Source organism: Helianthus annuus, chromosome 3, assembly GCF_002127325.2.
Source record: "Helianthus annuus cultivar XRQ/B chromosome 3, HanXRQr2.0-SUNRISE, whole genome shotgun sequence".
Lineage (NCBI taxonomy): Eukaryota > Viridiplantae > Streptophyta > Magnoliopsida > Asterales > Asteraceae > Helianthus > Helianthus annuus.
Window position 1 is genome coordinate 57,440,976 of NC_035435.2, and position 72,089 is coordinate 57,513,064.

The 72,089-nt window shown below is 38.0% G+C and overlaps 2 protein-coding genes and 1 long non-coding RNA gene across 26 annotated transcripts; 1 reads left to right on the forward strand and 2 right to left on the reverse strand.

Annotated features, from left to right (window-relative positions):
- Positions 1–2,946: 2,946 nt before the first annotated feature.
- Positions 2,947–4,613, reverse strand: LOC110929329. Its single transcript, XR_002587002.2, has 2 exons — positions 3,603–4,613; positions 2,947–3,525 (listed from the first exon to the last, which is right to left on the reverse strand). It is a non-coding gene; the product is annotated as an uncharacterized LOC110929329 (long non-coding RNA).
- Positions 4,614–41,677: 37,064 nt separating this feature from the next.
- LOC110929330 lies at positions 41,678–48,809 on the reverse strand. Its single transcript, XM_022172472.2, has 11 exons — positions 48,355–48,809; positions 44,219–44,505; positions 43,928–44,153; positions 43,597–43,824; positions 43,262–43,500; positions 42,987–43,190; positions 42,819–42,914; positions 42,642–42,737; positions 42,201–42,542; positions 41,798–42,040; positions 41,678–41,716 (listed from the first exon to the last, which is right to left on the reverse strand). Exons 2-11 carry the CDS (start codon positions 44,501–44,503, stop codon positions 41,699–41,701), a joined length of 1,977 nt encoding a protein of 658 aa, XP_022028164.2. The 5' UTR covers positions 44,504–44,505; positions 48,355–48,809; the 3' UTR covers positions 41,678–41,698.
- Positions 44,556–56,824, forward strand: LOC110929331. Of its 24 annotated transcripts, none has more exons than XR_002587010.2 (8): positions 44,556–45,020; positions 45,774–45,829; positions 45,919–45,992; positions 46,440–46,927; positions 47,031–47,102; positions 47,412–47,941; positions 48,046–48,215; positions 48,312–48,808. XR_002587010.2 is itself a non-coding variant. In XM_022172475.2 (6 exons), the coding sequence occupies exons 1-6, from the start codon at positions 50,539–50,541 to the stop codon at positions 56,721–56,723; spliced, it is 3,207 nt and encodes a 1,068-aa protein (XP_022028167.1). In that variant the 5' UTR covers positions 50,514–50,538; the 3' UTR covers positions 56,724–56,824. The 24 variants fall into 24 exon arrangements, 4 of the variants coding, with proteins under 4 accessions (XP_022028166.1, XP_022028167.1, XP_022028165.1 ...); XR_002587012.2 differs by having other exon boundaries at positions 47,849–47,941; XR_002587017.2 differs by having other exon boundaries at positions 47,880–47,941.
- Positions 56,825–72,089: the final 15,265 nt, after the last annotated feature.

The following is a 72,089-nucleotide window of genomic DNA, read 5'->3' on the forward strand; positions in this document are numbered from 1 at the left end:
AATTTTGTTGATTTAAAGGCTAGAAATTGGTTCCTATGTTTCTTACAACTAGAGGTGGTTTTCATTTTAGCGATCCCCTATATATATATATATATATATATATATATATATATATATATATATATATATATATATATATATATATATATATATATATATATATATATATACTAGCTGAAACCCGCGCGATGCGGCGGCAACAATTTAAAACGCACTACTCGTTTTGTGTATGGTACATTGGTTTTCTTATCCGTAGCATTGATATTTGTCAATGACCCATCTATTATCAACCGTTATATAATATACACAAGAATCTGTAGATGAGCCTCAACCGCGTCATTAAGTTGTAAATGTGCACCACAAAACGTGTGATGGTAAAGCGGGCGAGTTGAGTCTCAAATCATAAAGCAGGTCACGACTTAGTCAAAATAGATTCGAGTTGTCACTTAACTGAAAGTTTATACACAGCTCTATTTAGTCAAAGTTCATTTTCTTTTGTTTCATATTTTTCAAAATAAGTTAAGATATTTTCAAAATCAAAATTATTAACATTTGATTACAACATATAGAAAAATAATCAATTCGTAATAAACACCTCCACTGTTAGTAAATTTTCAAAAATAAAGTACATGTTAGATAGCATGTTAAAACCAAGTCTGTACGTTTTATAGCATAAATTAAAGAATTTTCGCATCGCATATAGTAAAGAATTTCATACTCAACATCCCGCCGCAATGCGCGGGGTGACGTCAACTCGTTCCTTTAACATTTTGTAAGCTCTTTGTTGTGATTTTGTTACACGACCTTTGATTCAATTCACGATAAACAGAAAGTTCCTACATATACACATACAACTTAGGGTATAACTAAAATATCAATCAATCAGAGTGCGTCACGTCAATCCGTGAAAAGTGTTTAAACTATGCTGAAAAGTGTTGGCAATAGTTAGACACTTGGTGAAGTGGTAAACTTTTAAAAAAAAGGAAAAAAGTGTGATTGGTTGAGAGATGGCATGTACCCCACCACACACACCCCTCTCTCTCTCTCTTTCCTCCCTTCACCGTAGCGGCATCCAATCACCGCTGTTTAACGAAACCGATCGGCAAGGGGGTCGGCGGCGGTGTTGCAGCGTGGCAAACCCCCTTGCCGAACTCCTTTCCCGCACCAGACCGTATACCCTTATACCTATAGTTGTAATGCATGAAAGTCCAAAGTTCTGCATCTTGCAATGAAAAAAGACGGTTCAATAGCGCCAATGGAGCATTTGAAGCCAACGTCCTTTCCCGTACGACACCAAATCCCAAAAAATGGTCCGCAACCTACAACCTCTTTGACAAAACAAAAAAAAATTAAGCATAAGCGACTGCACTATTTGTTTCCTCATATCCTCCTCCTATTAAACATTAGAGATAATAATAATGAACAAAAAAAATCTAGTTTTGATCAAATTACTACTAAAATGCTGGTGACTTCAATACATATACAGATATGATAGCATGAAGCATGTAGTATGAAGTTTTTCTTTTCTTACAGCACAAAGTATTAGGTCTTTTTCAAGATATTTTTTACATAGATCGATAAAGAGGTCGTATCGGGTTCTCTAACATGTTTTAGTTTGGTTCAATTAATTTTGGTTAAACAAGGGTAAAAAAATGGTTTTTGGTTAATTCAATTTCCGATTAATCATTTTCAGTTAATTTAGTTTTTGGTTGATTTTTGATTTTACCCCTATACAATACAAATATAATATATTTTTTTAAGCCGTTGGATTCTATATTTATTTATGAATTTAATATTTAACAAGTTATCACTAATAAAATACAACACACACCCACATTTTAGATAAAACTAAAAACTTTAATACAAATATATAATTTAACATACAAAATTACCTTTTTTATAAATTGATTAAATTTAATATATCAATTTAGGTTGATTGATATTTTCATCAAGGTAAAGTAGTTTATTTATTTTATAAGATTAACTCGTATAAATTATATGATTTAAGATATTAGCTGGTTCATTGATATAAAAAATACATTATAAAATAATAATAAGTTTGTTTTAGTCACTACAAATCATTATTCTCTGGATTGGTAAGAGAATATTTCAGCAAATGATATTTATTTATAGGATTTTTCGAAAAATCATTCCATGTTCATTTAGTTTACAAATGTTCATTGACTTAATATAACATCCGCTAGTTTATTAAAACGTTACATATTTTTATCCAAAGGTACATTCAATCTAACTATAATACTTGGCGGAAAACAAAAATCTTATGAGGCCGAAACTTTCTAGAATTCATCATCGACTACATAATTCCTTTATAAGAAGTTTTTAAAAAATACTTGTTATGCAATATTTGACTGGTTTCGTATTTCCTTCTTTGACCACCTAACTTTTGCTACATAGTGTATCTTTGGCTAAGTTTTTTAAACCAACTTATTGGTTTATTAACTTATTAACTTATCAAAAAGCCAATAAGGAGCTTATACTATTTGGCAAATGGAAAAATGTTTTTTAAAATGACTTTTTGATATGAAGGAAAATGAGTTTTTAAAAAGTTAAGAGATTGTGACTTCTTGATCAACTTATAATTTTTCAGACAACAAATTACCAATACACCCCTTATTTTAGTCATTTTACATCAATAAGCTAAGACAAACATTTTTTTTTAAAACAACTTATTGGCTTTTCCCACCCCATAAGATAATCCAAACATTTTTTTAAAAACTCCTTTTCAAAAAGTTCTTTTGTTAAAAGTCCTTTTCCTAAAAGTCTTTTTTAACTGTAATAAACTTAGCCAAACATGCCCATAAACACAAAAAAGATTGATTTATGTTGAAAAGTTTCTAGAAAAACATGATTTTCATTTTTTATACCTGTTAAGCATATGATATGTAATTTGTAATTTTCTTATTAATAAAATTCTAAAGTAGCAAATGGATGTAAAGTTTACATGTTTATTAAAATGGATTTTACCCCACTATAACATTTGTTAGATATAAAATTTTATAAACTGTGGTGTGAAGGTCCCTATCTTTTAATTACCATTACATATTTAATTAAGCTATGGTATCCGGCTGTGATTCATAGGTAAAAGGGAAAGTAATTTTAATTGACCTAAGCAAATAGCTGGTTTTTCAAAACCACGTTCGCATACTAAAGTTTCAAACCACTGTTTAGGCCCATCAAAACCTCTCGTCCATTCCTCAAATGTGTCACACTCTTGCCTACCTCACCTCCTTCCTCCTGTCAGAGTTTCTCACCGGTGAAAGGATCACAAAACCCTCTTTCTCAACACGCACCATGTCCCTTACAAACTCCCCACCTTCCTCATTTGTTATGCTTTCTAATTTGGTTAGAAGAAGAGGTTTTTCGGGTATGCCAGAATCGACTCTGAATCGCAATGTTTTTTTGTTCTTCTTCGACGACAACGATGGTTCAAGAGAATGAAAACTATGGGGAGTTAACTTACGTTGTTGCAGATCTAGTCGCCAAGATGAAGATTGAAGATAAACACTGTGAAAAGCCCAGTTTTAGAAAACAAAGTCATTATTTCCACATCGGTTAATATTAACTGAGAACGAAAAGTTTACCTGCCTACAACAGTTTGAACAGAAACTTACCGCCACCGGTGACTTCTATTGCGACGGTCGATGTGAAACCGACAGTACAGTGGGTTTCCCTTCCAAACATTAATTCATATATTATCATTTTATTTCCTCACTTAATCTATTACGTAAATATATGTATATCTGTATAGAGATAACAATAGTTAAGCACTTTTGTTATTTAATATGTATATTTGTAAACAATTAACAATAGTTAGGCACTTTTGATTTAAACGTTTATAATCAGAATTTTTTAATTACAAACAACTTTCTTATCTGATTGTCACCATTTGTATTGCTTTTGATGCTATATAAATATTAAATATCTTTAACGTATCTAAAATCTCATTTTCAGTATTAACAAAAAAAACAGTGTTTGAAGAATTTACATTTAGATGTTAGCAGGAGTCGCTGGCGCCATCTGAGATCTCCACCGCCATATATATGAGAAAAGAGGTCAGTGACTGAACCAAGGAGGTGACGTGCAGGATCTTCTGGTTTACTAATGATTTTTCTTTTAGAAAAAACATATTTTTTTAAATTTGTTTCTACTTTTATTATTTACATTATCTTCTACTGAATTAAATTTTAAACAGCATGTTCGCCTAGCTCAGTCGTTAAACATAAACATGGAATTAAATTGCATAACAACCAAACACCCGTAACAGATTTGCCTCACAGTATGAAATTCCATGCCGCCACAACGCTTCACAGAGCTGGTAATAAAAAGTGGTATCGCCATTATGTTGTCATTAAGCTTCACGTATTCGGAAGTCATGCTCCCGCAAGAATGGAAGTATTGATTGTCAAATGCTTGAAAGTGAAGAGGGTAGATAGAAGTTATGGGTTAGCTTCTTCTCGGCTACCTTTGGTGCCATTGTTGTTGTGAGAGAAAAAGAGAATGTTCGTTTTGACTGTGTGTGAAGAAAAGGTGTGAATTTGGGGTGAAAGCGATTATTGGAAAACTTGTTTATGTAGGTTGTTGGAGGGTATGCTGATTGGTTGGTGGTGAGTGACGCGGATTGGGATGTTTGGCGTTGATTTGAGGAGTGGGTTTGGACGGTGAGGATTGTGTGAAGGTTTGTAAAAAGTAAAACATGTCACTTTTGTCAGAGGGTATCACTCGTGACAGATTACCTCCAATTGAAGTCCAATTTGAATTTTGAATTCTACATATTGGAGGGCCCGCGTGTTAAAAGTGGTTTTCAACACCTTTATGCTTTAAAGGTTGTATGATGTGCTTAAAATGGTTGTACAATGGCAAATTACCATTCTTGCCCTTCCTATATGCTTATTAAAGTAGTATAGATATATCTTACTTTTTATCAGTGGCAGGCACAATATTAATTTTCTGAGAGGATAACCGAGGGTTTAACCAAAATTTTATTTTTTTTTTCTTTTTACTTTAATTTAGATTTAAAATTTTATAGATAAATATTAAGTTTAACTAATATGTAAAAAGTAAATAGAAAATGAAGAAAGAATAAAGGTAAGAACAAAACTAATATATTCGAAAGTTGGATATTGCATTTATAATGATTAAACATACGAAATATTTTCATCTAGTATAATCGGGACCATATATAGGTATCGCTTTAGATACAACAAACAACTCATGCATGCATGATGCATCGTTTTCCAACTTTTTTAAAGCATTTATATATGGATGAAATGGGATCAAACTCTACTTCTAAACTTGACCTCTAACTAAACTTTGTGTGGTTTGGGTAGCACTTTTATTTTGAGGATAAAGATAACTTTGAAATTTTAAGTATGATAAAACTAGTTGTAAAATGAATTTTTCTAAAATGTATTCAGTTTACTTCAAGTTTAGTCCAAATCAATATATCATATCTTAATTTATAGCTCTGTCACAAATTTTACATATATGATTTCTTTAGAGTTAAATGCCGAGATAGTCCCTGTGTTTTGCCCTTTTTCACCTTTAGTCATTAACTTTCTAAAATTACAGCTATAATCCCCAACTTTTCAATTTTCGTTCCCGTGTAGTCCATGTGCCTAACATCAGTTAGTTTTCTCAGTTAAGAGGGTGTGAAATGACAAAAATACCCTTACTATAAAACAAAATAACTTAATAGATTTATTTATTTGTAGGACCTACTCCTTTATTAAGAAAAACAACCACACCGCCACCCCCATCTACATCTTGACCTCCGACTACCACCCTCTACACCACAAGCTGCAACACCTCCGGCTGACAACCACCATTCTCCGTTCACCGATCCCGTTAACTTTGTCAAATGTCGTTCTTCTTCACGCCATCATCTCAACCTCCGTCGACCACCACCTGTCATGACGTCATTACCAATCAACCGCCATCGCTCACCAGCATCATCATCATCATCATTCTCTCCACCGGTCAACCATCATCATCATCATCACCATCAATTGTTGCGATCAACCACCATCACCTCATCATTCATCCTCCGTCAACGTCCGATCATGTCACACCCCGATTTCCACGTGTATCACCGGTGGGCCCGGTGGGGGATTACCGTGACGTAGTTGGCAACAATATAGTCAAACCACACAATATATAAATGCACAGCGGAAGCATAAAGATAAATATATTTCAACTATCGAATGTAATATCCAAGTATCACAATCGTCGAAATATAATCCACATGGGATCAAAATAAGATAGAAAAATAATTGTTCAACAGATATTGGGATCCCAAGCTTGCAAGACTCTAACGATGCTAAGGAGTGGCCAGCCTATTACGTGTAGAACTTGCATTAATCTTTTTGGGGAAAATACGTCAGTTTACACTGGTAAATACATTCAACCGACACTTTTGTAAAATGTTTTAATAAAATTGATTTGAATGTACAAGGCACAAACTCTTTATAACTTGGGATAATTTTTCAATTAAATCTTGTAAAAGAATTACATGTTCACTATGCGTTCGGTCGCCCGGGTCGTGCCGGGTTTAAGGTTAATAGACACACCACATAGCATAAAACCGCGGCGGGAAAACCAACGGCTATACCTTTATAATTAAGGACACATTGACGGGTGTACGCCTACACCCGCGCGTCTAGGTCGTGGCCATTTCGTAAAATGCTGCCAAGGATATCCGGGACATGGTCATTAAGCTCCCAAAGGCGTAAAGCCAACAAAACGTATTTAAACGGGCCGATTAAGTTATTCAATTAACCACCATATGATGGAAGATTTAATGCCCGACCAAGCGGTAATTTATATACCGTAACCCAAGCCCGTATAGGGAAAATAAGTTAAAAGTATTTACCTGAGCAAGTAATAATCCTTAATAAACAAATGCAAGTTTCTTTTACCGGTCTCCTATTCTGGAACCAAGGTTTAAACAACCTATTAGAATCCTAACGGGTCTTTAATTTAGCCTTAGCTTAGACCGGTCAGTTTCAAAGGATAATCAAGGTTTAATCGCGTGAAAGGCGAAGACCGGGAATGGAATGTGGTTTGGACCCAACAAGTTTGAAGACTTGTTTTATATGGGTAATATAACCACACCCTGGATTTTGAGGTCAAAACAATAAGGTTTGACCCGTTTCGGCTAGTTTATGTAAACTAGTTACATAAACTGAACCGTGCGCGCAAAAGGCGTAACGGGTAACCGTAAGAGTCCTACACAGGTTTCCTAAGTTAATATGCTCTAAAGAGGTTGTGGTATCAGTAGGACACCTTCCATAATGCCCGTAACGAGTTTATATCCATTATATGCGTCGTAGGGGTATTTCGGTCATTTTAAAGATTATAAAAGAGGTTTCTGAGTTCTACAGGAAATATGAGTTTTCCGAACAGTTTATAAAGTCCAAAATACTCTATTTATTATTTAAAATCAGTAGCAACTGGAATCGGGTCAAAATACCTTGTAGAACTCAAGTTATGTCCAAAAAGGGTATATTCGGTATTTACCGAACCGATGCCATAACCGCAGGTTATGAGCAGGCTAAAAATGATTAAAAATATTTAAAAATCCCAAATATTATTTTACATCAGTGTGTAAAAGGTTTGGTGTCGAAATCTGGGTTTAGATAGGCGTTATGCTAATTGCGCCATTTAATTACTAAAGTTTCCGTAATTGCGCTATTTAGCATAACTCCTATTCTGGACCTCGGATTGACGTGAAATTTTAGGGACATGCTTAGAAATCAGTAACTAAGGTTATTGTCCTTTCACGTGTCCAAAATTTTCGTTTTAAAGTAAAAAGGGCGTTACGGTAAACTTTTAAGCATTTAACGGAAATGTGCTAAAGACTCGGACAAACAACGAACCGGTCACAGAGGGTTATACCATCATGTAACCTGGTCCTAAGAGAGTCCTAAGGCATATCTAAATCATACCATAACGGGTCAGAACTGAAGTCAAAGCAAAAGTCAAAGTTTTGCGACTTTCGGCTCCGAACCGGGTCAAAACAGTAAATGGTCGGATCAAACAAGCTTAGACTAGTTAATATACTTATTATCATGTTATATGAGTGTTAAAACAGGTTACACGTCATCTACATTACTGATTATGCATAAAATCGCAAAATAGCATTCTGTTGACTTTTTCTAAGCAAGTTTGACTCGACATTCGGACTAGTTAGAGTGGGAATCAGAGGGTGCCCTTTTAGGGGTTTAATGCCCACATGATTACCAACATATAACTACCTTTGATTCGACAAACCACTGGACCATTTGTGATTTATCGTAAGGTCAATCGTTAATTACGACGGATTGACTTTCAAGCTATAACTATGCAAAAACTAAACCACAAAGGGTTTGGCACACTTACAGAAGTCTAGTGAATGACCAGAGATGCTTAGAGAGGATTGTTGTGCTCCAGAAAGCTCCAGGAGTGAAGAATGAAGGTGTGGTTACAATGTGCACAACTTATGGCCTTTTATAGTGAAAATTGGTGCATTAGATCATGACAACAAGGTCTATAATTGATCATGGATGTTCAACAACTGTCCCTGAGTGTTAGGGGACGTGTAGGGGGCGCCCATGCTGCCATAATTGCATCCAAGGTCGGTTAAAATAGCAAACAGTGAACCTGTGCACGTTTTCTGCATCTGGGGCCTTGACGCGGCCCGCGTTAAGGATCAGGCTACCTTTACGCGGGTCGCCTGGATCCTATTGTCAGTAAACGAATCTACACATGGCTCGCGGACCGCGTAAGATCACTTGCAACTCTAACGCGGCCCGCTTTAGACTTAATTTTCAAGATTTTCAAATCTTTTGCCATTATTGCCCTGGCCTTTCGGTTTCGAAGGGGTAACTTTGCGTTTTAGGGCCTCGTTTATTTACGAATAAGGGCCTCGGAACTTTTACCCAACTTATTAACCCTTGGCTAATTTATTATTACCCGAAAAGTCATAACTTTCATTGTTGACGCTTCTAACCCCTCGCATACGAATTTGATCATAACTTTCTCGTTTTAAAACGGAACTTCGCGAAATTTATATCGTATATTCTAGTGAGCGTAATTTACTGTTACAAAGTCTCGGGTTTGTCAAAGGGTCACTCAGAGGTATAAATTACACATGTTGGCACCTTTGACCCCTATAGTTTGCAATCCCTCACTTTCTTCCACCTTTTGTTCCGTACGATCCATGATTCATTCGTTTGAAGGTACGAGCATCATTTAGGGTTACTGTACAGTATATTTATCCCTCGTTGACATTTTTAACCCTCGAATTCACATACTTTCAATGTTTGTCAACTTTAGTCCTTTATTCAGTATTTAATACCACGTGTAAACTTATGACACGTGTCGATACATTATTGGACGCAAAATTTCGAGGTGTTACAGATCAAAGCCACTAATAGATGATTCAATCGCCATCTTTAAGCCAATAATAGTCTGAATCAACAATACCCAGATGGAAAGGTTCAATCTTTATGACGAAAGATTTTTGAAATATCTTGATTCAGTTCATAAATCAAAGAAATTTGAACCACCAGTTGTTTAAATCTTCAATACCTCGATGAAAAGTTTCAATCTTTATGACAAAAGATTCTTGTGACCGAGCTCCATCTTGCTGCAAACCGCCGACGGCGGTTTGGGTCATCGTCCGGGCCAAAAAAAACACTTATTTCTATTAGTTATTTGCATTTTTATGTTTTTTGAACTATTTTGGGCATTTTGTTTTAGGCCGTGTGTTTGACCCGTTATCTTTTTTAGGCCCATTTCGAATTTATGTTCTTATTTATATGTCCCTCTAGTAAGTTGAACAATCAGAATTGAATTTTGAAACTACTGAATTTTCACTTCAAATTCCGTGCCTTTTGGGAGGAATCTTGGGGGTTGGGGAAGAACTACACGTGTATTCTTAGAATCAATGTGTTCGATCTTGGTTTCCGTATCACGCGCTGCATCAGGGGGGTGTTACACCCTGACTTTTGCGGAAGCGTATGATGTGTGACTTATTCAATATCATTGAATTCAATTATAATAAACAACTATATGATCAAAATGATGTTCATCCATTCATAAAGTTTAAATTATTACAAACACCAGTCGTTTAAGTTTCAAACAACACAAACTCTTAATTCAGTTACAAACCAACGAAAGTGGATGACATCTAAACTTGTTCTTCATATCCTGAAACAACACTAGCACCCAAGATCCAACTTGCCTCCTCAAATACATGTGTGACAACCCTCACAATTTTAGGTATCCGTACAATTAATTAATAATTAATTTATGCTTAATGACTGTGCTTGATTACAACTGTGATTAAACTGCTTTCTGTTTTCTGTTACATACATACACATGCATCACATTTTATACTGTCACTTTATTTATTACACACAAACATTAGTGACAAACTTGATGCACAAAAGCACAGTTAGCACAGTGAGCGGATAACCAAAAAGACTTGCTGACAATGCCAACACATAGACAGGCAATGTCACTAAGGCCAGTATGAGCCATAGATAGAATACTACACTAGTAGGGAGTGTAGGGAGGTGAGGACCATAAAACTGCGTCACTAGGTGATAGTTATAGTGCCCGGAAGTGCCTAAAACATACTTTAAGTGCAGAATTCTGCACTAAATAAACAAAATTCAGCATTTAACAATGCTAGTAAAGTGTAAAAACTTGGCAAAATAGTCCTCAATACTTTCCAAAGGGTTGGGAATTAAATGTGTCACTAAAAGTAATATAAAAGACACTTTAAAGACTAATTTAGCACTTTAACGGATCAACATCCAACCGAACAACCGGACTTTACCCGGAACATAAAAATATTGCCAAATACATTGTTTTTGCTTTTCTGAGCTAGTTAGCGTCCCCGAACACCCTAACACACCTTATATTACATAACACACCTTAATATACTAATTAAACATTAGAAATCCTAACTAGATTGTAACTTGAACATTACAACCCAACCCCATACCCCCCCCCCTTGGGCGACGGTCACCATAGGGTGACCCTTAGCTTTCTTTCTAATATTTTATTCTAATGTTGTTGGTTAAGGAAACATATTGCATGTTGGTTAAAGATGGAATTGGATTATAAATAAACACATGAGGTTAGGACTTTCATTTCATCAAACAACACAACAAACAACTTCTCTTCTTCCTCCTTCTTTGGGTTCGGCCGCCACCACCATACCACCATACCACCACCTTCAAGTCCTTTTTCAAGCAAACCATACATACACAAAGGTGCTAGAGACCGAACAAGTAAGCTTGGTGCACTCGGAAGCTCAAGGACCGCTCTTGTTTTCTTTTATCCACCACTTTTACGCTTTGAAACTCTCCTAGCCTTGTGCTAGTAGTAAGTGCCTTAGATCTTCATCTTGTTCATAATTTTGGTGGTTAATAGTTGAAAGAATGATGAAAATGTAAGAAACTCTAAAGAACATAAACAAGTCTTGAAGTATAAACTAACTAGAAAAGATGTATGGTTAAAGTGATGTTGAAATCATGTTGATCTTGTGTTGTTATGCTTGTTGAATGTTGTATGTTAGATAGAATGATATGGTTCATCACATAGACTTGCTAGATCATGTTTAAAGACATGAACTAGCAAGATGTGAAGGTTAAAAATGTTGTGGATGATGAAATCATCCACACATAAGCTATGAACTTGATTACATACATGTTTCTTGAAAAATGAAGATCAAAATGAGTTTTAAACTTGTAGATCTAAAGATCTATGAGTGGTCTTTCGAAAGAACCAAGTGAAAAATATGAGTTTTGTTAAAACTTGGATCTTGTATGAACTAAACACATTTTTAGTAAGTAAACAAGTGTATAAACACTTGTGTAAAAAGAAATTTCACAAAGAAATATTTTTAGAAATCATGACTAGAAGTTGTAAATGTTCAAATCCTTTAAAAATAAAAGTTTTTAAGAAACTAATCACATTTTTAAAGGTAACAAGACTCACTAATTATGCTAGAAAGTTACTACTTGCTTTTATAAATATTTCAAGTTCATAAGCTTATGATTTATGCTTATTTTTGTCAAGATTGGTGATTAGAAATTATATATTGTTGGATGATGATTGATTGAATGATTTTACAAAAGAAAATGATATGCTAGTAAGCATGGACGCCTCCATTTACAAAGGAAACTCTGGCGAAATTTTTCTAAAATTTCAACACTTAGAAATATTTTTCTAACAAGTGTTCACAAATATATTTTTAACTTGGTTTTCAAAATAAACTTCGCCATGATTTTTATTAACAAAAATACTAAGTGCCGGAGGTTAATTTTCGTAAATAAAATTTGATAAATATATATTTAGAATATATATTTTATAATAAAACGCTTATGTGATTGTTTGTTATTCTGTGCACTAGATATAATATTTTTAGGGTAAAAATAATATAACTTAAAAATATCATGAAATTACTACTCCAAAATAATACCAACGCTCTCACAAAATAAATATTTAAGTTACACAAGTATTGTTGCTTTACGACATGCTAAAACGTAACTTATGTATATTTCGGGAAATACTCTCATACGTATATTTTGATAAAGTATTATTTTGGAAAATGTATGAGGTAAAATATAATATTTTTGGGAAAAATATATATATTTTGGAATTAAAATGTTTTAGACAAGTGATTAAAATATATTTTCTAAGTGGGACTTAAAATGTATTTTTCGGAATTATAATGCGTACATGTATAAATACCCCCATCCTTGGGAAGGAAATACACTTATAAAATAATTAAGAAGTGTGAATACGAAATAGTTGCCTAACTATTTTTCCAAGAACGTTAAACCCTAAGCCAAGGCACGGCCATCCGTCTAATAGGCATTAGTACGTGTAGGTCGTCACGCAGCAGATTGAGTTGGAGATTGACGTTTCAGGATACGCACTTCTGTGAGTTCATGTCCCCCTTTTCTCTTTACTGTTTTCAGTTTTATACTTCAGGGGTGAAATACATGCGACAATTATTACAAACATTTATTACATGGTATGGTTAGCGTAGCGAGGGTTTATAGTACTAGATCATGTGAGGGGTGGGTACAACGCTTGAGGCCATTAATCCTCGTTGTTAGGACCGAGGCACACAAGAGTGATAGATCTATTTGGGTGTAGCGAGCCCACACCCGTGAGGCCGGGGCGGAGCATAGAGGTGACTATGTCTTCCAGCCGAAGCCCGATAACAAATTTGCTAGGTTTGAGTTTCCCTGCACTTTCTCACACATACAAGTGGCTTTGCAACCCATTGGTGATCTCTTTTTCCTTATTGCTACATACCAGGGACTTTTATTCATACTTGAAAGGTTTATACATACTCACTTTTACATGAACTCGCTCAACTTTTTGTTGATTTTTTTTTCAAACTACATTTATTTCAGGAAATTAGTGTATCTGGCAAGGTATGCAATCACGTCAAGCTGCATAAGGAATAATGATGTCATCCGGGTTTAGGAAGTGTGACCCTTGCCTGGATGGGTTACAAGTCTTAAACCGTATTTTAGTCAAGTCTTTTGTTATGTCGTTGAACATGTTTTCATTATGTCATGGTTGTATTTCTTTTTATGTGTCGACTTTTTAAAACAATGTTATCATGGTAACTTTTTAAAACTTTATGAATGGATGAACATCATGTGTTTTATTTTCATATAGCATGGTTATGATAATTGCTATGGTATTAAGAAGTCACACCAAATAAACCCACGCTTCCGCAAAAGCCAGGGTGTGACAACATGTAATTTTGAAAACATCAATAAAAGTTGACCGAGTTCATGCGTTTTGTTTGAGTACTGATAAACTTGTAAACATTTGTGTGACTCCTTTGAAAACATATATGAAAAGCGTATATAAACAGATTAAATTAATGTTTTGCAAGGACATTAAAGCATGTGAGGACATAGGGAGCACTCAAAATGAGTAGGCTTATACCCTCGTCGGTTTCCCTCGACCACGTCGAATTCCCCTTCGACTATGTCAATTCACCTTGACCATGTCAATTCACCTTGACTGATGTCGATTCACCTAGACTGATGTCGATTCACCTCGACTGATGTCGATTCACCTTGACTGGGACACCAAAGCACTCAAGTGGTCACAAGTACCATGAGTGGGGTTCGGCCGTACCCGTTAGATCTAACCTTCGTCCCTAATTAAGAGTCAATGGCATTTCAAATTTAGTCTATGCTCAAATGATCTAATAGTTCACTTCATAGTCAATTCATACTGTTTAAACATTCGTAACATGTATTCCACCCCCGAGAGTTATAAAACCAAAAACAGTTAAGAGAAAAGGGGGACATGAACTCACTGTTTTGCGTTCTTCAATCCGACGAAACTCAAGCCGCTATTTGTGTGCACAACAACCTACAATGTACTACCGTCTATTAGGCGAGCGGGTCGTGCCTTGACTTTGTATTAGTTAGTGTTATTGAATTACGTTTTATTATGCCTTCGGTATTATTCCAAGTCATACAATTATTTGTTAAAATAATAAATATTTTAATATTTATCAAATTTTGGAATAATTGTTAAAACAATATATATATTGACTTGATACTTCCCAAGCATTCATGCTTGTAAATCCTTCCCAAGGATGGGTGTATTTGTATTTACATTCTTATACTTGTATATTTTTGCCATGTTCCGGTGTGTATTTATACGTGTGAGAGTACGTATTTTTATTGTATTCATTAAGTATTCTTATACTTAATTTCGTATTAATTTTCCGGAATATTATCTTTAATAAGAGTCCACCAATATATATTTCCAAAATGCATATTGCAACAAATATTATTTAGAAAAATTAATTACAATTTTTCTTTGGCAAAAATATTTGTATTTTCTCATGAGTTCCTAAAATAATATATTTTCAAGTCTAACTTGGAATATATATATAAATCCATTTTTCTCCAAAAATGATATATTTCTTATTTATATGAGAAAATATATCTTTAATCCCAAAAACATTGTATTTTAAGTTTGTTGAGAAAATATATTTCTTTCAAGATAATATATCTTCTAAAAATTTTAAGAAAAATATATATTTATACTTGCCAAAATAATATATTTTCCCTTGTCAAAATATGATATATCCTTGTAGTAATTGTAAAAAACATATTTTCGTTTCCTTGGTATCCAAAATATTATTTTCCAAAAATATACCTGTGAATAAATTTTCTGGAATATTTTGTAAGTCATATTCCTTAGTTTGGTTTCACCAATATTTTGTGTAGAACTTGTATGTTTATTCCTTGGAAATTTTGGTTATATTTTAGACTGTAGTTTCTTGGTATTTTGGTGCGTTATATTATTTCATGTTCTAAAATAATATAACTAATACACATAGAATACAGGTAATCACACAAATTGGGAGATCTAAATATATATATATTTTCCTAAATATATACTTAGTCACTTTTATTTATCAAAAACCAACCTCCAATATTTGTAATAAAAATTATGGCAACTTTTATATGAAAATCATTCTCAAAATTTACTTGTAAACACTTGTTTTAAAAATATTTTTCTAAGTGTTTAATTTCTAAAAATTTTTTTGCCATAGTTTCCCCTTAAAAATGGAGGTTTCCATTCTTTCAAAGCATATCATTTTCCTTTAAAATCATCATTAATCATCAACAAATCAAATAACACTTACTAAGTGCCATAAATATGAAATTTACACTATGTCATGAACTTGAAACTTGGTAAAAATTCGTAGTAACTTAGCATGTTGTTAAGTAAGCTTAGTTACCCTTAAAAGTGTGATTATTTGTTTATAAAACTCATTCTTGAAGATTTTAGTTCTTCACTACTTGTGTGAAGATTTTTCTAAAAATGATTCTTTTGTATTTTATTTGTTACACACATTTTTCTAGCCTTGATTTAGCACTTAAAACATGCTTAACTTCTTTAAAAACCAAGATCATGTAAATCTTGTAAATAACTTTGGTTTCTTGAAAAGATTATTTTTGAAATCATCCATTTACAAGACTTTTAACATGTATCAATCATCATCATACTCTAAGACAACTTCACTTTCAAGTTCATGATCTACATAATGGATGATTATCATGGTTTTCTCAAGATTCATCCTCTCACTTGCTAGATCATGTGTTTAATCACAATCTAGCAAGCTTCTTATGATGATTAACATCATAAACATAAGATATCAACAATCAAGTATCATACATACACTGAAACAACTTAGATTCTTATGTTATTTAGCTTTATGTTCATGTTTATGCTTATGTTTTCTTGAGATTCTCTAGATTAACATGGTACGCAACACTTTAACCACTAAAATCACGAGTAAAATAGGATCAATGGAGCTTACTACTAGCTCTAAAGCTAGGGAAGATCAAGGTAGAAGATGAAGAAGAAATGTAGTGGATAAAAGCTCCTTGTGATGGTCCTTCCAATTTCTATGCTTGCAACCTTTTTAGTTAGGCTTAATACACATTGAGAACACCTTAGAATGTATGAAGATGAAGTGAAAATGAAGATGTAGAGATGGAGAAGTGTGGCCGTGAGTTTTGGGGGTGGAGGAGAAAGCTTGTGAGTTTACAAGTGTGAGAAAATGTGAAGTGTTTAGGACTTATGGATTCTTATAATTTCCTTCCAACATTTTTTTACACATAGGATATCATGTCCAATATCTTCAAGACATATCCATTAATTTAATCAAAGAAATCATAAGTGGGACCCACTTGTGAACCGTCCATATTATGGGGGGGGGGGGGGTTTGTTTAGTTTGTTTTCAATGCTAGTTACTTGTTTAAGTGTTATGGTTAGTGTTTAATATGGTTAGTTTTTTTTCAAATGTATCATGATGTTTGGTGAACATAACTAGCTTGGTAACACTAAAACAATGCTTCTAGTGAAAATTTGGTGTTTCGGGTAGTGTCCGGTTGTTCGGTTGGTTACCGGTTCGTTAAGGTACTAAATTACGCAGTTTAGTGTGCTTTATGTTGTCTTTTATGACAGTTTTGATTTCCGGCACCTAGGAAGGTATTCTGGGCCATTAAACCACATGTCTGCATTATATTTAGTTGTTAAAATGCTGAATATTGCTGAATTTGGTCATTTTCTGCAGAATTCTGCAGTTTTGGTGTGTTTCTGCCAATTTCCGGCACCTAAATCATCACTAGGAAGGCAGTTTTGTAACCCCTTCTTTCCTACACACTATACTAGTGTAACACTTGGTCCTAGGGCTTATTTTAACATCATGTCTGTCTAAGTACTGAACTCCCGTCAGTGCTTCTAGTTTGTCTGATAATGGTGCCAATTTTGTTTTGTGCATTAATAGAACTATATCGTTTTGCATGTAGTAATGATAAAAGTCTTGCAACATGAAATGCCATTGTATGTATATAACAGTAATCAGAAATTCATTCGTCTTGTAACCTATACCATGCACAGTTCTTAACCCAGATTACTGTTCAATTAGTGTACGGAATGTACGGAAAAGTGACAGTTGTCACAGGGGGCAGCGGCGATGATGGCGGCAGTGGTGGTTGTTGTAGTGGTGGTTACGGTGAAGTGGGGAGGGGGTAGATGGTGGTGGTGGTGGCGGTGTGGAGTGGGGAAGATGAAGAGAGTGGGGTGGGTGGTGGGTCACACATAAATTGTAAAATATTAATTATATTTCTTTTAACTTTTTAGCTATTAATTTGACAGTAAAGATATTTTTGTCATTTCAAACGCACCTAACACCAAAAACTAACTCAGTTACGCATCACGAACTATCCAGAAACGAAATTGAAAAAGTTGGGGAGTATATGCGTAATTTTAGAAAGTTAGGGATTAAAGGTGAAAAATGGGCAAACCGCAACGACTATCCAGGCACTTTTCTCATTTCTTTACTGTAACTATTTTGCAGTCATGTCATGAGTTATCGATAGTAAAACGTAAAAAAGTAAACCTATAGCATCCTCATCGTATTGAGTGCGCCTTCCCATAACAAGTGAAAGAAGTAAATCCATGCTCACGGAAAGCTCAAATGGGGTGACTGAGTCAAGGTTGTTCTCTATTTTTTTTCTTGAACGAAGTACATTGATAGTCCCTGTAGGTTTATAAGATTTTAGATTTGATTCCTAGTTTTCTAAAAGTACACGGATGACCCATTTGGTTTATACACTTTGTAACGTATTTAGTCATCCATCAACAAATCTAAAAGTTTCCGGAGGTCCAAGCTATGGACTAAATACGTTACAAAGTGCAAACCACAAAGACCATCCATATACTTTTAGCAAAAGTTGGGGACTAAATACGTTACAAAGTACAAACCACCGGGACCATCCGTTTACTTTTGGAAGGGTAAGGATCAAATTCAAAATTTTAAAAAACAATTGAAATGTAATTATTGGTAAGAACAATAAAATATGAATTGTTTTAATTTTATAAACATTGATTTCTATAATGTTTTACACTATTTTGATTTCTCGTATATAGTCATCTAACTTATATAGATTATTTAATGGACAAAACATGCATTTGTCTCTTATAGTAATAGACTATTAATTTTCTTTTATAAATCATCAGATTATTATAATAAATAATTTGGTTATAAAATAAATATAAAAAGATTATTATAATATATAAGTTGGTTATAAAAATAAATGTAAAAGGTGATGTGAAAAATGTAAAGTGTGTGTAAATGTAGATGGATTGAAGAGAAGATGTATGTTTTAAAAATGGATGCATTTTGCGCATATTTTTAGCACTTTTATCATCCTATTGGAGATGCTCTCAGTGAGAGCAAAAATCCACCATTAAGTGTGCGTTTTGTTATGAAATCCAACTTTCAACAAAAAAAGATAATGATTGTGATTGCAGGGTAACTATATTTATATATAACTAAAACCAAACATGTTGCCTATAAATCTCACTAATCATTTTATACCTAAAAATACCCTCTTTTTTTTTCTCTTTCTGGACCAAAAGTATTTTCTAGCTACAAAAATGGTCATGACAAATTTATCCTTTTGTTTATCATAACCCTTCCCCATCCAATCTTTCATTCACTACATGCTCTCCCATTTCTAGCCTACATCCATTATAATCATGTTGGAAAGTACCAATAAAAATTATGTTTGTTGGAACACATGTCACATATTTGTTTGGGTAAATTGTGTTATTCATGAGCATTTTTTTCTCACAGTAAAATATTTTTTTTCCACAAACTTTTCATGATATCATATCTTGGCCCCAATCTAGAATGTGTTAGGAGTATGTTTTGTTCATCATCCCCAGATATTAAGAGAATCTATAATGGCAAACAACTTAGAAGACTTAGGGGTTGTTTGACAATCTCTGCACCAATAAATGCAGTAAATGCTAAACAATTAAGAGGTTTGTTTGGGTAAGAGACTCTGAACCAGTAAGAGGGTTGAGTTGGCTCGGCTCTTGGTTGGTAGTGGAGGAGGTGGTGGTGGGTCATAGAGGTGGTGCGTGAACGGCCGATTGAAGGTTACGAGCATATGTGAATGGGGATAAATGGGTGAAATTTTCTTTCAACATCATTTTGATACTTAATAGGTAAGTGGCTTACTTACTGATTCAGACCTCCTACTGGTTCAGCACTTAATGGTTCAGACCTCTTACTAGTTCAGTGCTTATCCATTCAGAAGTTGCCAAACAACCCCTAAATGTTTAGGGGACCCGGGGTGGAGGACATTTACCCCGTGATGGACATATATAACACGTGAAACAATCCCAAACACCACCGCCACTCGATTTGATAACGCGTCAATTTGATAACGCGTTGAATGTATCACGCTCGAAGAATGGAAGAATGTGAGAGAATGTGAAGGTTTATTGTTGGGTGTTGTTGTTGTGAATGATAATCAAAGAACTGAATTTTATTGATTTAATTCTTGCATGCAATGTGACAACCCTCATAATTACAGGTATCCGTACGATTAATTAATATTAAACTTGTGCTTAATGACTGTGCTTAATTACAACTAATGACATAAACTGCTTTATGATTTCTGTATCATACATACATGTGCATCACATTTCATACTGTCACACAATTTATTACATACAGACTTTAGTGACATACATGATGCACAAAGCACAGTTAGCACGGTTAGCGGATAACTTAGAAATATACTGACAGTGCCAGTACATAGATAGACAATATTTTGAGACCCCGTAAGGGCCAGAAACAAGGTACTACACTAGTATGGAGTGTAGTGTCACACCCCCAAAATCCACCTGCGGAGTACCACCGCTTGGGAGCGTGACTGACCAGGATCAAGCCATCAATCATATCAAACATAGCGTTTAATAATAAAAGTAGATAGAGTAATTCATCACGACATGATTGATGTTTCAAAAAAATAAACTTTGTTTAAGTAGCGGAAGCATAATAATGAAAACCCCAAATGAGTTATAAGTTCAGATATCGTTCATGATCCGAATCCCACAACGACCTGCTCCTCCCTGTGCAAGCTCCATAATGTACCTAAGGTCCTGCAAGGCATGCAGCAAATAATCAACAACTAGTTGAGCGAGTTCACAGAAAGTAAGTTTGTAATAGTAATGCGTATAATCAACTGGTGGGGGCTTCCCATACAAGTATATTCTATCGGTGAGGGATTCTCACATTTATCCTTAATAATGGGGGCTTCCCATTATGGTACTTACTAGACTAGTGCAACCATGTGTTCTTCTTAAACCGAGAACAGGAATACGTACTGGGTCACGTAGGCTTTACGTGACGTGCCCTTCCCCGAGGACAGTGGTACGCGTGGGGGGGGGGGCTACGTAGGCTTTACGCAGCGTGTCCTTCCGACCCGGAAGACAGTAGAAGGTATTGGGTTACGTAGGCTTTACGTAACGTGTCCTCCCGACCCGGGAGACAAATGGCAACTACTGGGTTACGTAGGTTTTACGTAACGTGTCCTGACTATCCTGAGAACGATGGTCTATAGTCTAGTGATTGCGTAAGTACGAGGAATCATCAAACATTCCAACCCAATTCCCAACCCGGGAATCCCATGCCTTGGCTGTGTGAACTCACCTTGGTTTGCTCGGCAGATACCCAAATAAAAGACTCCTGAACTAATGGTGGTCAATCACGTCCTAACAGGGTTACCACACAAGTCAGGTTCGGTTCAATAAATGCACGTATACATCATGGCAAACACGCATGCACATAAACAGTCAACATGTCATACCACCTCTTGTGTGATTCAACTATCTAAGACCGAACTATACCCGGCCCAACTTATAAGAGTCCAACATAAAGGTCTCGGCCCAATTAACATAGGCAGTCCAATTAGCAGATATGTAAACAAGTCCAATTACTTGGCCCAATCAATTGGGCCCGTGATAGTGTAGGGTCCAAACAGTGTACATGCATAACTGGTCTCAAGTCGCAACCGGCGATCTCGAGTCGCAACAGGGGGTTACGAGTCGCAACAGCTGGTCTCGGCTCGTCATGGTCCGGTTACGAGTCGCAACAGGACTCGCAACCATGGTTTCGGTTCGTGCTGCTGTGTGTGGGGTTCCGAGTCGCAACGGGACTCGCAACCTCGGTCTCGACTCGCAACCATGTGGCTATCAACTTGTAACAGATTTCCATATTCATTAGCAACAATTAATCCGTAATTCTTGCAAACAGTTTAGGCAGTTTCGAAATCAGATCAATCAACAACTTTTAACAATTTCATAATACCTTCAATTCACGTTCATATAATCATCATTAACAAGAACATATATAACAGTAATTAATCAATGATTCAGCCTATCATCCTTCAGAACATAAACCGTGTATTAGACTATCAAGCACCCTAACCGGTTAACATATACTTGGACCGCTTAATCATATCATACCCGACATCATAACAAAACAGAAAATCATAATGCATCAAGTTATGAACCGAACCACTCGTAACATCCTAATCCATCATGAAGTCCGAATACTATCAAAATCACATAAACACGAAAATCATGAACTCAAACTAACCGAGATGGAGAGAAGGGATCCGGATTCAACAAGCTCCGATGCGTGTTTTTCTTCGGCAGCCCTTGGTTCCGAGTTGAGAGAGAGTTTGTGTGTGTGTGTGTTCTTAGTTGCAAGGAGAATTGTGAAAACTAGCAACCCTAATTGTGTATGCATACGTATAAGAGAAGTGGGCCGTAACCTCACTTGGGCCGCCTTGTGGTCTCGAGTTGGGTGTGTGGCCCGAATGGGCTTGTATGCGGTTGGGTTAACATTTGGTTCACATAACATACATACACACATAATGCACATAGTAACATAACGTTCATTTAATTCAAAGCTCGTAAAATCATAACACGTTCACATACGTTACACAATGATAGGTCTAAAGTTCGAGTTGTCACATTATCCCCAACTAATTGGAAATTTCGTCCCGAAATTTGGTATGCACTCACTGAGGCAGCTAAGTAGGTTCAATCGCTCACTGGTTTTCCTGGGGTGTCACATCCTCCCCCCGTTGATCTGGAATTTCGTCCCGAAATTCCGAAGTAGTAGCTTCATCCTCAGCAGTGGTTGCATTGGTTTCGAATAACTGGGGGTACTTTTCTGTCATCCTGTCTTCGCGTTCCCAGGTGTACTCTGGGCCACGTTTGGAGTTCCAACGTACTCGAACAAGAGGGATTCTCTTGCTTTTGAGGACCTTCACATCCCGGTCCGTGATTTCTACTGGTTCCTCGACGAACTGCAACCGCTCGTCGATAGTGAGTTCCTTAAAAGGAATGATGAGGGTGTCATCTGATAGGCACTTCTTTAGGTTCGACACATGAAAGACATTGTGAACTGCCCCGAGTTCAGCTGGTAGGTTTAGCTTGTATGCTACTTTGCCAATCTTTTCTATGATTTCGAATGGTCCGACGTACCGCGGATTTAGTTTGCCCCGTTTGCCAAAACGAACCACACCCTTCCAGGGTGAGACTTTTAGTAAAACCCGGTCCCCGACCTGAAATTCCAAAGGCTTTCTACGCTTGTCCGCGTAGGCTTTCTGACGGTTGCGTGCTGCCACCATGCGTTGTCGTATCTGTGCAATCCTTTCTGTGGCGTCCACTACAATCTCTGGACCCGTAATCTGACTATCCCCCACCTCTGCCCAACAGAGAGGTGACCGGCATTTACGCCCATACAATGCCTCGAATGGAGCGGCTTGTATGCTGGTGTGATAACTATTATTATATGAAAACTCCACCAAAGGGAGGTGCTTTTCCCAGCCGTTGCCGAAATCGATGACGCATGCCCGAAGCATGTCTTCTAGAGTTTGGATCGTTCGCTCAGACTGCCCATCCGTCTGAGGATGATATGCTGTGCTCATGTCTAATCGTGAGCCGAAAGATTTGTGCATTGCTTGCCAAAGTTCTGACGTGAATCGTGCATCGCGATCTGAAATGATGGATGTGGGCACCCCGTGCCTCGAAACAACTTCTTTAAGATAGACGTCTGCGAGAGTGGAGAACTTATCCGTTTCCTTTATAGGTAGGAAGTGTGCAGACTTGGTGAGTCGATCCACGATCACCCATATGGTATCATTCCCACGCTGGGATCTAGGTAGGCCTGTAACGAAATCCATGGAAATTTCTTCCCATTTCCATTGAGGTATCTTAGGCTGCTGAAGTAGGCCCGCTGGTTTCTGATATTCAACCTTGACTCTTGCACAGGTCAAGCACTTGCCAACATAAGTCGCGATGTGGGCCTTCATGCTAGGCCACCAATAAGTAGTTCTGATGTCGTGGTACATTTTATCCGATCCTGGATGTACCGAGTAGCGAGACTTGTGAGCTTCATCCATTACAAGTTCGCGTAGACCGCCGTAAAGTGGGACCCAATTACGCCCCGTTACATAGTAGGCGCCGTCTTCCTTGAGTTCCATTCGTTGCCTTGAGCCGCGTAAGGCTTCAGCCTTGACGTTTTCAGGTTTCAGTGCTTCTATCTGAGCATTCCGTATCTGAGCAGGTAGACCGGACTGAATAGTAAGCTGTAGCGCTCGCACGCGCTTCGGTAGGGTGTCCTTACGACTAAGGGCATCAGCCACAACATTGGCTTTGCCTGGATGATACTTGATAGCGCATTCGTAATCGTTGAGTAGCTCGACCCATCATCGTTGACGCATATTCAATTCCTTTTGCTTGAAAATATGCTCGAGACTCCTGTGATCGGTGTAAATCGTGCACCTGGTACCGTACAGGTAGTGTCGCCATATCTTAAGCGCGAAAACAACAGCTCCCAGCTCTAAATCGTGCGTCGTGTAGTTCCGTTCATGAACCTTTAGTTGACGAGTGGCGTAGGCAATAACTTTATCCCGCTGCATCAATACGCAACCCAGACCCTGTATTGATGCGTCACAATATACTACGAAGTCATCTGTGCCCTCTGGCAATGAGAGAATAGGTGCGCTGCAAAGCCTATCCTTTAGGTACTGAAAAGCTGTCTCCTGGGGCTCTCCCCAGCGATAAACGACACCCTTCTGTGTCAGTAGCGTGAGCGGCTGAGCAATCTTTGAAAAGTCCTTGATGAACCGCCGATAATAACCTGCCAAACCCAAGAATTGGCGTATTTCTGTCGGTGTACGCGGTGCAGGCCAGTTTTTGATCGAATCTACCTTGGATGGATTGACATGGATCCCATCCCTGTTCACCACATGGCCTAAGAAGTGGACTTCACGAAGCCAGAAGTCGCATTTAGAAAGCTAGGCGTACAGCTGTTCCTTCCGAAGGAGTTCCAAAATAAGACGAAGATGCTGCTCGTGCTCCTCCTGACTCTTGGAGTAAATCAGAATGTCGTCGATGAATACTATGACGAACTTGTCAAGATACGGTTTGCACACCCTGTTCATAAGATCCATAAATACGGCAGGCGCGTTCGTTAACCCGAACGGCATGACAAGAAACTCGTAGTGACCGTAACGAGTTCTGAAGGCTGTCTTGGAGACGTCCTCATCCCGGACTCTCAGCTGATGGTATCCTGACCTCAAGTCTATCTTGGAATAGTAACTCGACCCTTGCAACTGGTCGAATAAGTCGTCGATGCGCGGAAGAGGATAACGGTTCTTCACCGTCACCTTGTTGAGTTCACGGTAGTCGATGCACATCCTGAACGTACCGTCTTTCTTTTTCACAAATAGTACTGGAGCTCCCCAAGGCGAAGATCTTGGACGTATGAAGCCCTTTTCCAAGAGCTCTTGTAGCTGCTTTGACAGTTCTTCCAATTCTGATGGAGCTAGACGGTATGGTGCGCGAGCTATGGGTGCTGCTCCTGGAGCGAGCTCGATCTGAAATTCAACCTGACGATGAGGCGGTAATCCAGGTAAGTCTTCAGGAAACACCTGAGGAAAGTCACGTACGACTGGAATATCCTCCAATTTCTTTTCCTTTACTGAGGCATCCGAAACGAGTGCCAAGATTGCGGTGTGACCCTTCCGCAGACACTTCTGAGCCTTCAAGAAAGAGATGATGCCAACCACAGCACCACTCTTGTCGCCTTGAACTTCGAGAGGTTCTTGACTAGAACGTGGAATGCGAATAATCTTCTCGCTGCATAAGATCTCTTCCTGATGTTGGGATAACCAATCCATCCCAATAACGATATCAAAACTTCCCAAGACTATGGGAATAAGGTCGATAGAGAAAGCTTGACCAGCTAGGATAAGATTACAACCCTGAACTACGTGCGTGGCTTCTAGACTTTTACCGTTAGCTAACTCTACTACGTGTTTGGTGGGTAAAAGTGTTGGTGCACGTCTTAGCAGTTGACACATTTTCATAGACATATAGCTTGTATCCGCACCCGAATCAAACAAAACAGTAACGTAAATATTGTCGAGGAGAAACTTACCCATAACCACATTGGGATTGTTCACTGCGTCACCTCGACCTAGCACAAAAGCGCGTCCCCTAGCCTCGTTGCCATTATTGTTGTTGTTCCCACCGTTGTTCCCGTTGCCCTGGCTATTGTTGTTGCGATTCTGATTCTGGTTCAACTGAGGGCAATCGCGTTTGAAGTGACCTTCAGCCCCACACTGGAAACATCCCCGGTTTCCACGCTGTGGCTGCTGCTGCTGTGGGTTCTGCGGAGCTGGTTGTTGCGGTTGCTGGTTCTGATTTGCAGGTCGTGGGCTTCTATAGTCTTTGGCCTCGTGACCCATCTTGAGACATCTTTGACAACGACCCTTGTTGCACTGGCCGCTGTGATGCCTGTTGCAGTTGTGACACTTGGGGTGAAACCCTTCGTACCTTCTCTGTCTATGACCACCAGAGGATTGCTGACTAGGACTCTGGTAGTGGTCAGTCTTCTGCTGCTGAGCTTGGGATTGAACGGATGCTGAACCTTTGCTAGAATCCCCATCCCACTTTCTTTTGTTGTCACTGGGTGTAGTGGGAGTAGCGGCTGAAGTGGTAGCACTGATGCGTTTAGGCAGTTTGTTCTGATCCACCGCCTGATCCGTGAGACGATGAGCAAGACGCTGGATGTCTTGGATGTTATCGAGGTTAGCCGACGTAACGTGGCTCTGAATTTCTGAGGCTAGACCCTTGAGGTACAACTCGATGCGCTTGATCGGAGGGTCTACCATGGTAGGACACAAAATAGCTAGTTCATTCGATCGCTTCGTGTATGCTTCTATCTCTGACCCCGTCATCTTCAAATGATAAAACTCGTTCTCCAACTTGTGGATATCATCCCTTGTGCAGTACTCACGCTTGATAAGTTCCTTGAATTCGTTCCATGGGGTGGCGTTAGCAGTTGCCAACCCGAGAATCTGAACTTGGGCGTTCCACCAAGTTAGTGCTATTCCTTCTAGCGTGCCAGTGGCGTATTTCACCCTGCGAGCCTCAGGGCATTCGCACATCTCGAATACCGACTCGAGCTTCTCAAACCAGTGGAGGAGTCCCACTGCCCCCTCTGTGCCGCTGAAGGTACTTGGACGACAGTCCATGAAGTTCTTAAAGGTGCAAACTTGCTGCGCTGGCTGACCTATTGTATACGAATAGGGCAAAGTTTAAATACAAGGGCTAGCTTAGGAGTGTAGGATCTAAAGATCCTAGCGTAAGTTATGACTACAGAATATACTACCTGCTTGAGCAGCTGCAAGTGCCGCAGCAACTTGAGCTTGAACGAGAGCCTCTAGCTGGGCTTGAGTCATGTTAATTCGTCCAGACATGATCTTCATAGCAAAAAATGACGTAAGTGAGAGTGGTTCGCGAGTAGGGCGATGACAGAAAAGTGTAAGCACGTAGGCATTCTTGTGTAATAAAGTCATGTGCATCTAAGCGTAATGCGAGCAAAGTTCTAAGCAGTTCTAGCAAACAGGCAATAAACATAAACCTTATTACCTAGGATGTCGAGTCTTGCACGTGGAGCGAAGCGTCGTTGTGGATCGTTGAGAGCACTGTTCGGGTTATAGTCTGGTTTTAATAAAAACGTTTTCCCATATCAAAACCAAGTTCTCTATAACCAATGGCTCTGATACCAATCTGTCACACCCCCAAAATCCACCTGCGGAGTACCACCGCTTGGGAGCGTGACTGACCAGGATCAAGCCATCAATCATATCAAACATAGCGTTTAATAATAAAAGTAGATAGAGTAATTCATCACGACATGATTGATGTTTCAAAAAAACAAACTTTGTTTAAGTAGCGGAAGCATAATAATGAAAACCCCAAATGAGTTATAAGTTCAGATATCGTTCATGATCCGAATCCCACAACGACCTGCTCCTCCCTGTGCAAGCTCCATAATGTACCTAAGGTCCTGCAAGGCATGCAGCAAATAATCAACAACTAGTTGAGCGAGTTCACAGAAAGTAAGTTCGTAATAGTAATGCGTATAATCAACTGGTGGGGGCTTCCCATACAAGTATATTCTATCGGTGAGGGATTCTCACATTTATCCTTAATAATGGGGGCTTCCCATTATGGTACTTACTAGACTAGTGCAACCATGTGTTCTTCTTAAACCGAGAACAGGAATACGTACTGGGTCACGTAGGCTTTACGTGACGTGCCCTTCCCCGAGGACAGTGGTACGCGTGGGGGGGGCTACGTAGGCTTTACGCAGCGTGTCCTTCCGACCCGGAAGACAGTAGAAGGTATTGGGTTACGTAGGCTTTACGTAACGTGTCCTCCCGACCCGGGAGACAAATGGCAACTACTGGGTTACGTAGGTTTTACGTAACGTGTCCTGACTATCCTGAGGACGATGGTCTATAGTCTAGTGATTGCGTTAGTACGAGGAATCATCAAACATTCCAACCCAATTCCCAACCCGGGAATCCCATGCCTTGGTTGTGTGAACTCACCTTGGTTTGCTCGGCAGATACCCAAATAAAAGACTCCTGAACTAATGGTGGTCAATCACGTCCTAATAGGGTTACCACACAAGTCAGGTTCGGTTCAATAAATGCACGTATACATCATGGCAAACACGCATGCACATAAACAGTCAACATGTCATACCACCTCTTGTGTGATTCAACTATCTAAGCCCGAACTATACCCGGCCCAACTTATAAGAGTCCAACATAAAGGTCTCGGCCCAATTAACATAGGCAGTCCAATTAGCAGATATGTAAACAAGTCCAATTACTTGGCCCAATCAATTGGGCCCGTGATAGTGTAGGGTCCAAACAGTGTACATGCACAACTGGTCTCGAGTCGCAACCGGCGATCTCGAGTCGCAACAGGGGGTTACGAGTCGCAACAGCTGGTCTCGGCTCGTCATGGTCCGGTTACGAGTCGCAACAGGACTCGCAACCATGGTTTCGGTTCGTGCTGCTGTGTGTGGGGTTCCGAGTCGCAACGGGACTCGCAACCTCGGTCTCGACTCGCAACCGTGTGGCTATCAACTTGTAACAGATTTCCATAATCATTAGCAACAATTAATCCGTAATTCTTGCAAACTGTTTAGGCAGTTTCGAAATCAGATCAATCAACAACTTTTAACAATTTCATAATACCTTCAATTCACGTTCATATAATCATCATTAACAAGAACATATATAACAGTAATTAATCAATGATTCAGCCTATCATCCTTCAGAACATAAACCGTGTATTAGACTATCAAGCACCCTAACCGGTTAACATATACTTGGACCGCTTAATCATATCATACCCGACATCATAACAAAACAGAAAATCATAATGCATCAAGTTATGAACCGAACCACTCGTAACATCCTAATCCATCATGAAGTCCGAATACTATCAAAATCACATAAACACGAAAATCATGAACTCAAACTAACCGAGATGGAGAGAAGGGATCCGGATTCAACAAGCTCCGATGCGTGTTTTTCTTCGGCAGCCCTTGGTTCCGAGTTGAGAGAGAGTTTGTGTGTGTGTGTGTTCTTAGTTGCAAGGAGAATTGTGAAAACTAGCAACCCTAATTGTGTATGCATACGTATAAGAGAAGTGGGCCGTAACCTCACTTGGGCCGCCTTGTGGTCTCGAGTTGGGTGTGTGGCCCGAATGGGCTTGTATGCGGTTGGGTTAACATTTGGTTCACATAACATACATACACACATAATGCACATAGTAACATAACGTTCATTTAATTTAAAGCTCGTAAAATCATAACACGTTCACATACGTTACACAATGATAGGTCTAAAGTTCGAGTTGTCACATGTAGGGAGGTAAGGACCACAAAACTGCGTCACTAGGTGATAGTTTAAGTACCGGAAAGTGCCTAAAACCCACTCAAAGTGCAGAATTCTGCATTAATCATCAAAATTCAGCATTTTAACATGCTAGTAATGTGCAAAAATATGGCAAAATGGTCATGTATGCTTTCCTAAGTGTCGGGAATTGAAAGTGTCACAAAAAGTTACATAAAGGACACTATACGGAATAAATTAGCACTTTAACGGAACGGTATCTAACCGAACAACCGGACATTACCCGGAACACTAAAATATTGCTAAAAGCATTGTTTTACTTTTTCTGAGCTAGTTATGGGTCCCGAACACTTAAACATACTACATTATTCATCCTACACACTAAACATTAGACTTTACATTTAACACCCCACTAATTACCTACTTTTACCAACAAATTACAATTAACCCCCCCCTCCTAATTTACGGTCACTAGGTGACCCCACATCCACAAAATCTTGCTAGATACTTCCTTAATCTACCTTGGATTCACAAAGATTGTAGTAATATCTTGCTTGTACTTCATGAGACACTATAACCATTGGATAATAGAAATTATGCTTATAAGAACTACCATCTTCTTCACAACACACCACCACACTTCTCTTCCTCCTTCTCACTTAAAGCTTCGGCCGAACACCCTCACAACACCACCACAATTTTCGATTTTCCTTCATCAAATCCAAGCTTCATACAAGGTGCACAAAGGTGATTACGAAGGTGTGGAACACTCGGATCTTGAAGGACCTCTCTTGTGTGCTATTATCCACTTGATTTTCAACATTGTTCTTCCCTAGCTTTAAGCTAGTTGTAAGATTCTTGTTAACTCTTGTTTACTTCATATTTTTGGTGGTTAAAAGATATATTATGATGAAATAACAAGAACACTAAAAGACTTGAACTTGAATCTTGAAACATAAAGATGAAATATGATGAAATATTGTTAGTATGATGTTGTTTTGTATATGTTGATGATTGCTTGTTGATTTCTTGGTAATATGATGTTGATCATCATGTGAAACTTGTTAGATTATGATTTAAAACATTGTGACAACTCGAGTTTCCACGATTTCCATCTTCGCATTAATTGCGCGTTAATTGTTTAAGTGTTTGTTAAAACGACTTGTTTGTTTCACAACTGTACGCGTTTGTAATATGTTACAACGTATTGTGATTGTTATGCTATATATATGGTGTGTATTATGTGTACATATTTTGTATTAATATCATGGTTGTATATTTTAAAACAAAATGAGATCTGTTAGGCCCAAACCCTTGTTTCGATTAATATGGAAATCGGCCCAAATCCCTTGTCCCTATATTTTTATATTATGTGAATGATTAGGAAGGATGGTAGATCATATCAAACCCTACTTTTTCATGAGGGTGCGACGGCAGTGGACACAAACCCCCTAGAGGCAACATCATCTCTGTCGATAGAGTCCCTCGGTTAGTGGATCTGAAATTATATTGTTTCTTGTTTTGCTCGTTTATGTTATACATGGACTTGATTAACAATGGGATGCACTTATGTGATGATTAGCAAATGACCTAGGGTTGTAGGTACATAGACTGATTGTGATCCGCATGTACAAATTAATTGCTGCTGTGATTGGTTTAATAACGAGGTAGAATACTTTTGCTTTGATTTGAACTGTATGGTGATTACACGATGATTGCATGATAATCTGGTGCTAGGTTTGTTTGCCCTATGTCTTCTCATGATTGATCTGATGGAAATCCTTTTAATAGGGTATGAATAGACAATACTTTTGAATGCTTACTAGTGGACCGAATGTAATAAGATAATGCACGTGATCATGTCAGTAGCCTTACATGTGCAACAAATATTGAAGTGGAGCTCTGCTTATGAAATCGAGATTTATAAAGGTGGCAGCCAAAGTTTTGGTTTTGAATAAAGTATGTGTTGAATCTTAGTGAACTATTAGATGTAGGTATCTCTTGACTAAATGTGTAGTCACATCATAATCTTGGTCCAATAGAATTATAATGAGTTGGTGTTTTGGTCAAATAGCAACATGGGATCAACCTACTTTTGTCGGCCATGTGTGATTATTTTTTTAGGATGATTTCTAAGATCCGACTTTTATAATGGTTGCTAGGGTCCGAACTTTTATTAAATCAAGTATGTCCGACTTTTATGTAATGTGTGTAGTCCGATTTTTAAGTAACTTGCAAGATCCGACTTTTATGTGATTTAAAGGGGTCCGACTTTTAATAGATGGATGTGGTCCGAGTTTTGATACTTCATGTGTAGTCCGAGTTTCATGGCTAGGGGATGCTGTCCGACTTTTGTTTAAACACAAGGGGGTCCGACCTTCATAAGGCCTTGAGTCCGAGTTTTTGATTATTATAACTCATGATCCGAATTTTTAATTATAACACATGATCCGAATTTTAATGGTAATCATATGGTCCGACTTTGTGTTATGAATCCGACTTTTCTAAGGTTGCCTAGTCCGAATTTCTGGTGGATGATTGCTTGCCCGAGCTTTGTTGATTTGTGCTTACCCTGCATGTTACTGTATGATATGACACTGTATGCTACTGTATTTGCTATATATTAACTAGTTAATCAGATCGCATGAAACAAATGGCTGATTGAATACATTAGGGTATTGCATGACTCTACACACGTGTACTTATATCTATTGTACTCTAGGTCACGTGTAAAGCAATTAACAGTTAACGAACGCTAGAAGTATATTATCAAACCGAGCAAACCAAGGTGAGTTCACACAGCCAAGGCATGGGATTCCCGGGTTGGGAATTGGGTTGGAAGATTTGAATTGGATAATTACTCGTACTTACGCTATTGCTAGACTATATACCATCGTCCTCGGGTTAGTCATGACACTTACGTAAAACCTACGTATACTAGTATCTACCACTGTCTCCCGGGTCGGGAGGACACTTACGTAAAACCTACGTAAACTCATACCTACTACTGTCTTCCGGGTCGGAAGGACACTTACGTAAAACCTACGTAAACCCCACGCGTACCACTGTCCTCGGGGAAGGGCACTCACGTAAAACCTACGTGACCTTGTACGTATTCCTGTTCTCGGATTAAGAAGAACACACATGGTTACAATAGTCTAGTAAGGATAAACATGGGAAGCCCCCATTAGTAACAAATATAATCATGGGAAACCCCCACTATTAGTACATACATACATGGGAAGCCCCCACTAAATGAACATACGATTTTGCTATTCCGAACTTACTTTCTGTGAACTCGCTCAACTAGTTGTTAACTCTCTGCTGCATGCCTTGCAGGACCTTAGGTACATTTGGAGCTTGCACAGGGAGGAGCAGGTCGTTGTGGAGCATGGATCGTGGATGCCATTTTAAACTTTATAAAACTTGAACTTATTACATACATTAGGTTTTCATATTATGCTTCCGCTACTTAAACTACGTTTGGTTTGAACATCAATTGTATTGAGTTGGATTTTTATGAACTACTTTAATTATTATATGCTATGTTCAATATGATTGGTGGCTTGATCCTGGTCATGTCACGCCTCCAAGCGGTAGTACTCCGCGTGTGGATTTTAGGGGTGTGACAGATTGGTATCAGAGCCATTGGTTATAGAGAACTCGGTTTTAATAAGGGGAAAACGTTTTTATTAAAACCAGACTATAACCTGTACAGTGCTCAACGATCCACAACGACGCTTCGCTCCACGTGCAAGACTCGACATTCTAGGTGATACGATTTATGTTTACATTGCCTACTTGCTAGATTACATAGAACTTTGCTCATGGTATGCTTAGATAAACGTAACAACTGTTGATTGAAACACTTGTGTGCTCACTCTCTTCTGTCATCGCACTATTCGCGAACCTCTCTCACTCATGTTCTCCTTGATATCAAGATCATGAGTGGACGCGTTAACCTAACTCAAGCCCAGTTGGCGGCTTCGATCACTGAACAAGTTACTGCAGCACTCGCAGCTGCCCAGGCAGGAGGTGTAACCTGCCATCACCACTTACTCTAGCATCTTTAGATCCTACTCTCGTAAACCAACACTCGTGCTCAAGCATGTTTACTCTTACGCACACGACAGGTCAACACGCTCAGCCACCTGTTTGCACATTCAAGAAATTCATGGACTGCCGACCAAACACGTTCAGTGGCACGGAAGGAGCAGTGGGACTACTCCATTGGTTTGAGAAGCTCGAGTCAGTATTTGAAATGTGTGAATGCCCTGAGGCTCGCAGGGTGAAGTACGCCACTGGAACTCTCGAAGGAATAGCGCTAACCTGGTGGAACGCGCAAGTACAGATCCTAGGGTTGGCAGCTGCTAACGCCACACCTTGGGAAGATTTCAAGGAACTGATCAAATGAGAATACTGCACACGCGATGACATCCACAAGTTGGAAGTGGAGCTTTATCATTTGAAGATGACGGGGTCAGAGATTGAAGCTTATACGAAACGGTTGAACGGACTGGCCATCTTGTGTCCAACCATGGTGGACCCTCCGATCAAGCGTATCGAATTGTACCTCAAGGGTCTAGCCTCAGAGATTCAAAGTCATGGGACATCGGCCAACCTTGCTACTATCCAGGATGTTACTCATCTTGCTCATCGTCTCACAGATCAGGCAGTGGAACAGAACAAGCTGCCTAGACGCATTGGTGCTACTACTACTACTTCTGTTATTCCCAGTGATAACAAGAGAAGGTGGGATGGAACTTTCAGCAAGGGTTCAACTTCAGTTCAGTCTCAGGCATGGCAGCGAAAGATTGATGATTATCAGAGCACTGGTCAGCAATCTTCTGGTAGTCAAGGGTTGTAACCTCGTCTTAGTTGGTCAGACATTCTCCATCAACCTCATTCCCTAGTCTTGGGTAGTTTCGACATCGTCATTGGTATGGATTGGTTATCCAAGCAGCAAGCAGAGATCCTATGCAAAGAAAAGATCATTCGTATTCCCCGTTCTGGTCAAGAACCTCTCGAAGTTCAAGGTGACAAGAGTGGTGCAGTGGTTGGCATCATCTCCTTCCTGAAGGCTCAAAAGTGTTTGCGAAAAGGTCACACTGCCATTTTGGCACTAGTTACTGATGCATCGACGAAAGAGAAAAGAACAGAGGATATCCCAGTTGTACGCGATTTTCCTCAAGTGTTTCCTGAAGATTTACCTGGTCTACCGCCTCATCGTCAGGTCGAATTTCAAATCGAGCTCGCTCCAGGAGTAGCACCCATAGCTCGAGCACCGTATCGTTTAGCTCCAACAGAACTGGAAGAACTGTCAAAGCAGCTACAAGAACTTTTGGAAAAGGGCTTTATTCGTCCAAGCTCTTCGCCTTGGGGAGCTCCAGTGTTATTCGTGAAAAAGAAGGACGGTACCTTCAGGATGTGCATCGACTACCGGGAACTCAACAAGGTGACGGTGAAGAACCATTATCCTCTTCCACGTATTGACGACTTATTCGACCAGTTGCAAGGGTCAAGTTACTACTCCAAGATAGACTTGAGGTCAGGTTATCACCAGCTGAGAGTCTGGGATAAGGACGTCTCCAAGACAGCATTCAGAACTCGCTACGGTCACTACGAGTTTCTTGTCATGCCATTTGGATTAACGAACGTGCCTGCCGTATTTATGGATCTAATGAACAGGGTATGCAAGCCCTACTTAGACAAATTTGTGATAGTTTTTATCGACGACATTCTGATCTACTCCAAGAGTCAGGAGGAACACGAGCAGCACTTACGATTGATTTTGGAACTCCTTCGAACAGAGCAACTGTACGCCAAGTTTTCAAAATGCGACTTCAGGCTTCGTGAAGTCCACTTTCTAGGCCACGTGGTAAACAAGGATGGGATTCATGTTGATCCATCCAAGGTAGATTCGATCAGAAACTGGCCTGCGTCTCGCACACCAACGGAAATACGCCAATTCTTGGGTTTGGCGGGTTACTACAGGCGATTCATTAAAGACTTCTCAAAGATCGCACAGCGGCTTACATTGCTGACACAGAAGGGTGTCACCTACCGTTGGGGAGATTCCCAGGAAACCGCTTTCCAGTATCTAAAGGATAGGTTTTGCAGCGCACCTATTCTCTCATTGCCAGAGGGCACGGATGACTTTGTGGTTTATTGTGACGTGTCGATACAGGGTCTTGGGTGTGTATTGATGCAACGGGATAAAGTTATTGCCTACGCTTCTCTTTTGGGTAAAGGGTTACCCCGGTGATTCTATATATTCACAACCAAAAAACATAAGTAGTGTAGTGAGTCTACTTTTCCTACGCTTCTCGTCAACTCAAGGTTCATGAACGGAACTACACGACGCACGATTTAGAGCTGGGAGCTGTTGTTTTCGCGCTTAAGATATGGCGACACTACCTGTACGGTACCAGGTGCACAATTTACACCGATCACAGGAGTCTCGAGCATATCCTTAAGCAAAAGGATTTGAACATGCGTCAACGAAGATGGGTCGAACTTTTGAACGATTACGAATGCGCTATTAAGTACCATCCAGGCAAAGCCAATGTTGTGGCTGACGCCCTCAGTCGGAAAGACACTACACCTAAGCGCGTACGAGCATTGCAGCTCACCATTCAGTCTAGTTTTCCAGCACAGATAAGAGATGCTCAGATAGAAGCATTGAAACTGAAAAACGTTAGGGCTGAAGCCCTACGCGGCTCAAGGCAACGATTAGAACAGAAGGAAGACGGCGCCTACTATGTAACGGGGCGTATTTGGGTCCCACTTTATGGAGACTTACGCGAGCTTGTAATGGACGAAGCTCACAAGTCTCGCTACTCGGTACATCCAGGGTCGGATAAAATGTACCACGACATCAGAACAACGTATTGGTGGCCTAGCATGAAGGCCCACATCGCTACCTATGTCAGCAAGTGCTTGACCTGTGCAAGAGTCAAGACAGAGTATCAGAAACCAGCAGGCTTACTTCAGCAACCAAAGATACCACAGTGGAAATGGGAGGAAATTTCCATGGATTTTGTTACAAGCCTACCTAGATCCCAGCGTGGGAACGATACTATTTGGGTGATCGTGGATCGACTCACCAAGTCTGCTCATTTCCTGGCAATCAAAGAAACAGACAAGTTTTCCACACTAGCAGACATATACTTGAAAAAAGTAGTCTCAAGGCACGGGGTGCCCACCTCTATCATTTCGGATCGCGATGCACGATTCACGTCAGAACTATGGCAAGCAATGCACAAGGCTTTTGGCTGGCGGCTAGACATGAGCACGGCATATCACCCTCAGACGGATGGGCAGTCTGAGCGCACGATTCAAACTCTAGAAGACATGCTTCGGGCATGTGTCATCGATTTTGGCAACAGCTGGGAAAAGCATCTCCCTTTGGTGGAGTTCTCATACAACAACAGTTATCACACCAGCATACAAGCCGCTCCATTTGAGGCATTGTACGGGCGTAAATGCCGGTCACCTCTCTGTTGGGCAGAGGTGGGGGATAGTCAAATCACGGGTCCAGAATTTATAGTGGACACCACGGAAAAGATTGCACAGATAAGGCAACGCATGGCGGCAGCACGCGACCGTCAGAAAAGCTACGCGGATAAGCGTAGGAAGCCATTGGAATTTCAGGTCGGGGACCGGGTTTTACTTAAAGTCTCACCCTGGAAGGGTGTGGTTCGTTTTGGGAAACGGGGCAAACTCAATCCACGGTATGTCGGACCGTTCGAAATCGCAGAAAGAATAGGCAAAGTGGCCTACAGACTAAACTTACCAGCTGAACTCGGTGCAGTTCACAATGTTTTTCACGTGTCGAATCTGAAGAATTTGAAGGAGCTCACTATCGACGAGCAGTTGCAGTTCGTCGAAGAACCTGTTGAAATCACGGACCAGGATGTTAAGATCCTCAAGAACACGAGAATCCCTCTTGTTCGAGTTCGTTGGAACTCCCGTTGCGGCCCAGAGTTCACCTGGGAGCGTGAAGATCAAATGAAACTCAAGTATCCCCAGTTATTCGAAACCAATGCAACCACTACTGAGGCTGAAGCTACTACTGCAGAATTTTGGGACGAAATTCCAAATCAACGGGGGGATGATGTGACACCCCAGGAAAACCAGTAAACTACACAACACAACTAGCTTCCTCAGTAACCACGTGCTAAATTTCGGGACGAAATTTCTTTCAAGTTGGGGATAATGTGACAACTCGAGTTTCCACGATTTCCATCTTCGCATTAATTGCGCGTTAATTGTTTAAGTGTTTGTTAAAACGACTTGTTTGTTTCACAACTGTACGCGTTTGTAATATGTTACAACGTATTGTGATTGTTATGCTATATATATGGTGTGTATTATGTGTGTATGTGTGTACATATTTTGTATTAATATTATGGTTGTATATTTTAAAACAAAATGAGATCTGTTAGGCCCAAACCCTTGTTTCGATAATATGGAAACCGGCCCAAATCCCTTGTCCCTATATTTTCATATTATGTGAATGATTAGGAAGGATGGTAGATCATATCAAACCCTACTTTTTCATTGAGGGTGCGACGGCAGTGGACACAAACCCCCTAGAGGCAACATCATTTCTGTCGATAGAGTCCCTCGGTTAGTGGATCTGAAATTATATTGTTTCTTGTTTTGCTCGTTTATGTTATACATGGACTTGATTAACAATGGGATGCACTTATGTGATGATTAGCAAATGACCTAGGGTTGTAGGTACATAGACTGATTGTGATCCGCATGTACAAATTAATTGCTGCTGTGATTGGTTTAATAACGAGGTAGACTACTTTTGCTTTGATTTGAACTGTATGGTGATTACACGATGATTGCATGATAATCTGGTGCTAGGTTTGTTTGCCCTATGTCTTCTCATGATTGATCTGATGGAAATCCTTTTAATAGGGTATGAATAGACAATACTTTTGAATGCTTACTAGTGGACCGAATGTAATAAGATAATGCACGTGATCATGTCAGTAGCCTTACATGTGCAACAAAGATTGAAGTGGAGCTCTGCTTATGAAATCGAGATTTATAAAGGTGGCAGCCAAAGTTTTTGTTTTGAATAAAATATGTGTTGAATCTTAGTGAACTATTAGATGTAGGTATCTCTTGACTAAATGTGTAGTCACATCATAATCTTGGTCCAATAGAATTGTAATGAGTTGGTGTTTTGGTCAAATAGCAACATGGGATCAACCTACTTTTGTCGGCCACGTGTGATTATTTTTTTAGGATAATTTCTAAGATCCGACTTTTATAATGGTTGCTAGGGTCCGAACTTTTATTAAATCAAGTATGTCCGACTTTTATGTAATGTGTGTAGTCCGATTTTTAAGTAACTTGCAAGATCCGACTTTTATGTGATTTAAAGGGGTCCGACTTTTAATAGATGGATGTGGTCTGAGTTTTGATACTTCATGTGTGGTCCGAGTTTCATGGCTAGGGGATGATGTCCGACTTTTTTTTAAACACAAGGGGGTCCGACCTTCATAAGGCCTTGAGTCCGAGTTTTTGATTATTATAACACATGATCCGAATTTTTAATTATAACACATGATCCGAATTTTAATGGTAATCATATGGTCCGACTTTGTGTTATGAATCCGACTTTTCTAAGGTTGCCTAGTCCGAATTTCTGGTGGATGATTGCTTGCCCGAGCTTTGTTGATTTGTGCTTACCCTACATGTTACTGTATGATATGACACTGTATGCTACTGTATTTGCTATATATTAACTAGTTAATCAGATCGCATGAAACAAATGGCTGATTGAATACATTAGGGTATTGCATGACTCTACACACGTGTATTTATATCTATTGTACCCTAGGTCACGTGTAAAGCAATTAACAGTTAACGAACGCTAGAAGTATATTATCAAACCGAGCAAACCAAGGTGAGTTCACACAGCCAAGGCATGGGATTCCCGGGTTGGGAATTGGGTTGGAAGATTTGAATTGGATAATTACTCGTACTTACGCTATTGCTAGACTATATACCATCGTCCTCGGGTTAGTCATGACACTTACATAAAACCTACATAAACTAGTATCTACCACTGTCTCCCGGGTCGGGAGGACACTTACGTAAAACCTACGTAAACTCATACCTACTACTGTCTTCCGGGTCGGAAGGACACTTACGTAAAACCTACGTAAACCCCACGCGTACCACTGTCCTCGGGGAAGGGCACTCACGTAAAACCTACGTGACCTTGTACGTATTCCTGTTCTCGGATTAAGAAGAACACACATGGTTACAATAGTCTAGTAAGGATAAACATGGGAAGCCCCCATTAGTAACAAATATAATCATGGGAAACCCCCACCATTAGTACATACATGCTTGGGAAGCCCCCACTAAATGAACATACGATTTTGCTATTCCGAACTTACTTTCTGTGAACTCGCTCAACTAGTTGTTGACTCTCTGCTGCATGCCTTGCAGGACCTTAGGTACATTTGGAGCTTGCACAGGGAGGAGCAGGTCGTTGTGGAGCATGGATCGTGGATGCCATGTTAAACTTTATAACAATTGAACTTATTACATACATTAGGTTTTCATATTATGCTTCCGCTACTTAAACTACGTTTGGTTTGAACATCAATTGTATTGAGTTGGATTTTTATGAACTACTTTAATTATTATATGCTATGTTCAATATGATTGGTGGCTTGATCCTGGTCATGTCACACCTCCAAGCGGTGGTACTCCGCGTGTGGATTTTGGGGGTGTGAGAAACGTGATCTAACAAGATAAGAGGTGATTATCTGTTTACATAAAATGATCATCTTCTTATTAAGACATGAACTTGATAATGAAATGATTTTCTTGTAAACTAATAAACCAAGTGAACTAGTAAATTTGTGAACCTAAGACTTGTGAATGATTTTCCAAGAAAACCAAGTTAAAATCACTACAAGAAAACTGGGTTTTTAGTACACGCAAAAGCGTCCTAAAATGCTATTTTATAGGACCTTTCATTTAACAGGACCAACGGTAAAAGCGTTTCATGTAAAGGGGTCGTAATAAGTCTCGGAACTAAAAAAGCGTCCTAACATCTCAAATAAGATTATGAAACCAATTTTCTGGTCGCGTAATATGTCTTTGAACAACCAAAATAGTGTCCTAATAAAAACATATTAGGACACTTTTACGATGTTCTAACATATGCTTACATACTTTTAATCTTTTGATACACTTACAAGCGTCCTTAGAAATTAATTGATAGGACCTTTACGATGTAACATTATAGCTAATAAAGTACCAAGAAAAAGGGTCCTAATATACCAAATAAGATTATAAAACCAATTTTATGGTTGCATAATATATCTATAGACAACTTAAATAGCGTCCTAAAAAAACATATTAGGACACTTTTACAATGTTCTAATATGTGATTACCTACTTTTAATCTTTTGATACACTTACAAGCGTCCTTAGAAATTAATTGATAGGACCCTTACGATGTAACATTATAACTAATTTAGTACCAAGAAAAGGGTCCTAATATACCAAATAAGATTATGAAACCAATTTTATGGTCGCATAATGTGTCTATAGACAACTTAAATAGTGTCCTAAAAAGAACATATTAAGACACTTTTACAATGTTCTAATATGTGATTACCCACTTTTAATCTTTTGATACACATACAAGCGTCCTTAAAAATTAATTTATAGGACCCTTATGATGTAACGTTATAGCTACTTTAAATATCAAGAAAATGGTCCTAATATCCCAAATAAGATTATAAAACCAATTTTATAAACTGGCCATCAACATATAACATCCTAATAGTTATTGTATAAAATCAACTAATGAAAGAAATAAAACTTCATTATATTTCAAAAAAACATGTTCATAACAAAAACACTAACCATAAATAAGTTATAACATTATCTAACATAAAGTCTTAACATTTAACAAAGAAATTAAAAACAATTAAAGAAATAAGAAGCATAAAATCTTAAGTCATCATGCGTCCTCAATCCTCATGGACTACCTACAAATAAACCATCCATGTATAAGCATTAAATTCCATGATATTAAAATTATTTGTATCACAAATTTAACAAATACATACCGAGATGAATGGACAGGGCCATGCGATGGGTGCACCAATACAATCTTGAATTGTAGAAAATAAACCATATGGTCTTACCAAGTTTTCATCTTTTTTTATTGGTACTTGAACGTTTACCTCACACCATTCTGGTCCAATCTCTGTACCACCAACTAGATCATTTGGGTCCAAGCTCTGGACCCTTCCTCTTGCTACAATCTCGGTAGAGTTTAGAATGCTTTTGAGGAAAACTTCATCTCCGACCTAGATTTTAGTTTTCAACAAATATTTATTAAACTCTAGTCATAATAGTGCAACAAATCATTTTACAAAAAAAAATTAATAAAGTTTTATACTAGTAGGCTAACATTTTTATAGAAAAATTAAGGAAAATTGGTTTTTAAAGATTTTTATAGAAAAATACCCGTAAACGTTGATGTCCATTGGTTACATTGGGGAAATGTTGTGATGCAAGAGGTTGAACACTGGAACCACCCCTTGACCCTTCCATCTCTGATACTTGGGCTCGTAACTGGACCACAGTACTAGTAAGTTCTTCACATTGAGACTTCAATTGGATGTTTTCTCTATGACATGCTGAACGACTTGGTATTACACCCCAAACATCAGCAGCACGAACACCCAGACCATACATAACCGCATCACCATTTCGATCATTACCCATTACTTTAGAAAAAACATCATCTGGTCCAGGCTTATCGATCGAGCCCTCGGGAAGATTAGAACTAAGTTGTTGCATCTGTGCCTATATTAGACATAGTAACAAAAATAAGGTATGTATTTTTAAGAGCATCAAGAACACATAGAAAAAATATGTGTATGAATATATAAGCATATTATTTACAATTGCATTTGAAGCTTCCAAATTTTTAGTAGTTCCATCTTTGGAGAAACATGCACGAAATATTTCCAGTCGACTTGGATCTTGTCCCTTAGATGCCTGTTTGAATAAAAAGAAAATAAGTATTAACAATGGATATCGACATGCTACATTAACAATTGCACTATCTCATACAATCACCTTTAGCTCTTCGCGGACTCGAGCATAACTTTTTTTACCCGTTAGTTGAACCATCTTCTTCTTTGCCCGATTCGCCTTGTTTTTTTCACTTACGAGCTTCAGTAGACAAGTGAAATTTCAGAATGGGAAATAAACTAATGTTATTTAAAGTGGTAGGCTATTTCATACCTTAGACTTTTCTTTATTCCAATACTTCACAAGTTTCTTCCATTGTTTTTTTTGCACTTGTTTTGGCCTAGAACTTATTTGTTCCTTCAGTGACAAAGACGGATCATGGTATAGTTCCTTAACTCTTGCCCTCCAGTTCTTCACCTTCCGCCCAAATGATTGCAATATCCAGCCTTTAGCAGCTTCAGGAATATCAAATTTTGTCTAAAAATGAAACAGGTTACATGAGAAAACAAATACTTAAGTCATTAACATACATATTTTTAATTATGTACCTTTAAGAGTGCAAGCAACGCTTCTTTTTTGGCGGCCTTAACTTTATTCCATGGTTTATAAATCGGACAATACTTTCCACTCCTTGAAAGGGTTCCCATGAAATGGGTCAGTTGACTACTTTTGTCATTAATAGGTTGTCCGTGTTCATTAACTAAAATAGGAATTCTATCCCCTTTTTCTTGGGCCCAAACCTTTGGCATACGCGTTGGTCCTCTCACTCTTTTACGTACATTCCGAGCTACAAAAAGTGAACATGATGTACATATATACATTAAAAAAATACTAAATATATGATTTAACCAAAAAAATAAGCAATCAAGTAGATAGAATAAACCTGCTTCATTTTCTTGTTGTGAACCTTCATGCTCTTCTTCATTTTCTGGATCTTCACATTCTTTTTCAACCAGTTCATCGTTCTGATTTTCTAAATCATTCACTTGTACTAAGTCTTCCATGTCTTTACCTCCATCATCTTTAAAACTATCTTGTTCTTCATAAGCTTCATTCATATCTATATCTTCAATATCATCAAACTCAACATCATCTTGTTCTTCATTGATATCTATAGTTACAAAAAAGGTAAGCATAAAAAACAGTTAATTGAATCTAGACTTAATATTAAGTAAATATCATAAATAAAATATTTGAAAAACAAATATAGGTACCATGAAATCTCATGTCACGCTCCCCGTGGTCATCATCGTTGTCAACTGCAGATAACTTTCTCTTAGCTACAGTTGATCTCCCACTTGTATCAATTACTTGTCCCTTTTGCATATGAGATTCTGAAGATGTTAGCACACAGGAGACAGTCGGAGCAATGAATCGTTTCTGTGCTAAATTAGTATATCTTTTCAGGGACTGCGGAGCAATGTATATTGGACGTTGTTTCTGTAAGTCGAATTGTTAGAGAAGAAACCGAACGAAATTATATTATCCGTATTTGATATTAGTACCTTTTTAGAGATTTTTGTAGCAGCTTCTTGATAATCTTGCTCAACGTCAATATCAGAACCAGGCATATACTCTACATCTATATCTTTCTTGCTGGTATCCATTGATTTGTTTTTCTTTTTCTTTGTTTTGTCACTCTCTGCTAGACTTGTCAAAGATTTAGCAATATTTTTCACTCCCAAAGCTTGTAATTTTTTTTGGTTCTCTTGAATCCTTGACATTCTACTCCTTTCATAAGCATTCATTCGTCTTTTAGAGCTTTGTCCTTGCATACTTTTATCTTCCATTACTGGTGTATACAAAAAAGAAAAATCTTATTAAATCATTCATAAATGGCTCAAATAAATAAGAAAAATAAAAAATAAAGATTTATAAAAAGAAAATCAAACTTAGCTGGTGAATTTTAGGGCAAATTTTATCAAGTATTTCATTTGTGCATTTCTTTTCTAAACGCTACTCTGCTCTCACTCAGGAAACATCTTAACCCTATTTTTCAAGCATTTCATCTTCCAGTTATTTCTGTGTAGATTCAATCATTGAATCAATCTATGTAGATTCGATCTCTCTGAAATTCCTTATTTGTTCATCTCAATTATCAAATCAAAACTTCACAAATCGATTATATAACTTTTAGTTTACACTTGATTTCGTTATCCATCGATTGGTGTATAGTTCATCTATCTCAAACCTGAAGTTTGGGGATTTGAAGAAGGAAAAGCAAGCAAGCACATCTGATTTCGATTTTTTAGAAGTTTTGAAAGAAGTACACCTGATCAGCAATCTCTCATATTGCCATAGATACAGGTTCGTATATGTGATCCAACTTCTATCGTTTTCGTGATTGCTACTATTACATTCATCAATTAGATTGTTAATTGAGGTATTGTCAATTTGGCTTATGATATCTAGGGTTTAGTTTTGATTTAGTGATGAACAAGTGTGATGGATATCTGAGTCACTGGTTATTGTTATTGTGTATAAATTTAGGGCTTCTGGTGTGTAATGTGTTATACGAGTATGTTGACTTCCATGTGTTGCGCTCTAGAGTTTTGGCACTGTAATTGCTATAAATTATGTTAGTATTAGATGTTAAGTTGATTAACTGATCAGACAATTAGAGGTATGCCTTATGATGGTCTTGTTTTGATAAAAATTTGAAGATTTATTTCTACATTTTGTATTAAAGGAGCTGACGTTTGCGCGCGCTGCGGCGGGATGTTAGTTATAATGTGTCAAAAGGTACTGGTCAGGTTGGGTGGTGAGTTGTGTAACGGTTCAATTTGAGTTCAAAATGAGCGGCTTTTATGTACATATGATCAGACCTATGCTTTTTTGATTTGTATCATTTTGTGTCTTAAAAGTTTTTCATTATGGAATGTGATGGACCTATTTTCGTTTGTTTAATTGTTGCTCTTATGGTTTTCTGTCAATCATCTTCAACATGGTGGTTTGTTTTGGGGTTTAAATCAAAATTTAGATCTTTTGAATAAATTAATAGGCCTTTTTTTCTTTTTGAGAGCTGACATAAGAATATACTGATGCTACAATTATTTGAAGAGTATCTCTTTGTGACGAGGAGAAACACAGGAAGAAAAAAAAGAAAGAAAGAAACGGTAATTACGTGTTATTTCTTTACTTTCTTATTGTTTATGTGTGTCTTTCTTACTACCTTTTTTACTTTCTCATTTGGATGTGATGCCAGGAAGCACCAACAAGCGTTCGAGCTTGCCGGAGGATTCGCTCTGTTGAAGTGCTTTGATGATTTTAAAAGAACCGGTAAACTTTTATTCTCTGTAAATTTTTATTCTCTATGTTGATTTTTTTAATCAAAGTTAAATGTCATAATTGTAAGGAGTTTTTTATTCTTTTCTTCAAATTTTAGGGACTGAGTGGACTTCAAGTGCACATATTATAACTGTAGTCATCCCTCTGACATGTTGTTACTGGTATATGCCATCGCGCAGCTGGTTTGATCGCAGGACCGACGGTTCTGTTACTGTAGTTTAGACTAACGCTTTAATCATTTTCACTCACCGCTCTTCTTGCCAACACATCTAGAGTTTTTAGTTCTTTATTTAATTAAGGCCTCTGATCAATGGTAGGAAAGTAGTTGTACTAGAAGTAGGTTTGACCATTATGCGATATGTTTTTTTAACATATGTTCATCACTCCTTTTTTTTTCTAACTTGGAGGGGTCTTTTTCGTTGTTTCTCGCATTTGTAGGCTTACTTGTGATACTGGTTCAGAGGATAAATGGGTCTGGGGTAACGAGGATGGAGTTGATTTTTCGGCTAAGAGTATCCGGGTCAAATTGGTTGTGGCCGCTGGGAGAGATACAGATCTGCAGAGGTTTCATTGGAATAGCTGGGTGATGCCAAAAGTGAATTATTTAATCTGGAGGCCTATCCTAGGGGGCGTCGATACAAAGGACGCTTTGGTGCGAAGAGGCGTGAATTTAGGTAACACACTTTGTTGCAAGTGTGGCCTAGAAAACGAAGACGTGAAGCATGTTTTTGTTGGATGCCTTGCGGCCAGGAGCGTGTGGTGGCAAATAAGTATGGTCAACCCTCCCTTTGACGACGATTCGGTCGCGGAAAGAGTGGACTACTTCAACAACCAACCGGGAGCGAAGAACTGGAAGAAGGTGAGTTTGAGAGGCCACCACCCGAGCCTCAGCTTAGACGGGTTGAACTTAAAACGACAGCTTGAAGGTAAACTTTTAGGTCCTGTCAAAATGGGTCAGTTTGACCTGTCACCATTTTCTTTAAATTTTATTAAAATAATAAAGTAAATCTTGGTGGCTGCTATATGGAGACTTCATGGGATCACTAAGTCAGTATAACCAACATGCAGAAGAAGATTTTAGAATATCATGAAGGCTACAAGGTAACCCATACTTTATAAATCATCGTTTTGTGTATAGTTACAGAAATTGTGCCAGTGCTTTTCTTCAAGCTACATATATCTATACTAAGTTACTTTGTAAGGGTTCCGTGATATAAGGAATGTCTCCGTTATTTTTTCTGTCAACTTCAATTAAAATGATAAAAGTGCCCTTTAAAAAAAAAAACAAAAAGCCACAGGGTCTTTTAATGTGTTTACTTAAACTTATTCCGATTCGGGTAATTTTGTATGGTTAGGTCTTTTAACTGTTTAAAAACTGTCTATTTTGTTTGGTCTATTTTGTTTGTGTAGATGTTAGCTTGGGGTTGAAGTGCAAATTACCACATATAGGTCGCATCACTTTTATAATGTAATTTGTTTTAATTAATTTGGGAGCTCATAAATCTTTTTTTTACCGCTATCAACTATATTAATAGTCTATTGGGTTCTTTATTTTAAACTTTTAAATATATTTATTTTAGTTCATTAGGTTTTGAGATGGGGAACATCAAAGGACTTTATGTAAACCTAGGGTATGTGTCGGGTCGGTTTGGAATGGTACGGGTTACGGATCGGGTCGGCAAGGGACGATGGAGGTCGGCGGCTTTTTATATACCCGTGGATATAGAAACATTGCCCCACTTTAATTTTGAAAAGCAACCTATACATTTACCCATTTGATGGTGTTTTATCTATGATTCTTATGCAATTACAATTGTTATTTAATTACTCGATGTTTTGATTAATAGTGTAAAATTGCGGGAACGACAAATATGACAGGGGCGGGAGAAAGGATTGATTAGCATTTACATAGTTGAACATGCTGAGTTGCTGACTTAAAGGTATGATAATTGATAAAGAAAATTAACTTTTTAACCCACCAACAGTGCTTGTGTTTTGTTTTGTTATATTAATATCTAACTTCGTTACAAACCATATCATACAGTGCTAAGCATTCCAGAAGTTTTACACTCTATACACCAGTCGTCAACATTACTTGCTCAAAGAACAACACTCGCAATATGACTCCTTTTATGTAAGTTGAAAAGTTTTATAAAAAAGTGGATGAACAAGATAACAATGCGAGATTTTATGAACCAGTGTATCGGCTAGAAGGTAATTTCGATTGGAATATGGTAGTGATTTTAATTGGATTAGATGATTTTTAATCTAAATTCTTACCCCATTAACATCATTGAAATTCAATATTAGCAACCGAATGAGATAATAACGAAAACAACAATCAGTGAGTTACCTCAAGTGGAAATCGGTGAGAGTTCAAAGCGTACTGCCGTCTATAATCACGCGTCGTGCCACCAGACTTCTTCGCAGCGAACAAGCAGGTTAACGAAGAGTGAAGGGGAGGTGAGAAGGAACTGTGTGTGAGGGTTTTTGTGAGAACGTGGCAGAGTGGGGGATTTACGGATTGATTTAGAGTGATGAACGGAATTCAAAGCTTGATTTGGTTCGTTTGACTTTAGATTGAAATTTATGCGTTTTAATTTTATATATATATATTTAGTCACCTATATCTTTCCTATAATTCTTTGTTTCCTCATATACAAGATCCTTTGATTTCTTTTTAAATGGATCGGATATTGTATTTTGAAAAAAACTAGTGGGGGTGACTTAAGGCTGATGTAAAATCGTGTTTGTGAGTTGTACCAACTGCATTGAAAGATGTACTTTTTATTTTAATGTTTTTGCTATAGTGACTTGTACAATGTGTTTTGAAAGTTGTACTTTCATAGGGGTATGGATGACATTTTACTCAAACTAGTATTAAGCACCCCTTGCGTTACGGCGGGGGCGAGCACTAATGTCACATTACTGCCAGCGACCTCCGACACTGAAGTTAGGGCGTGTTAATGCAAAGAAATTAAACCGAAAGTAAAACATAGAATAAAATAACTAAGTTGACCTAGGACTCGCGCGTTAAGATGAACCCGCGTCTATTTTTTCCCGTTTGACAGGTTCATCGTAATCTGTATATATTATATATCATTACCACTATACAAATCATAATGCATATATTACAACAACCGTTGCATCAATATGGTGCAAATTATATTTATATAAGATTTTGGCTAAATTAATTATATTATTATATGTTCTGCCATGTCAGCAACCACTATTCTATCACTCACAAGCATTTTTTAGTGGCGGTGGTCATCACTAGTGATGGAATTCCAACGTACAAGCATTAATACACAACTTACAAGTCATACACAACTTACAAGTCATACACATTCCAACGTGATATGTTCAACGCGTTCTTTTTTTCACGAGTGATGGGAGTGGTGGCAGCGGTGTTCCAAAAAAAACGAGTGATAGAATTCTATCATGCTCCCACCCCCACTCCCCTAAGGTACCATTAAGACGATCTCGTTTATCTCTATCCTACGATCTAAGTTCCATAAAAAACGGAATATGGTCAATTTATTATTATTACATTGCGGTTCAGATCTATTATTGTCTATTGTGATCCGTTAAGGCCCAATATAGCCCATTAATACATTTATGATCTAGTATTAGCCATGGAGGTCCATAAGGCCCAAGTCCATTAAGAAATTTTGATCTACTATTGTCCTTGTGATCCACTAAGGCCCAGTATGGTTCATTAAGACATATATGATTCACTATTGGACAATGTGACATATCAAATCCCAATAAGGACCATTAAGACACATACGATCCACTATTGTCCATTGTGCTTCATTTAGGCCCAATATGGTCCATTAAGACATGTGTGGTCTACTATTGTCAATTATGATCCATTAAGGCCCAATATGGTTCATTAACATATCTATGAATAACCTTTAGCCACACATTTTTATAAACGTGTGGTAGGGCGGTTTTGCCAAAAGTGTGGCCGTAGCCCCTTTTTTCACGTAGTGCCGGTTCAACCGCCCGATAAAACCTGGTTCAACCGGTTAAACCATTTTAGAACCCAACCCGATAGATGTTTCAGTTAAATCTAGTCATGTGCCTTGCACATGAGGGCATTTTTTGTCAATTCACTTGAATGGAAAGAAGAAGTTAGCGTATCATGGTATGGTCATTATTACGTGTTGGCTAATTTGGAAGGCTAAGATGAGCTAGTGTTTGCAGGGAAGCAAACGAAGGTTAAGGAGGTGTTTAGTGCGATCAAGTCTATCGGGTATCTTTGGTTTAGGAGTAGGTCGAAGTATTTAGACGTTTCATGGGTCGAGTGGTGTAAATTTGTATAGTGTTTTCTTGTTCTTTGTAGTTGGTTTGGCCGCCCGGTTGTTTTTCGGGCTGGCCTTGTTTTAATGAAGTTCTCATTAAAAAAAAAAAAAAACAAAAGTTTTAAAAAATAAAAAGATTACATATACGTACATAAATAAACAAACCTTCCATGTTTGCACTTTAAAAAAAACCTAAATTAATGTATTAGGTCTTTTGACTTTTTGTATTCATGTTCAATTCATTGGTTCCCTTTCCTTGCTTTCCCTGTGGAAGAAACAAAAGAAGAACCATACCATTACTCCAAAATCAACAGCTCCTTCGTCATCGTGACCTCCACCGTCGTCCAACTCCGGCAGCCACCGCCCACCTGCCCTTGAATTCTCTCACTCTCAGGTGTTTTTTCTATAACTTTTTCACTCAGTTTGCTAAAATTTTTGTTTGATTTGTTGATTATTATGTGTAAATTCTTGAAAGTTTCTATATGATTGAGATATGATATAAATTCTTCATTATCTTCATTAGGGTTCGAATGCTATCCAGATAATGCTTTCATTGCATAATTTATCAATACTAAATTTATCTTCATCAATGTAAGTATCTAAATAGGCAAAACAGTTGGATGTTGTTGGGCTGAATGCTTTTCAGATAATGTTATCACTGCATAATTTATCAATAAATTAAGTTAAAAATAGGAATCGGTATTCACTAGACCTGGCAAACGGGTTGGTTCGGGTCGGGTCGGGTCATGGGTCAAAACGGGTTCGGGTCAAAATGGGTCCGGGTACTCCATACCATACGAAACGTACCAATTCGAAATTCGTGCTATTTTGGGCGAATTCTGTGACTATGTCCCCGAGTACTCTCCGCCTAGACCGAGTACTCTCAACTCCCCGATCGACCGACTAGGGAGCGCCTAACAACTTTTGCATCCATGCTAATTAGTGTGACCCAGAAAAGTGCAACTTATGCTGGGCAGGTGACCTTTAAGGGGTTAAGACATGAAACATGTTGGTCGAATATGACATCTATCTTACCAATACACGCATCTTGATCAGCTATATAAAGCTTGTCCCCTTTGCATTTGCAATCATATCCACCATAAGTGTTCTTGCACGTGCACCCGTCACATTGACAAGCTAAACGTTCCTGGCACTCGTTGATATCTGCACATTACAGAAAGTTATATACTTATATGACTAAAGCTTTAAACAGAAGCCGAGTCAAAGGTGCAAACAAGATGTTACCATTACACGTAGACCTGGCAAACGGGTTGGGTCGGGTCGGGTCGGGTCATGGGTCAAAACGGGTTCGGGTCAAAACGGGTTCGGGTCGAAACGGGTCAATTATAAAAAGGGTTGTTTTGGTTCGGGTCGAAACGGGTACGGGTCGAACTGAAACAACAGCGAAACTAAAACAAATAAATGGAACTGAAGATCCGGTACACCAACGACCCGGTTCTTTTGATGACCAACGTACCCGGATCTTCAGTTCCATTTATTGAGCACATTTATTGGTCGAATTGGTACGGGTCGAAACGGTCGCGTCGAAACATTTATTGGTCGAATACTATTCACATATTAACACATGGCGAAGGGCTACAGATCGTACCATATTCTGGTTTGTCCCTTAAAGTTGCTGTTTGAAACCCCAACATTCCCTAACACAACTGATGCAAACAACGACTTTGATTAAATCGCTGATTAGGTTCCAATTAACTTTATCACTGCAATTTATTTATCAATAAATTGTCACGTGAAGGATTCAATTAACTTTTTTAAAGGTGTGTGAAACTATTTTTGTAAAGGTTTATGTTGTGTGTAAAACTGTCACAAAGAACTTAAAACCAATGCCACATGCTACTATTGCATTTAAATTTTGTAGTGTAAATGCCTACTACTATATTCTGCATGTTGGTTTAGGCCCAGTTTACACACACAAACAAACACTAGAGAAACTCAAACTCTTGTGATATTAAGCTCTCAAATATGGAAGGATAAACTCGCTGTACGAGAGAGTCAAAAAGAAAGATGAAAGGCTTAATATTATTGAATAAATAATGGCTAAATAACCGGTACACACCGTGACCCACTCTTCTACTTAATTCGCCTCCATAATAATTAGAAGTGGTAAAATGGGTGGGTTGGGTAGGTTTGGGTAATGGGTTAGGATGGGTATGAGTTAGGATGAGTTTTTTAAGAGAAAGGTCAAGATGGGTTTAGGTCACAATGGGTTTCGGTCATGATAGGCTAAAAATAAAAAAAAAATTAAATATTAAAAAATTAAAAAAAAATCAGAATTTTTTTTTAAATTCAAAAAACATCAAAAGGACTCTAAAACCACCTCCCATTTTAGCGAATCAAAACTGCATTTGTTCACCCGTTCCGACCCGGACCCGTTTCGACCCGAACCAAAACAACCCTTTTTTATAGTTGATTAAATCTTCTCTGATAGTTTGGTTAATTAGTAATTTAAGTGTTATAAATTAAAAGGTAGTGTGCTTAATTGCTAATTTAAGTGTTATAGTTGTGTTAAACAAATTTTTAGTTTACTTGAGGCCACCAAATACATTCTTTAATTACTTATGAATTGGGTGCACGTATATGACTTATGAAATTACTAATTGTTTGTTTAATCCAGTTTTAAGATGGATACGAGTTGGATGTCTTTACCAAGAGCTACTACTGAATATGAAAACGGTCTTGACAAATTTCTTGATTTTATCTTTTCTACCGAGGGTAAAAATGGTCAAATATCATGTCCATGCATTGATTGCAGTAATCAAATATGGGTTGATCGGGAGGAGGCTAGAACGCATCTCCAATGTGTCGGGTTTATTAAAGGCTACAGAATTGCACCTTTTATTTCCGAATCATGTGAAACTCCTATGTTGGATGCTGAAGATGACATGCAAGGGTTGGTGCATGATGCATTCAACGGGTTTGGTGAGAACATACATGAAAATGAAATAGGGACACAAAATGAAAGTCAAAGTATGCCAAACACAAATGCGAAAAAGTTTTATAAAGCATTAGAAGATGCAAAGAAAGAACTATATCCTGGGTGTAAGAAGTTCTCGGTTCTTTCTTTTATCATTAGACTATTTCATAGTAAGTGTATTGGGAAATGTAATGACAAGGGTTTCAGCATGATGCTTAATACATTGAGGGAAGCCTTCCCATATGCTTCCATACCGAAGTCATTGTATGACCTAAGGAAGATAATAAGAGAATTAGGACTTAGTTATGATAAAATTGATGCATGTCCTAATGATTGTATGCTGTACTGGAAAGAAAACAGTAAGAAAACAGAATGTGATATATGTCATACGTCAAGGTACAAAGCAAATGAAAATGATCCTGATGATGAGTTAACCATACCTGATACGGATAAGAAGATTAAGAAGATTGGAGCAAAGGTTTTACGTCATTTTCCGCTCATACCACGGCTGCAAAGGTTGTTTATGTCATCTAAAACTGCTGCCTCCATGAGATGGCATGAAGAGAGTCGCACGAAAGATGGTTACTTGAGACATCCTGCTGATTCCCCAGCTTGGAAAACATTTGATTTTAATTATCCTGATTTTGCCAGTGAGTCTCGTAATGTCAGGCTTGGTTTAGCGAGTGATGGGTTTAACCCTTTTAGAACAATGAGTGTTTCTCATAGTACATGGCCTGTTGTTTTGATGCCATATAATCTACCTCCTTGGATGTGCATGAAACAACCTTATTTCTTTTTATCTTTACTTATACCTGGCCCATCAGCTCCTGGGAACAATATAGATGTTTATATGGAACCATTAGTGGCTGAGCTACAGGAGTTATGGGATATTAATGGAGTAGAGACTTATGATGCATCGACAAAGAGTAACTTTCAGATGCGTGCTTCTTTGTTATGGACGATAAGTGACTTTCCCGCTTATGCGAATTTATCCGGATGGAGCACAAAAGGAAAACTTTCATGCCCTTGCTGCCATAAACATACAAAATCACAACGCTTAACTCATGGCAACAAATATTGTTTCATGGGACATCGTCGATATCTGCCAGGTGATCATGCTTTTCGAAAAGATAAGAAGTCTTTTGATGGCACAAAAGAAACGGAGAGGCAACCACGTGGCTTAACAGGATCAGAAGTACTTGATGAGCTAAATGGTTTTGAAATTAAATTTGGAAAACTTGTAAAGACCAACCCTGATCTACCATTTAACTGGAAGAAGAGAAGTATTTTTTTTGAGTTACCATACTGGAAAACTAACTTGCTGCGCCATAATCTAGATGTAATGCATATTGAGAAGAATGTTTGTGACAGTGTCGTTGGAACGTTAATGAATCTAGATGGAAAGACCAAGGATCATTTAAAAGCACGCCTTGATTTGCAAGAAATGGGTATTAGACCTGAACTTCATCCTAAAGTTCAGAATAACAACAAAGTGTATTTGCCACCTGCTTGTTTCTCAATGGATAAAAAAGAGAAAGATATATTTTGTCGTGTTCTTAAAAAGGTTAAAGTTCCAGATGGTTATGCAGCTAATATATCAAGATGTGTAGAGTTAAAACCTCCAAAACTGTTTGGCCTTAAAAGTCATGATAGCCATATTTTGATGCAGCAGTTGCTTCCCATTGCTTTGCGAAATGTGTTACCTAAGCACGTGCGTTATCCTGTGATGAAGCTATGTCGTTACTACAAACAGTTATGCTCAAAAGTTCTTAATCCAAATGATTTGGTTCAAATGGAAAATGAGATTGGAAAAATCCTTTGTGATTTAGAAAGGATTTTTCCGCCATCATTCTTTGATGTCATGGTTCATCTTTCGGTTCATCTTGCTTCAGAGGCCAAATTAGGAGGGACAGTTCATTACCGTTGGATGTATCCAATCGAGAGGTGTGCGTTCATATTTTAGTAAACACTTTTTTTAAAGATAATATTGAATCTAATCTTAATATTTTTTTATCTATCAGGTATTTATCTACATTAAAATCTTACGTCAAAAATAGGAGTAAACCCGAGGGTTCCATTGCAGAAGGATATTTAGCTGAAGAATGTTTGTCATTTTGTTCATTGTACTTATCAAGTGATGTCGAGACCATACATAATAAGACAAGTCGGAATTATGATGACGGTGGTTTCGAGGATATTTTACCTATCTTTTCTATGTCAGGTCGGCCGATTGGTGCTACAGTGGTAGAGATACTTGACCTTGACATTTTGGCTAAAGCACATTCATATGTGTTATTCAATTGTAGTGAAGTTGATGAATTTCGAACGTAAGTAGTTATTTAGAAGTTGTGAGTTCCATTTATTATATTATATTTAAAAATGATTTTGTTGTTGTCATGATTCTCATCTTTTGACATTGCAGAGAACATCTGACGAATGTTCGTCATGAAAATCGGAAATTACGTGAGCGTGAGATTCAACGTTTACATAGCGAGACTTTTGAGTCGTGGTTTCAAGATCATGTACGGAATAGCATAGATGTGTTACTTTTAAAATACAACTTTAATGATACAACATTTTCAAGCTTCTAATCGCTAGATGTATAACGGAAAATTTAACACATCTTGCCTTAATTCAGGTTGAGGAGCTGCATACCAGAGGGGATCATAGAATCACGGAAGATCTAAGAAACTTGGCAAGTGGCCCAGCTGAGTTTGTGAAAAAATATAAGGGATTTATCATAAATGGTTTCCGATTTCACACAAAAGATCTGGAACAAAATAGGAAAACACAAAATAGTGGAGTTATGCTTGAGGCCATGACAAATAGCTTCTCAAGTGCTAAAGATAACAATCCTATCATGGGAGATGTAACATATTATGGGATTTTGAATGATATCATTGAGTTGGAATATGCTGTTGACAGGAAAGTAGTTTTGTTCCATTGTGATTGGATCTCGAATGGTTCAAGGAAAAAGCAAGATGAGAATGGGTTTACTCTACTCAATTTTGAAGGTTTGAACCCTCATAACGACCCTTTTATACTAGCTTGTCAAGCACAACAAGTATTTTATGTTGCAGATCGTGTTGACAAAGGATGGAAAGTTGTGATCAAGACAACACCTAGAGATTCTTATGACATGAATGAACAAACATGTCTTGAGAATGTGGAAACACATTTGCAGAGTGACACATCTACGGGTCCTCAACTTGATGATAATATGAATATTGAATTGGTTAGAAGGGGTTTAAATGGGACCGTCGTTGACAAAAATACCTTAGTTTTTGACGGAGATGAAGATCTATTTGAAGCTGCTTCATGATTTCAATTAGTTATTTAATAATATGATTTTTTCATCGCATATTCAATACTTGTATTTGATTTTTTTTCTGCATCGCTGATAATAATTATTTTTTCATCGTTATTGCTAGTTTTTTAATAGTTATGTCTATGTGAACAGATATGTATCACAACTAGTACATCTGCTGGGTTAGATCAGATCTTGCCTCGGATGTTCTATCATAAAGTACTGCGGGTTGGAACTTACTTGGAATAGATGGAGTAGTTTTGACTTGTCATGTTTGGTCTAGACAAAAATTCTTATGTACTTTAATGTAATGGTGTAACCGTGGGGTTTGGATGGTGTATACCCCAACACCTTGCTCGGTTTTAATTTATGAATGAAAGTTTGAGTTTGCCATTCAAAAAAAATTTGATTGAGTTTGTGTCCTACTTTCAACCAGATCAGAAAACCACAACCCACGGTGGAAAGAATGTAGCAGGATGAATGATGAAACTTTAGTTTCAAAATTATTTTTTGTTTACTACCATCCCGTGTAATCACGGGTCAATAACCTATTGTTATTATAAAATTCTAGCGAATAAACATCCTATAAAACTTATGTTTTACGACTCAAATATGAAGTATCCTATTACGGTGTATTATAATAACACCATAATGATTAAGCGTCCTATAAAGGTTAAAGTTATAAGACCCTAGTGTCAAGTGTCCTATTAAGTTATGTTATAATAGAACTCTAGTGAATAAGCATCCTATAAAACTGATGTTTTGTGACTCAAATATCAGGTGTCCTATTACAGTGTATTATAATAACACCACAATGATTAAGCGTCCTATAAAGGTTAAATTTATAAGACCAATGTGTCAAGTGTCTTTTTAAGTTATATTATAATAAAACTCTAGCGAATAAGCGTCCTATAAAACTAATGTTTTATGACTCAAATATCAAGTGTCCTATTACAATGTGTATTATAATAACACCACAATGATTAAGCGTCCAATAAAGTTTAAAGTTATAAGACCCAAGTGTCAAGTGTCCTATTAAGTTAAGTTCTAATATGACTTCCACTAGAAAGGGTCCTATAAAACTGAACATTTATGACTTGGCTACAACATGTCCTATTAAGTTATGTATAATAGGACCCCAGATGAACAAGTGTCCTAATACAGTACCACATAATGTGACACTCACAATTACATGTCTTATAAAGTACTTTATTAGGATCTACATTTTAAGTGTCCTATTAAATTATATGATAATAGGACCCCAAAAAATCATCCATCCTATTAAATAGTTTTTTAGGACACCGGTTTAGTAGAGTATATTATAAAAGGACCTCAAAAGTTCATTAGTCCTATTAAATAATTTTTTAGGACTCTCTTTTACAAGCGTCCCACAGAAAAGGTCCTAAAAAGCCATTTTTGTTGTAGTGAATGATGATTTTTGAAAGATCATGATTTTCATTAAACCTACACTATTTTTAGTGACAATACAAGTGTAGAAATACTTTTAAAACAAGAAGATGTTATAAGTAAATATTTTTGCAAAACGTGTTTACAAGTTGTAAACACTTAAATTCTTTAAGAATGAGATTTTTAAGGAAATAAACACACTTTAGAGAGTAACTAAGGCTACTAAGCACTTCACCAAGTTACTACGTGTTTTTGTGAAAGATCAAGTTCATGTTACTATGTAAAGTGTATTGTTTTTACACTTGGTAAGTATAAAATGTTTAGGGTTTGATTGATGTTCACTGTGTGATGATTTTGAAGAAGAAAATGATATGCTTAATAGCATGGACACCTCCATTTACAAAGGAAACTATGGCGAAATTTTCTAAAAATTGCAACACCTAGAAAATATTTTCTAACAAGTGTTTACAAGTATGTTTTTAAACTATGATTTTCAATCTAAACTTTGCCATAAATTTTATTACAAAAATACAAGTATTGGAGGTTGGTTTTTGCAAATAAAAATGGAAAATATATATTTAGAATATATATTTTATAATAAGACGCTTGTGTGAATATTTGTATGATTTGTGAACTAGTTATATTATTTTAGGGTAAAATAATATATCTTAACAAAATACCATGGAAATTACAACTCCAAAATAATACCAAAAATCTCACGAAATGAATATATAAGTTACACACTTGATATTGTGAAACCGAACGCAAAAACGTAACTTATGAATTATTCCGGAAAAACTCTTACAAATATATTTTTGGGTAAATACTATTTTGGAAACAAAAGAGGTGAAAATATGATTTTTGTGAATATTACTAAGTTATATCATATTTTCAACAGAAGTGAAAATATATTATTTTTGAGAAATAAAAGTATATATTTTCCTAGTATATTTAGAAGATATATAATTTTTGGGAAAAATATATATTTTCTTGGAAATACATTATTTTTGGCAAATAAGTTATATATTTTCTAAGTGGGACTTAAAAATATATTATTTCGAAACTACAATAAACATGTATAAATACCCCCATCCTTGGGAAGGGAATACGGAGTTAAAATACTTGAGAAGTATTAATAACAAAGATGTTGATTAAACAATTATTCCAAACATTAAATATAATTCAAAGTTAAAATAATTATTGTTTTAACAAATAATTATAACTTGGAATAATATTGGAATAACTAAGAAACGCAACAAAAAACGTTTAACTCTAAGCCAAGGCACGGCCCGTTCGTCTAATAGACGTTAGTACACTGTAGGTAGTCGTGATTAGCTGCGGAGATTTGAGTTGACGGTACAGAAGACGCACTACTGTGAGTTCATGTCCCCCTTTTTTTAAACTGTTTTGTTTACTTACTTCGGAGGTGAAATACATGTTACAAAGGGATACTTTCAATACTATTGGTATGATTAGCCTAGGAAAGAACCATAGATCATGTGATAGTGTAGGCAGATACTTGGGACCATTAATCCTCGTATCAGGACCGAGGGGCATGAGTGATAGATCTATTTGGGTGTAGCGAGCCCACACCCATGAGGCCGGGGCGGCCCATAGTGGTGACTATGTCTTCCAGCCGGAAGCCTGGTACAACTTTGCTAGGTTTGAGTCTTCCTATACCGTCACACATATCAGTGGCCTTGCAAATCATTGGTGATATTTTCCTTATTTGCACTCATACCGGGACATACATATATTCACTGTTTACAAAGGTTTATACATACTCACATACACATGAACTCGCTCAACTTTTGTTGATTTTTCAAACTATATGTATTTTGGGAAACTAGTGGATCTAGAAGGGTATGCATGTGTCGTCAAGCTGCGTTTGAATAAAAGATGTTATCCATGGTTGTCGAGTTTAGGGGGTGTATCTTAATCCTGGACGGGATACACGTCTCTAAACTCAGGTTTTATTTAAGTACTTTTGTTAAGTCCTTGTGAACTCATTTAAACACGTCATGGGTTGTAACTTAATTTGGTATTGATGTTTTCAGACAAAGGTATTGCGGTATTTTCAAAACTTTATTAATGGATAAACATCTCGTGTTTTTATCATATAGCATTGTTGTGATTGATTGCTATGGTATTAAGAAGTCACACCAAATAACCACGCTTCCGCAAAAGTCAGGGTCTGACAGCTTGGTATCAGAGTATCGATCGTAGCGAACTAGGATTCTTTCTCGAGTCTAGACTACAATCACTAGGGCTCTCACGAAAATGTTTTCAAACATTTTTACATTGCATACACAAAATGTCCAGATCCAGGGAACAAATATTTTTTACAAACAAAAGGCACAAATACACATTTCATAAGGGCTATATTTATAATTCAGTCTTAGAGACTGAGGGAGTTCAGTCTTAGAGACTGAGGGAGTTCAGTCTTAGAGACTGAGGGAGGTTCAGTCTTAGAGACTGAGGGAGGTTCAGTCTTAGAGACTGGGGAAATTTAGTCTTAGAGACTGGGAGGTTTGGTATTAGAGACCAGGGAGTTAGTCTTAGAGACTGGAAGGTTTGGTCTTAGAGACCAGGGAGTTAGTCTTAGAGACTGGGAGGTTTGGTCATAGAGACCAGGGAGTTAGTCTTAAAGACTGGGAAGGTTTAGTCTTAGAGACCAGGGAGTTAGTCTGAGAGACTGGGTAGTTCAGTTTGAGAAACTGGGGAGATTTAGTCTAAGAGACTAGGGAGTTCAGTCTAAGAGGCTGGGTGGGATAGTCTGGGGAAGACTAGGATGATTACTTGCTTATATTGTTATTACTTGCATGCTTATTCGCTGATTGTTAATATATGTGCATATGTGTGATTGTTTTGTCACAGACACCATGTCATCATCCTCCGAGAGTGGAGTGTCAGACCCCATAGACCCGATAGCCATCGTTTCAGATGACGCGATCCTTACAGAGGACGAGGTTTTCACATCAGATACTACGAGTAGCGACGACGATGACTTTCAGCCCTTCACCTTACCGGATTTCGGAGATGATTTACCTTTAGCTGATGGTTTTCATGATGGGGATCTACCTCTTGTCCAGATCCCTGCTCCTTTTCCTCTCGCTGCATTTCCTTTCTAGGATCTGCCTCTCGACGATATGTCCAACAACGACATCGATCTCTTCATCGAGGGTCCCCCTGAAGATGACCAAGATGGCGGGGCTCTGATTGATGATGATGTTGCTATTCCTTTTGATGAGTTTCCTGTTGTCGATGTCATATTACCTATCGAGGTTCCTGTTGTGGAGGTTTTATCTGACCATTCTGGTCCCGATTCATTTGAGTCTGTATCATCTGCCACTTTACACGCACGGGGCATGCAGCATTTGTTGGACTCTATATGCCCAAGACACATATTAAATTGATGTGGCTAGTACGTTATGATCCAAGTCGGGTCATACCCAATAACAAGCTAGACAAACACCTACAATATTTATTTATGATATGATCAAACAAATAAATATTAACACTTACAATATTTAGAAATCGGTTTTCTAAATAAATTGCACTTGAAAAGCTAGTAAATTATATGGATAATTTATTTTGAGAGAATATTTTATTTGTTATTTAATGGGTTAAATAACAATTTTAAAAGGTTGCATAAGTCTTGTAAACATGAGATGTTATATTTTATAAAAGGTTATAAAATAAACAAGACTTAAATTTATAAAAGAAATTTTGTTTTTTTTTAAATAAAAGCTAGGGGCCACCCCCCCCCTCATGGGAACTCACACCTTTTTTTTTGGTCCAATCATAGTCCATGCATTTTGCATATATAGATGCTCCTTGATTGGCCATTGTGGGTGGCAACTATCTCTCTCATCCTTTTAAGAAAAGGAGTTCCAAGACTTGTAAGAATCTATCATTTTACAAGTTTTTCAAGTGCAAGAGCTCAAAAAAACTCTCTAAAATTTTCGGCCAAGGTGGGTTGATCAAGAGGGTATTTCATTTGAGTTTCAAGTGTAGAAATCCTAGCAACATAAGGTGTTAGTCGGAGGCTTGGGGTATGCAAGCTTGAGGTCTTCTCCATTGAAGATTTCCGTTCAAGAATCATCATCATCTTCCATCTCCTTGCTCTAAGAAAGGTTGTATTCTAAAACACCCTATGGTTGTATTTTGATAGCATGCATGTCATATATGGATCCGATTTTGGGTTTTTGCATTTAAAAAATGGTTTTAAATCTTGAAAAGTAACATGTTTTAAATCCTTATTCCGCTGCGTTTTAATTTTATTCGGATAAAATTACTTTGATAAACATGTGAAAAACCCAACAATGGCATCTAGAGCCGCTTATATGAGTGCTTGCTTCATCGGATTTAAAGATTTTCGGGTTTTCGGGTTTGGAGAAACCCAATAGCCGAAATTTTATCCATGGTTTTCCTTTTGTTTTTTCAAGATTTATTTCCTACATGCATAAAGGAATCTTGGAAAAATTATGTCATATGGATGATTTGTTTTGTTTGGACAAAACCTCACATTTTTCGGTTTTTCATTCTTGGCCGAAAAATATAGGTTGTAAAAGGAAACCATTTTGCTCTTCTAATTAATATATTTGGATATATATTTTGGTGTTCATAACCTAGCCATGACCTTGTGTGAATATATATTTGTGTTTGTGACTTTATTATTCAATGGGTTGTAATAATTATTATTTTGTCTTCCATTTGTAAAAATATGTAATTTATTTATTTTCATTTGGTATGTAAGTAAATAGATAAGATGCATTTTATTTTACTAGAAAAAATGTATTAGGATACTTTTATGTAAAAGAAGACGCACACAAAAATGCGGTTTTGGGTTTTGCCATTTTCGGGCATAAAGGACTTCATAGTTCTTAATGGGATTTTAGCCCGATAACCAAAACACAATTTTTGAAGTCCAAAGGAGTTTGGAGCTGAATATTAAAGACATTTGGAAGCTCAACGAATGTGAAGAAATCACAACACAAGATGAAGACTTGAAGCATTTGGATGCGGGATCAAGTGGGAGTTCAACGACACATTATTTGTGTCTATATTCACCCTTAGGAAGGACCTTTTGACAACACTTGTTTCGGCTAACAAGTATTGTCAAAATAGTTGGCTATGGTTATGCACCTATTATCATATATGTTGTGTGCTTGTATGGTTATTTTTTTATGGTTGTTTGGATGATATTTGGATATGCATGCTTAACAACAAATAATCCGGAACAAGCTTAAAAATTGGTTCTTACAAAATCATTAAAACGATTAATAAAAGGTTTTATTAAAAATTAATGATTTTATAATAAAATGGGTTTTATTAAAAGAACCTTGAAAATTGGTTTTCACTAAAGTACCATTGATTTGAATGCATGCAAATATATGGTACATAAAATTTTTCTAAACTAGAATTTTGAAAAATAAAAATCCCTTTTATAAAACAAGTCAAACACCATCCTTTTATACAACACTCGAATTACTTGGGAACTCTTTGTGGGATAAAGGTCACCTAACCACATTTGAGGAAACTTGTATATTTGAGGTGGGTTCACCATGTTTGTGGGATAAAGGTCACCTAACCACTTATGTGTGTAAACTCACATGTGTGTGTAAGTTGGACGACTTGATTTGGAAACCATGAACTTAGGGTCACCAAAGCATGGGGAACAAAGGTGTTGATGGGATTAAACATGCCAACTAAACATAAAGATGTTTAACCGATCCCATATAGCTAGAAGTTGCAAAGGGTTGCAATTGTCAAACGTTGACTACCTTGTTAATTTAAATAATGGGATAAAGGTCACCTAACCAATATTTAAATGTAACGTTGGATTCTAAATTTTAATTATTAATTGTCTTTGAGACAATAAAAGGGTATTAATGATTAAAATTTTAATAATATCGAAAATACTAAAATTGAACTTTGTTAAATTTTGTAGATGGCCGCTAACAATGCAAACCCGATTACCCAAACCGTCCGTAACCTATCACTAAGAACCATCCTTGAAAAGGATCGTCTCAACCATAACAACTTCATGGATTGGTTTCGAAACTTGAGAATTGTTCTCAAGCAAGAAAAGATATCCTATGTGTTGGACGATCCTATTCCCGACCAACCTGACGAGGAAGATGTAGAAGCCTACAATGATTGGGTTAAGTATACCGAGGACTCCATGCAAGCCTCTTGCCTCATGTTGGGAACTATGATTCCCGAGATTCAAAAGGACTTTGAACATCATGGGGCATACGACATGATTACCCAATTGAAGGAAATGTTCCTACAACAAGCAAGGGTAGAACGCTTCGAAACGGTTCGAGCGCTTCATGCATGTCGGATGGAGGAAACCCAATCGGTCTCATGTTACGTCCTTAAGATGAAAAGCCACATTGATCGCCTCGAGAGGCTCAATTGTCCCGTCTCTAAAGAGTTGGCTACGGATTTGATCCTCAACTCCTTAACAAAGAAATTTGAGAGCTTTGTTATGAACTATAACATGAACGGATGGGACAAGAGCATTGGTGAGCTTCATGCAATGCTCAAAACGGCCGAAGCAGGAATGGGTAAAAAGGCTTTACACGTTCTAACGATCAATGAGGGAGGCAAGAAAGGGCATCACCCCGACTCCAAGGCAACTGTTGCCAAGGGAAAGGGACACGTCAAAGGGAAGGGAAAAAGAAAGGGAAAAGCAGAACCACCAAAACCAAAAGAGAAGAAGGCAAAAGTTGCCACAAGCGATCCATGCTTTGAGTGTGGAGAGATAGGACATTGGAAAAGAAATTGTCCAACCTATCTCAAAGAGTTGAAAAACAAGAGGGATGCAGGGCAAACCTCAGGTACAATCTTTATGATACATATTGATCTAAATGTTATTTCTTCTAACACATGGGTATTAGATACCGGATGTGGAACTCATATTTGCAATTCGTTGCAGGGGTTCAAAAGAAATAAGCATTACAAGAAGGGAGATACTAGTCTCTTCATGGGCAATGGAGCGAAAGTTCAAGTTGAAGCCCAAGGAGACTATATTTTAAAACTTCCAAGTGGTTTGGAAATATGTTTGAAAAATGTTTTGTATGCTCCTAGTTTGACTAGGAACATTATTTCTGTTTCCCTTTTAAAACAATATGGATTTGATTTGAAGTTTGTGAACAATGAAATTTATGCTTTGATGAATGACATGTTCTACTTTAAAGCTACGCCTTCAAATGGTATTTATGAATTGGTTCATGATAATACATCATTTGATAATTTGATGTACCAAGCAAACACCAAGAAACTCAAAATGGATTTGAGTGAGACCTATCTTTGGCATTGTCGTCTTGGTCATATAAACAGAAATCGCATGCAAACACTTCAAAAGAATGGTCTTTTGGAAACAAATGAAATTGGTTCATTTGATACATGCGAATCGTGTTTACAAGGAAAAATGACCAAGAAACCCTTTAGTGGCACAAACCAAAGGGCAAAAGATTTATTAGGCATCATACATTCAGATGTATGTGGTCCTTTTAAGCCAATGACTAGGAATGGTGAAAGATACTTCGTAACTTTTACCGACGACTTTAGTCGTTATGGTTATGTGTACTTGCTAAGTCACAAAGATGAAGTTTTTGAAACGTTCAAAATCTTCCAAAACGAAGTAGAGAATCAACTCACCAAGACAATCAAAGTTCTTCGTTCCGATAGAGGAGGTGAATACCTTAGTGATGCTTTTCAAGATCATCTTAGGAGTTGTGGGATCATCTCACAACTTACTCCACCTGGAACACCACAACATAATGGTGTGTCTGAGAGGAGGAATCGAACTTTATTGGATATGGTTCGATCTATGATGGCTAGAAGCACATTGCCTCTATCATTTTGGGGTTACGCTTTGCTCTCCGCGGCTCGTATATTAAATATGGCCCCAACCAAGAAAGTGGATAAGACACCTTTTGAAATATGGCATGGAACAGTTCCATCATTATCATATTTGAAGGTATGGGGTTGTGATGCTTATGTGAAGCAATACACCCCAAACAAGTTAGAAGTACGATCCATTAAGTGTATCTTCGTAGGATATCCTAAAGATGATATAGGATATTATTTCTACGATCCAACAGAGCAAAAGGTATTTGTTGCTCGAAAGGGTAAATTCTTGGAGGATAAGTTCCTTATGGAAGGAACTAATAGAACAGTGGAACTTGATGAGGATCAAGAACCACAACCCGATACACGCTTGGTTGATACTAGCACTCAACAAGAGGTTGTTGAAAATGATCAAATGGTTAATCAACATACACAAAACGTTCGCAGATCTGGTAGAATTAGTAATCCACCTGAAAGATATGAATTTTTCATGGATGGATGCTATGTGGTAGATTCGGATGAACCAACCACATATCATGATGCAATGTCAAAATCTGATTGCGACAAATGGCTTGAAGCCATGAACGTAGAGATGCAATCCATGTATGACAACCAAGTTTGGGAATTGGTTGTGCCACCTCTTAACTCCAAAGTAGTTGGAAGTAAGTGGGTTTTCAAGAAGAAAACTGATATGCATGGTAACTTGGATACTTATAAAGCAAGACTTGTAGCAAAAGGTTTCACTCAAACTCAAGGGGTTGATTATGATGAGACTTTCTCGCCAGTGGCAATGCTAAAGTCAATTAGGATATTATTTGCCATAGCTGCATATTATGACTATGAGATTTGGCAAATGGATGTCAAAACGGCTTTCCTCAATGGATATCTTGATGAAGATGTCTATATGGTCCAGCCTGAAGGTTTTGTCGATCCAAAACATCCTAACAAAGTATGCAAGTTAAAGAAATCAATCTATGGATTGAAACAAGCATCGAGAAGTTGGAATCACCGTTTTGATGAAGAGATTAGGAATTTTGGGTTCATCAAGAACGGCGATGAAGCTTGTGTGTATAAGAAAGCTAGTGGGAGCACCGTCACTTTCTTAGTATTGTATGTCGATGACATTCTACTATTTGGAAATGACATTCCAACCATGGAAGGTGTAAAAGCCTGGCTTGGAAGATGTTTTTCCATTAAAGATCTTGGAGAAGCTGCCTATATTTTGGGAATAAAGATCTATAGGGATAGATCAAGGCGCTTGATAGGTTTAAACCAAAGTGCATACATTGACAAAGTCTTGAAAAGGTTCAAGATGGATAACTCTAAGAAAGGTTTGGTACCTATTCAAAAAGGGACAATATTGAATGTAACTCAATGTCCAAGCTCAAAGGATGAGCAAGAAAGAATGAAAGGAATCCCATATGCGTCTGCTATAGGATCCATAATGTATGCAATGATATGTACTAGACCGGACGTGTCATGCGCTTTAAGCATGACAAGCAGATACCAGCAAAATCCAGGTAACAGTCATTGGATGGCTGTTAAGAGCATATTGAAATACCTTAGGAGGACTAAGGATATGTTTCTAATATATGGATCTGGTGAAGAGGAACTCGTTGTAAAAGGTTACACGGATGCGAGTTTCCAAACTGATCGAGATGGTTCTCGATCACAATCTGGGTATGTCTTCATTTTGAATGGAGCTGCAGTCTCTTGGAAGAGCTCGAAGCAGGATGTTGTAGCATTGTCCACTACAGAATCAAAATACATCGCCGCCTCATTGGCAGCACAAGAAGCTGCGTGGTTAAAGAAGTTCATTGCCGACCTAGGGGTAGTCCCTACCATTCAAGACCCCCTAGAGATCTTTTGTGATAACGAGGGTGCGATTGCTCAAATCAAGGAACCTCGTGCACATCAAAAGACAAGGCACATTGAGCGGAGATTCAACTACATAAGGGATGAAGTTGAAAAGGGAAAGATATGTATTCGCAAAGTTCACACCGATCAAAACATTGCGGATCCACTCAGGAAGCTCCTTGAACGGCCAAAACATGAGGGTCATACTTGTGCCTTAGGACTTCGATATTCTAGTGATTGGATTTGATCTATTGTGTATTTGGATATTGGAACAATTGTTATTTTAACTCTTTTATGGTATTTTGAGTTATGTTCCATTTTAGCATGTTTAAATCCGTGAATAAATTAATTATTCTAAATGTCCGTAGTCGATCATACTTGTGGGAACAAATATGAATGTAAGACTATTATGAACTTGGATTGGTGGATATTCATTAGGTATGAATATAGAGCAAAGTGTTGCTGCCAAAGTTCATAGATATTTGTGGGATACAAATATTGGACTGACCCGCTCTCAAATGTTACTGCATGGAATCATTTGTGATTGATCATAAGTAAATTTGAGCAAAGGCGAATATCATAGTATCCTCTGACCTGAGATACATATTGGGTCTTGATATTCACTAAATATTGTACCTTGACTTAGTTCTTCGCTGTCTGTAATAAGACAGTACACAAGGCTAAGCTCAGGTGTGGTACGAGGTGATTGTGAGAGACGTATGTAGTCAAGAAGGGATTTGTTCCTCTTATTCGTTGAGAGTAAGATGTCTAAGGCCTGCTTAAGTTAAATCAACAGAGAATGATCACACTGTGTCTCTGGATCTAACATGACATCTGTAACGAAAGGATAAATGATAGATTCACCTAAATCATATTCAAGTAAGGGACTTGAAGGGGATGATGTTATTGAATGGCACTTCGTCATACGTATTAGGGTAGTGAACCGTTGTTAGGCGTTATTTACTACTTGCATCAATCTTCTATGTATCTTGTGCAAGTGGGAGATTGTTGGACTCTATATGCCCAAGACACATATTAAATTGATGTGGCTAGTACGTTATGATCCAAGTCGGGTCATACCCAATAACAAGCTAGACAAACACCTACAATATTTATTTATGATATGATCAAACAAATAAATATTAACACTTACAATATTTAGAAATCGGTTTTCTAAATAAATTGCACTTGAAAAGCTAGTAAATTATATGGATAATTTATTTTGAGAGAATATTTTATTTGTTATTTAATGGGTTAAATAACAATTTTAAAAGGTTGCATAAGTCTTGTAAACATGAGATGTTATATTTTATAAAAGGTTATAAAATAAACAAGACTTAAATTTATAAAAGAAATTTTGTTTTGTTTTTTTAAATAAAAGCTAGGGGCCGCCCCCCCCCCCCTCATGGGAACTCACACCTTTTTTTTTGGTCCAATCATAGTCCATGCATTTTGCATATATAGATGCTCCTTGATTGGCCATTGTGGGTGGCAACTATCTCTCTCATCCTTTTAAGAAAAGGAGTTCCAAGACTTGTAAGAATCTATCATTTTACAAGTTTTTCAAGTGCAAGAGCTCAAAAAAACTCTCTAAAATTTTCGGCCAAGGTGGGTTGATCAAGAGGGTATTTCATTTGAGTTTCAAGTGTAGAAATCCTAGCAACATAAGGTGTTAGTCGGAGGCTTGGGGTATGCAAGCTTGAGGTCTTCTCCATTGAAGATTTCCGTTCAAGAATCATCATCATCTTCCATCTCCTTGCTCTAAGAAAGGTTGTATTCTAAAACACCCTATGGTTGTATTTTGATAGCATGCATGTCATATATGGATCCGATTTTGGGTTTTTGCATTTAAAAAATGGTTTTAAATCTTGAAAAGTAACATGTTTTAAATCCTTATTCCGCTGCGTTTTAATTTTATTCGGATAAAATTACTTTGATAAACATGTGAAAAACCCAACAGCATTATCCCACAGACACTGATTTCGACGCTGCTATGTCTGCAGCGCTTGTTCCGCCGCAGGATTTTGAGTTCGACAGTGAGTTTGACCCTATGTTTCCACACGACCTTGATCCAGACCATGAGGTTGAGTTTATCCCTGAGGAGCAGCCTGTCGAGGCACCTGTTTTTCCTGATGATCAGCACCTTGATGTACCCGCTGATCATGAGCTTGCTCCCGCCGACCCAGAGCTTGTGATAGCACCAGAGCCCGTTTTTGCTCACGACCCTCCACCTGTGCATGACCCTATCCCTGTTGATGTACCAGTTGTTGCACCACCAGTTGGTGATGTCCCAGTTGTTGCACCTCTGCCTGACCCTATACCTGTATTTGTTGATCGTTCCCCTTTTGCTACACACGTTGACCCTAGATATGCTCACACCCGCAATGGGTGGATTGAGGATGACGACGACTATCCTCCTTTTGTTCGACTAGTCACTCCCCCTTCCGCACCTGTTCAGGCACCCGTTGATGTCACACAGTTTCACCCGCACGTGGCAAACGTTCACCACATGGATTTACCCGTCACATTTCTTCAGGACATTCCTCCTCCCCGTCCAGGGGAAGGACCTTCTAGTCAGCAGCACACTCACATACCTTTTGTGTCAGGAGCCGATCAGTTCATGCCACAGTTTCCACACACGGCTTCTTCTTCTGCACCCACGGGTGAGCCATTTATGTGGTCTTCGCCCAACGTCATGCCCTTATCTGATCCATACCACCCCTTCCACGTTGGATACTCTAGGGATTATCTGCTTTTATCCTTGCAGCTCCAGCAAGATATGTTAAGTCGTAGAGTCACTGAGCTCGAGAGGATCCCGCGTCCTCCACCTGGTGCTGGTCTGTCACAGTCTGCTTTTCCACCTGCTCCACTGTTTCCTTACCCGGATTTTGATATCCGTTTTCTCACCATGGAGCAGCAGATTGCCTGTTTGTTGTAGCTTGTTCATGCACTCGAGGAGGAGCTAGCGCGTATGCATCGTTTGCTTTTCATTCCTCCACCTCCTCCTCCTCCCCATCAGCTTAGAGGTTTTTGGTTTGTTGCAGATATCATGCTTTTGATGAGAGCGCAACTATTGAGCCTGATTGCACAGCTTTTGAAGACCACATTCTGACTTTTGACATTTGACTTTTGGTTGTTGTAGATTGTTAGACGATTCAGACGAGGGTTATGTGACCCTTAGTCTCTTTTGATGTATGATACAATTGTGAAACTTGTAAACTGTACTTGTGGTCTTGTTATATGATAGCTCAATCGCAGCATTCTCATTACATGCTTTGTTGGTTTAATTGTTTTGTGTTATGACATGGGATGTTATGTGTTATGGTGCTGATGAATGTTATTACATGCGCGTGTTACGTACTTACTATACTTATTATGACCTGACCAATACAATCTTCTTATAGAAGATGCCTCCACGAAGGGAAAATCGTTTACCCACCACTAAGGCCGAATTACAAGCAAGGATCTCCCAAGCAATAGCAGATTACGAGGCCTCACGCGCCGAAACTAGCAGGGGTACCTCGAGGAGCAACCCACCACATGGTAATGTTTAAGTCATTTGAGACACATTACATTACATTTGGACATTCCCTGTGCAATTGCTAATACTTCCTGTGAATGACGTTACTTGTACAGGCTGTACTTTTAAGCAATTTCTATACTGTAAACCGCTAAATTTTGACGGCACCGGGGGTGCTGTGGCTTATGTTCGATGGACAGAAAAGAACGACTCAGTGATACGAATGAGCAAATGCGCACCAGAACAGCAAGTCACCTACATTTTCGGATTGTTCACAGATGGATCGCTCTCATGGTGGAACCTCCAAGTTCAAACTCTAGGAGAGGCAGCAGCATACGCTTTGACTTGGACCGAGCTGAAAGAGCTCATGCGTAAAAAGTATTGCTCTAGGGCCGAGATTCAGAAGCTGGAAACTGAATTTTGGAACCTTAAGATGGACAGCCAGAAAATTTCATGATATGTCTCACATGGTACCATACATGGTCAGTCCGAAATTCAAACGCGTGGAGCGTTTCATCTGGGGGTTGGCACCTCAGATTATGAGTATGGTCACATCGTCAAAGCCTGCAACAATTACTGAGGCTATCGGCCTAAGCGTGTCACTGACTGAGGAAGCTATCAGGTTAAACAAGTTTTCAATTTCTGACCCCAAGAAAAAGGAGACACACGTAGAGTCCTCGGGAGAGAACAAAAGGAAGTTCTCCAACTTTAAGAAGGGTACCAGCAGTTCGAACAAGAAAGATGAGACGAGCGCACCGGCCAAGGCCAAAGGAAAGGGGTATATGGGCACCTTGCCCAAGTGTAACGCGTGTCAGTTGCATCACGAGGGATGATGCCCGATCTGGAAAATGTGAATCTTGTGGAAGAGTTGGTCACTCGAAAGAAACAT

Bases quoted from the DNA above. Each gene is read 5' to 3' on its own strand.
- LOC110929330 (XM_022172472.2), bottom strand. From the start codon at position 44,503: ATGGAAGATAAAAGTATGCAAGGACAAAGCTCTAAAAGACGAATGAAT. The intron at 43,191-43,261 runs GTACATAATTAA...TTTCATTTTTAG, and splicing joins CGTTGCTTGCACTCTTAAAG to ACAAAATTTGATATTCCTGA. The intron at 42,915-42,986 runs GTATGAAATAGC...TGTCTACTGAAG, and splicing joins GGAATAAAGAAAAGTCTAAG to CTCGTAAGTGAAAAAAACAA.
- LOC110929331 (XM_022172473.2), top strand. From the start codon at position 50,539: ATGTTCAATTCATTGGTTCCCTTTCCTTGCTTTCCCTGTGGAAGAAAC. The intron at 55,191-55,267 runs GTGTGCGTTCAT...TTTATCTATCAG, and splicing joins TGGATGTATCCAATCGAGAG to GTATTTATCTACATTAAAAT. The intron at 55,769-55,884 runs GTACGGAATAGC...GCCTTAATTCAG, and splicing joins AGTCGTGGTTTCAAGATCAT to GTTGAGGAGCTGCATACCAG.